The sequence below is a fragment of the Xenopus tropicalis genome, chromosome 3 (genome assembly GCF_000004195.4).
Source record: "Xenopus tropicalis strain Nigerian chromosome 3, UCB_Xtro_10.0, whole genome shotgun sequence".
Classification (NCBI taxonomy): Eukaryota; Metazoa; Chordata; class Amphibia; order Anura; family Pipidae; genus Xenopus; species Xenopus tropicalis.
The window spans coordinates 129,206,263-129,270,229 of record NC_030679.2 but is presented as its reverse complement, the minus strand read 5'-3'; the positions used below and the strand labels follow the sequence as shown (position 1 = coordinate 129,270,229).

The 63,967-nt window shown below is 40.5% G+C and overlaps 2 protein-coding genes across 3 annotated transcripts; one reads left to right on the top strand and one right to left on the bottom strand.

The window, feature by feature from the left end:
• The first annotated feature begins 12,948 nt into the window (after positions 1-12,948).
• Positions 12,949-38,731, top strand: LOC100496053 (chromaffin granule amine transporter). Of its 2 annotated transcripts, XM_002932746.5 has the most exons (16): positions 12,949-13,055; positions 14,528-14,659; positions 15,444-15,571; positions 15,816-16,119; positions 25,250-25,308; positions 27,484-27,567; positions 28,808-28,900; positions 30,509-30,598; positions 30,776-30,816; positions 31,272-31,332; positions 31,918-32,013; positions 33,394-33,472; positions 33,878-33,929; positions 36,589-36,772; positions 37,272-37,405; positions 38,049-38,731. In XM_002932746.5, the coding sequence occupies exons 2-16, from the start codon at positions 14,646-14,648 to the stop codon at positions 38,112-38,114; spliced, it is 1,485 nt and encodes a 494-aa protein (XP_002932792.2). In that variant the 5' UTR covers positions 12,949-13,055; positions 14,528-14,645; the 3' UTR covers positions 38,115-38,731. The 2 variants fall into 2 exon arrangements, with proteins under 2 accessions (XP_002932792.2, XP_012814874.1); XM_012959420.3 differs by lacking the exons at positions 12,949-13,055; positions 14,528-14,659 and having other exon boundaries at positions 15,478-15,567; positions 38,049-38,316.
• Positions 38,732-40,215: 1,484 nt separating this feature from the next.
• On the bottom strand, positions 40,216-59,934 carry LOC101731380 (chromaffin granule amine transporter). Its single transcript, XM_031899304.1, has 13 exons — positions 59,617-59,934; positions 57,753-57,811; positions 56,798-56,881; positions 55,679-55,771; positions 49,753-49,842; positions 47,939-47,982; positions 47,758-47,818; positions 46,402-46,497; positions 44,522-44,600; positions 44,362-44,413; positions 42,882-43,065; positions 41,732-41,865; positions 40,216-41,260 (listed from the first exon to the last, which is right to left on the bottom strand). The coding sequence occupies exons 1-13, from the start codon at positions 59,862-59,864 to the stop codon at positions 41,240-41,242; spliced, it is 1,245 nt and encodes a 414-aa protein (XP_031755164.1). The 5' UTR covers positions 59,865-59,934; the 3' UTR covers positions 40,216-41,239.
• Positions 59,935-63,967: the final 4,033 nt, after the last annotated feature.

Genomic DNA, 63,967 nt, shown 5'->3' with positions numbered 1-63,967 from the left:
TGATACCCACAAAAAAGTCGAGGCGGTTTGCATATAGCTGCTGCGCCGTATTAGGGCTGTTACTTCCGGGTACTTAATATTTTGGGTGTAGAGACATGGCTGCCGTTGCTGGTGTCACTGTCCTTGGTGCTGAAAAACAGAAAACCTGCTCTGGCTGAAACTTGTTTTTAAACACAGCCCATACGTTCCTTGACTGTTTGGGGTTAGAAGTTACATGTTTGAGGGCAAACTGTCGGAAATGCTGTTTATATATATAAATATATATATATATATATATACACACACAGAGCGCAGAACAGGGAGTGAAAGAAAGCCTTACTCAGGAATAATAATTATACAAAGAGATCAAAATAAAAATAGAAAATAAAAAAGAATGCACAATACACTGGGTGACTTATCTTTCTATTAGGAAAGCTTTTTGCTGCTAGAGGCCCAAGGTCATTTGTTATTATGTATTAAATACTGTACCCCCCCATGACCATATAAAGGTAAATGTTCCATAACCATGTAAGGGTATGAATTTTGTATAAAGATACAAGACCGAAAGCCAAGGGTTTTTATATAGGTGCCTTTTATTAATTTATTATTATACATTTAATTCATTTTAACCTTGCAAATGTAAAGGCCTGAAAACCCTACTAAAATCATTTCTGAGACAGGCAGTGTTTGACAGAGCTGGGTGTAGAGTCCTGCACTGAACCAATTTTTGATACCCAGACCCGCAACCAGCATTTTGACTTGCTTTGATCTGTTATCCGACCCACAACTGCCTTATTCGCAATCTGTGACCCACTGACCACTATTAAACAGGCAGTGCTGTTGCTGCAAACTGGAAGTGACATCATCAGAAGTGGGTTGGAATAGAATAAAACTTTAGAATAAATGTTTAAACTGGTAAAATATAGATAATATAGGTAATATAGTAAGTTAGGTTGAAAAAAAGACACATGTCCATCAAGTTCAACCTTAATGCCTATATATAACCCCATCTGAAGCCTCTCTAATTTGCCATAGAGGGAGAAAATTCCATCCTGACTCCAAGATGGCAATCAGACCAGTCCCTGGATCAACTTGTACTGTGAACTATTTTCCATAACTCTGTATTTTCTAAATATAAGATATATAAGATTTCCTAATATATCATTTGGGTTTCATGTTTAATTTGCAAATAACTTCTATTATACAGCTGTATGGCTACAGTCATTGGAAACTTGCAGTTTGTGCTATTCCCATTTTTGGGGTTACATACCTATGCAGTAATGTTAGGCAGCATTGCATGTACTGTACGTGTGTGAGTGTAGGCACGGTGATACTTGTAAGGAAAGAGTTAAACTTCCAGTAGGTGAGATCAATCAGTTCTTTGGGCAGCCAGCTGAATCTCCCCCAGACAAGCCCAGACTCACTGTTTGTGTGCTGCTGAGATTATACGCTGAGTCAAACTGGATCTGGAGAATTAATATTCACTTTAAGGATTTTAATGGTACTGATATAATTAGGGGTCAAATCCAGACTTGAGGTGAATCCTACATTTTATATTTCCCTTTCATGTCACTTTTATCTGAATGTATAGTTTCCCATAATTTAGAATCATAGGAGGAATGTGAAAATGGCATTTTAGACACAGAGCAGATGCTTTCCCTGCCCTGCAACACAACTATAAAACTCGTTTTTCTCGTACGCACATTTTTCACACATTTATTGTGCTTCAAAACCATGAAAACCGCAAATGTAAAAATACGCCATCTAAAAGCTGCCAAGGTCACATAGAAGTCAATGGGAGTTGACCTAGGCAAATTGTAGCCATCTTTATTTAATGTGTAGTTTTAGAGGTTTTTTTGGGGGGGGGGGGTTGTTTGTAAGTCCACAAAGATTAATAGGAAAACATAAAAACCAGGGCAATTTCTGGTTTTCGTGTTCTTTTCATTCTCATTCCATATTTTAAGTTGTTTGTGCTTTTTCAATTTGGATATTTTAGTAAATGACTGGATGTTCAATGGTTTTCATGGAAATGAGTTTATTCTTGGTTTTAAAAACCTTTAAAACCACTTAAATCAGAGTGTTGGTAAATCTTCCACTTAGTCATAGGCTACTACAGAAACACCCACAATCATCCATATATTAATCTCTTAAACTGCTCTTAGTGCTCTCTAAACTGTCATCTGGCCCAGGGCTACTAAATACACTCTGATTTCTTCAATTTGTTTGTGCTTTGTAGACACACCTGCAATTATAGCAATAGCAGTCTCTTATAATGTGTGCTGCTGAATCGCAATTGCATTGAAGGCTTTCATATGTGTATGCAGCGTCAAAAAAAAAAAAAGCCAAAAGGCATTTGACAACTTTATTCAATAGCAGATGCGTAAAAATTGCACACATACAAAAATACAGTGTGATCATGCATGTGGTACACACAGATGAAACACCTACCCCCATATGTAACAAAAAGGCAAAAAAAAAAAAGTTTCTAAAAAAGTCAAACGTTTTTCATTTCACTACTCAGTCAGTACTTGAAGGTGTTGAATAAACTTTGAATTATTAGCACAACCTGGCTATTCATAGTCTCAGCCACGTATGTATGTATATCTTTATTTCTAAAGTGCTACTTATGTACACAGCGCTGTACAGTAGAATACATTAATACAAACGGGGTTATTAAGATAACAGATAAATACAAAGTATTACAATTAACACAAATAAATAAAAGATATAGTTGCAATAAGTTAAGAGTCAAAGACACAAGAGGATGGAGGTCCCTGCCCCATAGAGCTTACAATCTATATGGGAGGGTAACTTACAGACACAAATAGGCAAATATAAGTGCTGTAGGTCAAAGTGGGTGACAGTACAATATAAGTGCTAGTTTCCAGATCAGGTGCTGGGTGAGTGCTCCAAAAGGTGTTCTTTAAGTTTAGTTTAAAAAAGACTATGCCACGTAACATTATGGGGGCACTAAAATGCGTTTTTTTCTGGCCTTGAAACACCATATGGTATAAATATGAAGTAACCACGATCATTTCTGTAGTTCTAAAATGTCTCGACAATGCTGTTATTGTTCGTACAGAAATATCACAACAAAATTCTCGGCCCGCAAATTCGTAAATGCCACAAAACAGTTCTGGCTTTGGAAGCCTTCCATACGAGTCAATGGCACTTGACAGATGAAACCTGGCAAAAAGATAGTCCAGATGAAAGTGTAACCAAAGCGTTAACAAATTCCGAAATGTTTGTATTCTTTGTGCAAACTACGATTTTTTTCATGGAAATTTACCGAAAACCTCTAAAAACTAGTGGAATTTTAACGAAATTTTCCCATACATTCCAAAAAGTTCTATAATTTAGAAAAAATACAAATTTATCTGAAAATGGTTTAGTAAATGGGCCCATACGTGTACATTAGTGATGTGCAGGTTGAGATTTTCTCGACCCGCACCCAACCCTAACCTGCCCAGTCCCAACTTTACCTGCCCAGTCCCAACCCTAACCCTGCCCGACCTGGCTTCCTTCCTCTATTTATAGACCCGCGCCCGACCCGCTCCAACAATGACGTCACAAAAGGGGCGGGACTTTTGGTCACGCATCTATAAATAGAGAAACTGGAAGAGAGCTGCCGCCAGTGTAAGGTTGTGGGTGGGGGGGGGCGAGAGGAAGAGCTCAGCCCAAACCCACCCACAACCCACAGGTGATGTGCTGAGGTCAGCCCGAACCCACCTGACCGGCAGGTTAACCCACGGATCCCGCGGGTATCAGGCTGGCCCGCACATCACTAATGTACATAGTATTTCACATTCAGTATACTTACACATAAAGAGATGGTTCCTTCGTTTAATGTTTGGGATACAAAGCACTCAGATATTATCTGTTGATGGTCAGATTTTTTTTTATTGGTTGCGTCTGTGTTTGTAAAGTAGTAAAATATAAACTCTATAAACAGCAAGGTAGTTACTTACGGGCAGATTTATCAACATGTGATATAAGAAAAATTTACATGCTTTCTATTTATTCCTATGGGATTTTTAGAAGCGCATTTATCAATGGCTGAAAGTTAGAGTTCACCATTTGGTAAATATGTTACCAAAAATCCCATAGGAATGAATACAATGTGGGTGAGTTTTTCTGTAGTAAACCCTAATTTTGATAAATCTGCCCGTAAGTAACAACCTTGCTGTTTATAGAGTTTATACTTTACTACTTTACACAGACATAACCAATAAAAGAGTTAAAGTCGGAAAGTACCATTACTGACAGACCAGAGTGGCAGTGGATGAGGTTAAGCTGCCTTGCAGAGCTTCCGGTAGGCGAGGCCAATCAGTTCCTGGGGCAGCCGGCTGAATCCCCCCCAGACAAGCCCAGACTCACAGATAATTATGGGATTCTAAACTCACTGTTTGTGGTGCAAACTCTCTGTCCTACAGAGCCGTTAGGTACAATGTCAGCTGAGATTTTACGCTGAATAGAACTGGATCTGGAGAATTCATATTCACTTCAAGGTATTGATGTAATTAGGGGGTCTTCACTAAAAATGTTTTCTACTTTTAGGTTTGGTGTTAGTTATTTATACTGGCGCCATGCCCACTGATGCTTTTTTTGCATCTAATTTTAACACACAATGACACTAGCACTATAGGTGTTGTACCTCTGCATACATGTCAACAAAACCACACACGCTGTGTAGGCTGCTATTGAATAAAGTAGGCTTTAAATTTATTTGCAATTGAATTTTTTTTTAAATTTGCGAAACGCATTTGTCGCGTGATTTTTTTTGTCGCCTGCGTCTTTTTTGTCGCTTGTGACCACTGCCTTTTTACGTGGCCACGCCCTTTTTTGACGCGGTGACGCAGCAGTTTGATGCACACAAAAAAAGTTCAGCGAGACAAATTTTTCCACAGCGAATTTTCACAGACAGAAATTCGCAACAATGAAACTTAAGTCATTTATTTTCCTGTTCGGTTAATCCGTTGTCCTCTGCTACACTGGTTTTCAAAAGTCAAAACCAACAGTGCAGAGAATATACTGTAAAAAAACAGACAGATACTCCTTCAGGGACACATTTATCAAAATACGATTGAGTCAGAATACAAAAAATTCATATTTTTTCTAAATTTTCGAACTGTGCATATTTTCTCTGTTTTTTTCTGTGAAAGTTTCGGATTCATTCAAGCTTCGGTATGGTGACTTTCCTTGGGCCAGGTTGGAGCTGCAGAGTGCCATTGAGCCCTATGGGAGACTTTCCTTGGGCCAGGTTGGAGCTGCAGAGTGCCATTGAGCCCTATGGGAGACTTTCCTTGGGCCGGGTTGGAGCTGCAGAGTGCCATTGAGCCCTATGGGAGACTTTCCTTGGGCCGGGTTGGAGCTGCAGAGTGCCATTGAGCCCTATGGGAGACTTTCCTTGGGCCGGGTTGGAGCTGCAGAGTGCCATTGAGCCCTATGGGAGACTTTCCTTGGGCCGGGTTGGAACTGCAGAGTGCCATTGAGCCCTATGGGAGACTTTCCTTGGGCCGGGTTGGAGCTGCAGAGTGCCATTGAGCCCTATGGGAGACTTTCCTTGGGCCGGGTTGGAGCTGCAGAGTGCCATTGAGCCCTATGGGAGACTTTCCTTGGGCCGGGTTGGAGCTGCAGAGTGCCATTGAGTCCTATGAGAGGCTTCTAAAATCATGCACTGAAGTCAGAAAGGTTTTCCTGCCATTTACGATCGTTCAGATATGAAATATTTGTGACTATCAGATTGTACCACAATATTTTCGTATGACCATGATCCAAAATTTTCGTACTTTAAGCGCACATCAGAAAATATTGGATTAAATACGAATTTTTTGTATTGTGCTTTTGGTTGGTCCGAAAATCCTACTTTGATGAATGTGCCCCTTGGTGTTTAACCTGCAAACACATGTTGTGGGTCACAACATGTTTTGGGATGCTTTCCTTTGTCACATGAACAACAAACATTAAGGTGTTTAACCTGAAATACCCAAATGCCAAACTCCGCTGTATGCATATGCAAACACTTATGTGAACTAGATGCATGTGATACCAGCAAAGTTGCTGTGATTGTTCGTAATGAGTCCATGAAAATCCACAGTATCCTCCATGAAGTTTGGGGCATGTCAATAGCGCCTCCGCATGGAGAAGCTGAAACTGCAATATACATGACACATCTTTATTCAAATTGCACAAGAGCCGTCTTTATTGTAATATCCTAAGATAAGACATACATTTGTTAGTACAGGTATCGGACCCCTTATCCGGAAACCCGTTATCCAGAAAGCTCCGAATTACGGAAAGCCTGCCTCCCATAGACTCCATTATAAGCAAATAATTCAGAATTTTAAAACTGATTTCCTTTTTCTATGTAGAATTAAAACCGTACCTTGTAATCGATCCCAATTAAGATATAAATAATCCTATTGGATGGAAAACAATCCTATTGGGTTTAATTAATGTTTTATTTATTTTTTAGTAGACTTAAGCTATTGAGATCCAAATTACGGAAAGACCCCTTATCCGGAATACCCTTGGTCCCGAGCATTCTGGATAATGGGTCCTATACCTGTACAGGTATAGGATCTATTATCCGGAAATCCATTATCCAGAAATTTCCGAATTATGAGAAGGCCCTCCATTATACGTCCATTATAAGCAAATAACTTAAATTTTTTAAAATGATTACCTTTTTCTCTGTAATAATAAAACAGTGCCTTATACTTGTCTATGAAGATTCTCATTCATCCAGGTCATGATATACAGCAGGGGTCCCCAACCTTTTTTTACCCGTGAGCAACATTTAAATGTAAAAAAATGTTGGAGAGCAACACGAGCATGAAAAAAATTCCCAGGGGATGACCAGTAAGGGCTGTAATTGGTTATTTGATAGCCCAGTGATGACTGGCAGAATACAGGAGGCTCTGCTTGCCAGTACACATTGTCTTTATGCCTCCAAATCTTGTCTTGTAGTCAGAAATTCAAAAATCGAATCCTACTTTGAGGCCACTGGGAGCAACATCAGAAGGGTTGGTGGGCAGGATGTTGCTCACGAGCCACTGGTTGGGGATCACTGATATACAGTATATAGTAGAATTAAAGGAGAAGGAAAGGCAAAGTCACTTGGGGGTGCCAAAATGTTAAGCACCCCCAAGTGACTTAAATCGCTTACCTGGTACAACAGCACCAGCCCGGGGCACCTGGGGGGATGCGCTTCCTCCTTCCTGCTTGGTTTAGCTGTGACTATGCGGTAGGCGCATGCGCAGTAGAGTGAAAAGCCGACTTTTCTGTTAAAGTTCAGCTTTTCACTTTACTGCGCATGCGTGCGTGTGCAAAGGAGGAAGCGCTGCAGCTACCCCGGGCTGGTGTTGTTCTCTCCTAACAGGGGCACCAGCCCTGGGTACAAGGTAGTTGATTCAAGTCACTTGGGGGTGCCTAACATTTTGGCACCCCCAAGTGACTTTGCCTTTCCATGTCCTTAAAGTCAAAAACTCAGAAAAGTCCAGTTGTTTTAAACTTCATTCTACTAGATACTGTATACCTTGAACTAAGCTATAATTAATCCTTATTGAAAGCTAACCAATTCTATTGGGTTTAATTAATGTTTAAATCATTTTTAAGCAGGCTTAAGGTATGGAGATCCAAATTATGGAAAGATCCCAAATCTAAAAAGACCCCAGGTCCCAAGCATTCTGGTCAGGGTCGGACTAGGCTGCCAGGACACCAGGAAAAATCCCGGTGGGCCCCAGACCCGACCCATGCCGGTGCTCCCTCTGCCTGACTGTTCCTCCCCTGACGCATTAAATTTACGCACACTCAGGGGAGGACCGGTCCTCCAGCAGCAGTTGTACACCTAGTAGTTCCATCATTCCTTCAAAAGGCCTATGTGTAGTTTCCCAACTGTTACTGGAGATGGCTCAGAATTGCAGTTCAGCTACAACTAATAGGCCAAATATGTTCAGAAAAGGTTGCATTTAGAGCAGTGCTGTCCAACTTCTGTTGTACCGAGGGCCGGAATTTTTCCGACCTACGTGGTGGAGGGCCGATAATGGAAGCCAGTTTTGACCACTCCCCTTTTTGAAACTGCACCCACTTGAAACCACACCCATGTTATCACATGACCATACCCATATTAATGGTTGTAGTACAGCAAAAACCTGCCATACTCTGCCTGCCCTACCCTGCCTGTGTATGTGCCATACTCTGCCTGCCCTACCCTGCCTGTGTGTGTGCCATACTCTGCCTTCCCTACCCTGCCTGTATGTGCCATACTCTGCCTGCCCTACCCTGCCTGCGTGCCATACTTTCACTGTGCGTGCCATTCTTGGTTTGTGCCATACTTGGCCTGTGTGTGCCATACTCTGCCTGCCCTACCCTGCCTGTGTGTGCCATACTCTGCCTTACCTACCCTGCCTGTGTGTGCCATACTCTGCCTTCCCTACCCTGCCTGTGTGTGCCATACATTCACTGTGTGTGCCATTCTTGGCTGGTTTGTGCCAAACTTGGCCTGTGTGTGCCATACTCTGCCTGCCCTACTCTGCCTGTGTGTGCCATACTCTGCCTTCCCTACCCTGCCTGTGTGCCATACACTGCTTGCCCTATGATGCCTGTGTGTATGGCACACACAGGCAGCCTACAGTGACACAATGCTGGCACTGCTCCTACAGTCTGCACAATAACTATATATTAAAAAACTTTTTAATTGCAGTAGCACCTCAGTATATGTTCTTTTTGTAGTATGCAGGGATTATTTGTGGGTTTTTACTGCTCCTGAGGTGTGAACAGGGGAACAATGTGGGTGATTACAGCCTGAGCCTGAAGTGTGAACACTGCAGGGGGTGAACAATGCAGAGATTAAAAGGTGTGAACAACACAGGGGATTACATATTTAAACAATACTGAGGGATTACAGCCTGAATCTGAGGTAAGAACCATGCAGGGGGGCAGTTAATCACAGTACTGATACCATTTAAAGCTTACACAAGAGTAAGCCATCAAAGCAGCCAGACAGGTGGGGGGCCACACAGAGGGGGGTTGCGGGCCGCATGCAGCCCGCGGGCCGCCAGTAGGACAGCACTGATTTAGAGTGCCTTGCAGAGCTTCCAGTAGGCGAGGCCAATCAGTTCTTGGGGCAGCCGGCTGAATCCCCCCCAGACAAGCCCAGACTCACAGATAATTATGTGATTCTAAACTCACTGTTTGTGGTGCAAACTCTCTGTCCTACAGAGCCGTTAGGTCAGCTGAGATTATACGCTGAGTAGAACTGGATCAGGAGAATTAATATTCACTTCAAGGAATTTAAAGTGCACCTAGAGCTAATAGAGCTGGCAGTAAGGAGAAAATTTTTTTTTTTTTTTTCAAAAATACAGCCTCCGCCATTACTAGGCTGCCAATACTGGAAGTGCCCATGTTTGCCACCCATACGCATAATGAACAAGTGTCCCCGCTCACTCATTATATACATGTGTGTGATGGTAAGGTGGAGCGGTGCAGTGGAGCGGTGGATGTGATTCCCCCTCCTACGTCATACGTATTCGCATATTGAGCGAGTTTTGGCACTTGCTCATTATGTGTATGTGAGTGTCACAACATGGTGCTAGTGGGGGATATTTTTTAAAGAAAACCTATTAATTCCCCCAACCGGAGTGCAGGCTCTATTAGCCCACACTTGTGGTGGGGGAAACAATATGAAGGTGATAGGTGTCTTTTAATGATACAAATGTAATTAGGGGTGAAACCCAGATTCAAGGAGAATAGTATATTCACAACAGTACACACATATATAAAATGTTTCCAAATTTATGGAAGATTTTGTAAGTAGGGTAGACTTAAGGTCCTATATTTATAGCCTAAAACACCAATGCAAGCTCTAGCATGTAATGAGTTGCATTCCCCAGGACTCTAGGACACTTTTGATCCCTCTTATTCATTAGTTTACTGATCATTGGAGGAAATGAGCACCCCAGTGCAGCAGGACACTCACTATTAACCATGGGCTAGTGGCCAGGATGTTGTCTGGCACAGTCATGACAGGAATTAATGCAAATTGCATTGAGCGAGTGAAACCAGAGAGACAAACCCCTTTGGTCATAACCCATATGAGGTGCATCTTATCCCCACACAATACAAGGGTGCAAATAAAAGTCCCTCCTTGAAAAAGTATATGCCCCCCCAAAAACCTATGTGACCCAGCCAAAAGCCCCGAAGACCCTCATTTGCCACAGCTCTAGGGAGGGTCCATTTTCCCCTACTTGATGGCCATAAGGGCTACAGGGACAAGGGTCTTTAGATGCCACTAGATGCCTCCTAGCCAGGGAAGGTCTTTTCCCTGGGATTTAACAAACCTTTACCGAAAGCCACTTGCTTCTCCAAGGAAGAGCCAAGTATAGGGGTGTCACGCAACACCCCCTAGATCATGACGACTCTGGAGCCCCAATAACAACCACAAATTCCATTGAAGAAAAATTGCAGATAACAAAATAAATAAAAAGCACCTTGGGCTTTGCAACCTGCTGCCCCCCTGGCCAGACGACCAAGGTATTTAGTCCACCAGAAGGAACAGAGACCAGACTTCAACCAAGAATAGCCACTACACTAGAAAAGGATATCTGATAGTAGATTTGGTATTAGTATTCTCCTGTACTGGTGTTCTGTACTAGGCAATATTCAGTACAGTCAGTCTTATGGAACCTGATCCTTGCATACAGATCCGTGCATCTAGCGTATGCGCATGTGCCTTTTGTACACTTGCTATTTCATTGTGAGACCGGTAAAACCAGTTGTGAGGCTGTGAAACAGCAGGGTGGGATAGTTATCAGCCCTTGGAGTAAAGTTGAAGACTGTATTCTGGGTGTCACATTCCTCTATATAGAAGATTCTAGGGCTCAATTACATCAGCAGATGTAGTGGGCAACTTGTGCTTTTCCCCGCAGTGAGCTGCCTTTAAAACTACTGGACCTCCAGGGCTCTGCCCACTTCCCTATAGTTGTGCTCAGCGTCGATCAGTCCTTCCTGCTTTCTGTTCTAAATTGAGGGCAGCTGCACCTTTTTCTACACTGTGCTGTGCAAACCCTGGCACTACTGTCACCTCCTGACCAGGCGGTAGCTCCTGGGATCCCTTAGCACCCCCGCCTATAGAGATGCAGCGCACTTGCCACTAATGATTCTGGCACAGAGGTTATTCGCACACCTAATGCTGGAACTGACGCAAGCAAACTCTGGAACTGAAGCACTGCGAAAATATCTGGCACAATTGTGGCCAATTTACAGCAAAGTGCATGCACAGTTGCATCCATTTTGACTATTTACACACAGTTGTGCCAGAGAGATAAATGATGAATTTCATTGGAGACAAGTGTTGATTGCATGAAACCCAGTGTAAAGCCAAACAGAGCCTTCTACAGGCTGCCAGTCTACATAGGGGCTACTAAATAGCCAATTATAGCCCTTATTTGCACCCCCAGGAACTTTTTACATCCTTGTGTTGCTCCCCAACACTTTTTCCATTTGAATGTGGCTCACGGGTATAAAAGGTTGGGGATCCCTGGTATAAACCATCAGAAAAAATGAAATCACAAACTATTATTTAGTATTCCACAATTGCCACAAGGTGTCAGTATATATAAACTGTAATACATTCAGTTTTGTGCACCCACAGAATCGTACGGCAGAAACAAGTCTTTAGGGCTGTTTGCTTTTTGTTATTTTGTTATTAAATCTACACTGCATGTATTCCATGCCTGCTGTGAATAAGTCATTAGGGCCCATTTATACAGTATCTGCAGACACAGGAGACAACTTGCGCTTTGCCCCACAGTGACTTGTGTCTAAAACCACTTGGTGTCACCTGTGTGACCTAATACATGATGCTTATAGAAACAGAAGTACCAAACAAGCAGGGGCGGGATAGCCCAGTTGGAAGAGAGTTTAAATCTAAGGGTGCAAGTCCCTGCTTGGGCGAGACAGCTGGCATCATACACACTTGTGGAGATATAGGCTATATGCCCTGGTGACATTTTTCCAAGGATCTGGCACAGTGCTTTTATAGGGTTAGCCAACATAGGAAAGCCACAATGCATAGCAAAGTGCTGGCTTTTGTTTCTTTTTGTGGCTTTTGTTTTCCCGTGGCTGGCAGGGAGTTACACCTACTTCAGTTGCACTCAGGGCCGGATTTCTCTCCGGTGCGCCCCGAGGCCGCCCCTGTGGGAGTCCCCCATGCGCATGCGCGAACGCGCACCCCGGTGCGCATGCGCGAACGTGCCCCCAATGCGCATGCGCAAAGCGCCAGCTCCCCATTGCGCATGCGCGAACGCTCTTTTTAACTCCCATACGGAGCAGTGGGGAGAGGTCCCGACTACTCTGTATGGGAGCAAAATTAAAAAATGTTCTTGCGGCGGGGCGGCATGCCGCCCTAGGCCCGGGCCTTTGTGGCCTCTCCACAAATCCGGGCCTGGTTGCACTACAAATACCATAGCGTGTGTGTTTGGTAGCAAATTGCAGTTATTGCTGTTTGAGTTGAGAATACGTCACTCCTGAATTTTTTCCCCTACAACCATGAAAAACATTTAAACAATAAACAAACCCAATATGGTTATTTTGCCACCAATATGGGTTGATGCAGCTGGATATGGGGTTCCTGGATAAGAGATCACACTGTACAACCTTTTCAGACATATAAGAGTTTATCCACAAAATAATATCACACAAAATTCTCAGGGACAACTATACAGTTTTAAATTTAATGATAGAATGCTGCTGTGAGGTTTTAAGGGTACATATAAAGTGCTTTTAAATGCACTTTTCACAATAGCAGATATCTCCATATGCTTTTTTGTAGAGTCATTTTCTGTTTCTCTAAGTGCAAAAGACCTTTTTTTCGAAGTACAAAGCTCTCTTTGCCATAATGTCTGGCACAAACATATTTCAAGTGGCCGAGATCTTTTATCTGTGTGAGCAGGATATTCAGCCCCATGAAGCAGAGCAGGTTGGGTAGGTTTCATTCAGCAGGCACCTCCATTAGCAAAGACTGCCCTTCATTTGGAAGCAACAAACAAGTGAGAACACTGCTGCCATTCAGCAAGGTAAGAACTCTTCTGACCCACAAATAATTGCTCTACTATTCCTTCCCACTTACAGAAGAAATGTCTATCAATTTTTTTTTCCCAAAACTTCATCCTTAAGTCCATCAAAGAAGCTTTTCACCATTCAGTTTTGCATTTACTCTCATAAATGTCTGTGAGGGTTAAAACTGCCTAAGCTTTACGGGATGTGTGTATTGAAACATTATATACTTTATATTCTTATTATACGTTGTCCAAACTGGCACACAAGAACCCTCTATTCAGTTCCTAGTAACCATCTATTGCTGATATATCCCGGAGAATTCCCAATGGCTTGTAATTAGTCTTTGCTTAACTATGTATATACATATGTACATGTGTGTGTTTGTGTGTGTCTCTTTGTGTATATTGTCTTTATATAAACAAACATTTATATGGTCATACAGTATTTTTACTGTATAATTGTATAGTTATATCTTTGAAGTGTCACACCAGTACATCAGTACATACCAGTTTAATGCATCTGAATTTTAAATATAGAGGCCAAAGATGGCCAGTAATAAGGCAGTAACAAGAAATGTATCTATCTATCTATCTATCTATCTATCATCTATCTATCTATCTATCTATCTATCATCTATCTATCTATCTATCTATCTATCTATCTATCTATCTATCTATCTATCTATCTATCTATCTCTTTATCTATCTATCTCTTTATCTATCCATCTATCTATCTATCTCTTTATCTATCTATCTATCTATCTATCTATCTATCTATCTATCTATCTATCTATCTATCTATTTATCCATCCAACAGAGACTGGAATGTGATGGGGCTGCAGTCTATGAAGTTCAATTAATTTATCTTTTCTATTGGGTCTTGAGTGGGTTTACTATAGTCTAATTCCATGATACCATCACTGAATTTTTCAGTAATAAACCTATAAGAACGTTGTATAGTGTCCTAGTGCACCAGTTTCTTCACTTTGCAGTTGTGTTTGACTGAGTAAGTTAATATTTATAACACTGATGGATCATAGAATTTCATATTGTTTATATACAGCAACATAAGCAATGTTCATTCATTTTTTGGGCTTTGTTGAAAATAAATTGACTTATTCTTTCACCTACATTCTACCCACTATTCACTTCTTCACCCTCCTGAATCTCTAGTTAACAAGAGACCTCCGGTTTCTAATCAATGTATAGCCCTTGAGAGTCAGCCTTCTGGCTTCTGTGCGGGTTAGTGATACAACACTACAGTAAATGCAGGGTAAATTGCATTAAGGGGATGCCTCAGTACCAAATGGTATAAATGAATTTTCCAAAATATTCTTTTTTATAGATATAGTGCTCACCTATCAGAACTTTCTGGATAACCGGTTTCCGAATAACGGATCCTTTACTTGTACTACAATAGGCAACTTATCACATTTGTTTGAGTGATAGTGTATAATAATAATATAACACTCAAATTTTGTTACTTTTAGGGACTGTCCTACGACCGTACTCTCCATGCTGGCTCCAGCTGATGAAAATGTTCCAAATCCAGAATCTAATCAGTTGATGAGTTATTCCACCCCCATAGCTGAACCAGGAAAGTAGAGAATGACAGGAGGCAGGTAAGTATTGCAGTCAGCAATAGTTTTATAATTTAACAATATGGGTTTTTAGAAAGTGGAAGATCCCATGAAACAACTGAAACATGAAACACAACATTGTAGTTACACCAAACTAATGATGAGAAAACTGTATTTCCTTACTGATCTAAGGCAGGGGAAGAATTATTATTATTTATAATAGTCTGTGCTTGCTAGAAGTAGATGTGAGGTTTATTTACACCACTCTAAACTGACAAGAAAACTCGCAAGAAAAAAATATCTCCACTCAAGATACCAGCATTTTAATAGAAAGGTCCCTTAGCAACATTTGTTTCAATCGAAAATGAAAACAAAAAATCAAAGCAAGAAATAAAGAAAACAATATGTATATGCTGTAGACTTGATGGTCCTGAAATACCCTTTCTGCCCATTGATTAAAACATCATTGACTGGGTATGGTAAGAAATTTTCCTCCTCAATGGAGGTCAGTCAACCAGATCTCATCCAGTCAGCATCCCCACTGTAGGATTATGCTGCATCTTGTAGATTGTAAGCTCTTTTGGGCAGGGCTCTCATCACCCAGTTATTGATTGCTTTATATGTTACTCTGTATGTCCAGTGTATGTAACCCACTTATTGTACATGTATTTAGAAAATTGATTTTTGGATCCAGTAACCACTGATCGCAGAAATAACGGCTTTATACCAATACAACTAATATAGGATGACAAACACACCCAGTGACATGTTTGGTTGGACTGAATGGCATTTTCCTTTGCTTATCTTGTGTATCTTCTACCCTTAGGAGGTTCTTTTCCATTATGGAATGTGGCTGCTTTAAATGGCTGAAGGAAAAGCGGGAGTCGCCCCATCTAGTCCTTGTGGTGGTTTTCTTGGCTCTGTTATTGGATAACCTGCTTTTAACCATTGTGGGTATGTTCTGCCATTAGAAACGAGCTGTAGTAGGAACTTTACTGCCTGCATTATCTTACAAAACTAAATTAAGAATATCTCTGACCTGTACTAGGCATCATTATATCCATTGTATTCTATTGGCATCTTGACTCCTTGTAGTCTCACAATATTCATTTTATTCAAAGAGTTCAATATTTTTTGTGTTTCAGTAAGAAAGTGTTGAGTGGCAAAGTGCAAAGTGTTTTTTTTTTCACTTCCCCAGTTCCAGTCATCCCAGATTACCTTTATGAATCGGAGTTTGTGAATAAAACTGCAGTTGAAGCCAAGATGTCCTCCATTCCTGCACCTGATTCTTCTTCCTTCCTCAGCCGTTTACTGTATTATAGATACAATGAGCTTCTGTTCTCTGATGAACACGAGAATTCAACTAAGGGTCTCCTGAAGGAACCCTGTAGAAAGGACACAAACTTCCTAAGGGATGAGAATGTGCCAGTTGGCTTACTCATTGCATCAAAATCTATGGTGCACATCCTGGTGAATCCCATTGTAAGTCTGTTCACCAACAGGTAAGGCTATGCTGATTGGCATTAGTTATTGTAGTGAATTCAGTCTTTGTTATAATTATCTTTTCTCTAATATATTTGTGTAAGTACTATGGTCAGCAAACACCACTCACCAAGGTGATATTTTAAGTATATTTAATGTGTGGAAAAGAGTTACAGAAGTTACATACAAATTACCAATGATTAAGCCAGTCACAAACAATATTGACAGCTTCCCAATACAATACAAAGTATGTATGTATTAATTTAAAATAGTAACAATGTATGCATATGTGTTAGAGTGAATTGAGAGCGTGTGAGTGTATAAGGGTGTGTGTGTGTATATCTGAGAGACCAGCCTTTTGTTGCTGATATATATCCCTGTTGGAAAATCCTCCCCCACTGTATTACCCCTAAGACCATATGTTTCCTGTCAATCACATTCCAGACTTAAGGAACAATGGGGTATGTGACTGATAGTGTATGTATAGAGGTATATAGTGGCAAGTCAGTTTGCACATTTGAAACATGTTAACCCATTCAGGCCTGGGATACAACTTATTTTCCAATACCCAATATTTAACATTTCCCCCTTTGCATACTGACTTGACAAGAACATAATATTGGTATGCAAACTAGAACATGAAAGAGAGAGTCCTTTAAAACCCAATCTACAAATTTCCAAGAATTATTTGCAATACGCCAAATGTTCATTGTACAAATGACAACTGATGTAATATCATGTAATGAGATGGTAAACATTGATAATTTAGAAGAATTAAAATAATCTATCTATAGGCGGTTCCATCCTCTGCTCATCCATTCACTGTTTCCTGGTTTGACTTTAAAAATCTTCCATTACAGTCTTTGGTCATAGCCCTGTGTTTCACTGCAATTGAAACTGTAACTTCAACTGTACTTTCTTACCACACCTCTCATGGTCTTGTATTAAAATGTGTCAGCAAACATCAAAAGTGACAAATAAAAGTTCGGTACTCAATTATGGGAGTCAGTTATACCAAGTTACAATCTCTGGCATTCTTTGTTACATTCTGTTACTCCAAATCCATCAAACATTTCCCCTGTGAATGAATCCAGATGGGCTCCCTGTAGCTTGGGTAAATCCCTGGCATCCTGCAACCCTTTGTCCCGTAGGGCCCAATGGATTTAAGCCTTGGCTCTTTTAGCAGATCAGCCACTAAGCACCTTTACAGAATCAGGCAGTTGTACCAGTACCGGCATCACCAATGCCCCTCTGGGGTTCCTGGCATGTTTGCATCTATCCTGATGTAGAACAGCCATAACGTAGGCCGTACCCAATGAGAGGAAGGTGGGACTTGAATAAGCAGTAATAACACAGTCTTTAGCAGGATCTTAGAAAAACAATCTGTTAGAGACTGAACCAGACACAGACAGAATCAGGAGGGATGAGACAGTCTCTTTGTGAACAGTTCATAAAGTTCAGAATCAAATAATTTCTCCAGTAACCCTTATGAATGTTATTCTCAGTGTTAATTTCACCCTGAGTCACAGTCTGTGCTGCAAATCACTTTACTTCAACACTTGCACTTCCCTTCAAAGGATGTTTTGTTCCTCTTCTGTTGTTTTGCAGAGTCTTGTCCAGCCCGGCCTATAGCTACTGCTAAACTGCACATTTATACTCATCTAAAATTCTATCACTGTATTACCATGCCATTCTCATGAATATGATGTTATGCATTTCATTATTAATAATGTCCTTCCTATTGAAAATCATAAATATCTTATGAAAATGCAAGGCAAACATAAATGGGAAAAAATTATAAATAAAAATGAAAACATGTAAAAATTATGCCTTCTTCCCAGTTCTTAACAAACATGTGTTTTAGGCATAGACATAAAAATCATTATTGTCCACTTACATTACTTTAATCTTTTAAAATGTTGTAAGTAATAACTATTTCCCTGGTCCCAACATAATTGCATATTAAGGAAAACACTCTTAAACTATATAATCTGTTATCTATCCCATGATGATGTTATCCATGTGATACTTTTCCCCATGATCAACACATTTAATATTTCCTATGAAATATAAAAGTAATATTTCAGCAGCTGATGTTATTCAGATGTTTCTTCTCATCCAGATAAGTGTCTAAGATGTATTCCCTGTACAATGAAATGTTAAATCCCCAACTTTGCTTTATTTTGCTGAGCCGGCCCATTAGCCATGACACACTTTACTCTTATTTATACAAATAATGATACCACATATACATGTTGTTAAAACAAGAATGAGTTCTTTGTTCTTTGCTTTGGAAAGTATTTGTCACTGGAGCCTTATGGTCTTACCATTTTCATTAGTGTTAATATAACTATTGAGGAAAAATAGAATCAAAATCCTAACACATACACTTTATACCCTGTATTGACTATATCATATATAGATCAGTAGTATGTGTGTATAGTATGGAACCACATGTGACCCCATGCCATAGGATACCAAAGCCCATCTGTTTGAAAGACCCTTAAAAACCGAGGTTCTCAACCAATTACCCAGACTCCATGTTAAAACAAATAACCTTACATAGTGGAAAGGACCACTATTCCTGTTAATCGAAACCTTAGGAAAACATAATTCTATCCATCCCAGCAGTTGCCTCATACATTAATATCCCTGCCTGCATTAAAGTTGGTCAATCATTCCTGCATCATATCTTAATATGTGGTCCATAGTAACATTTCTATAATGACATCTTCTTTCATAGATTTAGAAATAGTATCTAGATAACATTTCTTATTTATATTAATGTTAGTTAACCTCTTGCAATAATGCTCCTCTCTACTGGAAACCAGTTCAATAGTTTGACTAATATCATACAGGTTAAACTAATTAACCTTTGCAATCTAAACTTTGATGGACATTATATTTTACATTACACGTATAAAAAAATTAACACTGAGTATGACTTTATACCTCCAAACAAACCTAAAACATATGTATATACAGTTGATGATCTTGCAAGAAAAAAAAAAAAAAAAAAATATTGGATCCATAATCATAACTTAGTTATTAAACCATAGTTATTAAACATATACATCTTATAATCATCTTTGATAGGTTTAAACATTTCATCACATAACTGGCCAGGTCATATGATTATCCAAACTATCAAAGGTCCATAAGCTGTATATAGAGTACTCTTCCAACATATTCATAATTTGAATGGTTTAAAATGTACATTACCAATAATAATTTATAAAAAAAAAACAATTTATTAACCTGCGCAGGACTTCAGTATGTGCACCTTTACATTTCAAATTTAAACACATAAAAACTACTTGGATCAAGTACAGTGTAGTTAGCAGAGAGCAGATTAATCAATGTTAATTAGGATTTTCCTGTATTGGAACCATGCAATCATGCTCCTGTTAGTCACTACAAACAAACATATAACAAACTTATGAGACAAAGGATTAACAGACAGTCCTTAAAAATATTCCTTAAACAATGTCACATAAAACCACACTGCATGCACTGTCTGTCCATGGACTACCAGAAGACAACACATTCCTTTATTATCCTTGGTCTGTTCAGTAGAGGAAGAAACCCATCTGAAAAAATCACAAAAACTTGGCAAATTTCACAATTAGTTAAACAATATATAACTTAGTATGCTTTCATTTTACTAGTTTACAAGGTCCTAACATTCTTTACACCTTCAGTAATTTCATCTGTTTAACTTTTACTCTCCTTATGTATCACTCAGGGCCTAAGCCTACTTTTTACTCTCTGTGAAATCCCCCTGGCAGATGTTAGTGTATTCAAGCTTTCTAGCTCCCATATCAAATTTCCCATCTTTCCCTGTTACCCTTTATCTAAATACAAACCAAAAATTGGGTTGTACTAATGCAATTATAGATTAGAAATGTATTTACTCTCTTGTTCCTGTACTTATTTGGTAAAGGTTTGTGAAATAATTCCCTTATTGGGAAATATGCCAAAATTTCCTATAATAATAATTTCCCTCCGTTTATGAAACAATTTACATGGAAATACAATGCAATCTTCACAAAATAAGCTTTGTTTAACTGTCCCAACTTTTATACAGTAGAAGTATGCTCATTATATGAACACAATACCTATGACTGAGCAATTCTACACATCACTCCCTGGTGTAACCTGAATGTTACCAGTGTGCCCCTTGGAACCAAAGTCTGCTATAATAAGGCCCCTGTATGAATGGGAATGACCGTATGGCATTTTGGAGAACCAGATGAAACAACACAATGAAGACAGAGGATGTACACACAAAAGGGTTCCCAGGGCCTGAGTTAGGGGCCCCAACAGCTGAAAAAACAAATGGAAACTAGACAAAGTCTTAACAATTTCTGGGCCCCCACATCCATCAAAGATCATGCTCCATGCCTACCTTCCCCCTCTGAATCCACAATGTGCCTACCATATACCCTATATTATATGTTTTAAGACTATCCAGCCCCATAATGTCAATCAATCACTGGACATATGCTTCTTCAAATCACCTCGGATTTTGTTAGAGACAATATCTTTCTAACATATTAGTCAGTGGAAATACAATATTCTCCTGGTTCTAGTAAAACAGACTAGAAAAACATATCACCCTGGGATGGGGCTTGGTACAATATTCCTGAGAGCCTTGTTTAAATAGGAAAACAGTGCTGATACCTTTTAACTACACTGAATCTTAAAAATCCTCCAAAATAATTTTCAACCTAGTCATTCACCCAGCCTTAGAAATCTGAACCAATCAACACCAAACCTCCTTTATTTGATCATCATAAGCAAACTTTGAATAATAGATTAATAAATTCTGCTCCACAACTTTTGGGTGAGATCATTCTATTTCCTTTAATATTCCCTGTCTCCCTTATACCCATTATAATATCTGGGCTGCATAATCTCAAGAATAATTTCCTGACATTTAGGCTACAGACAGTATATGGCTTCAAAACCCATATTGCATACAGAGACACTTTATGCTACAAATAACAATACAATTCTGATGTTTATGATTCCACTGCCAAAATTGCTTTTCAACAAACCTAACTTGGCATTTGGCTAAATAGGGGGTTATAATTTGCAGAAATTCTACAGTATAAATCATTTTATACACATATTAAACTTTCTTGCTTCTGAAGGTTCAATGAAAAAAACATTACAATCACAATAACACTGCTACATATTTCCATGTAAAAGTTTTTCTCAATTGGTATACCCAATTATATTCATTTACACAATGTTTATAAACCTTTAAGAAATAAGTACTAACATTTCTTTATCACTAACCCTATAATGTGCATATTCCTTTTCTCAGTAACAATGAGTAACTCCTTTTCTCTTCAGTCCTGAGTCTTTTATACCGACAGACTGTTCTATTCATGGGACCCTGGGAGCGTCCATTCTGTGCATCAGGTTCCCTTGCCTGTGTAACAGCACAGACCTGAGCTTGCTCTTGCCTCATTTCAGAATCGTTATCATTTTTAATTTGCTTTTTGATTAATTTACGTCTCTTAAAGCACTTTTTGAAAAAATGATTTGGTCGTTTGCAAAAATGGCAAAAATATTCTCTTATTTTTGCTTTATGGGATTGGCATATTTCCCTTATCACGTGACTGTTTGAGGGGTGTGAGTTCTGCAGTATAAGCTGTCTCCTGTACTTATCTATATGTGATGCTGCTTTCTGAAGTGTATCAAGACTGCAAGCAAAAATATTAGCACCAGGATCTAGATATTTAAACTTGTTTACAAAAGCTTTAATCATTTGCTGTGTAACTTGATCTTCTCCAATGCCCATAACCAGTCTGTAAACTTGCTCAAACAAAACCAGAAATGTAAAGGGGTCATCATTTATAGAGGTCTGGAGATTATTAAGCACCTCTATATCAAGCATATTTTCACCATTCATTATATAATTAAGCTGTAATAGCCTGTCCCTCCTTGTGCCGTGTATTAGATTCCCATCTGTATCAGTGCCGGGAGCACTCACAGGGATTGATAACCTCTGGGAAATACGCGCCGGCACCCACAGTCTAACCGCTTTATTCTTCTGTTCTTCACTTAAATCATATCTCTCTATATGAGACTCGAACAGATCACAATTCATTAAAACACTCTTATTTGCATTAAAATGTGGAATGTTTTTCACAATTTTTAAAAGTTGTTTATTAACTTTTAATTGCAGTTTTGCCCTGTCATAATCTAATTCTGGATCACTGAGATCCGGAATAAACATAGATCTCTGTTCTTTTGTAATAACTGAAACCTGGTTATTCCTTTGCAAAACTGATTCTACTGCTGCCAATCTCAGTTCATGCTGAGCAATCCCCTTAGCCAGACACTCAGTACTAACTGTGTCACATTCCACTTTTTCCTCACCAGAATGAGGATTAGTCTTTCCTACATCATTTCCCTTCCTACCTGAGCACATCAACATATTAAATGTTTTCACCATTAACATAACATTGTTAATCTTGTGCTTCATCTTAGAAAATGACATTCCTTCTTCTAACTTTAAATTTGCCTCCACACACTGACTGTACAGATCTGACCATATCTCTGCATCAGACATAATTCTATGAGGGATTTTAAACTCAAATTTGCTTTTCCTAGCCAAATTATCAAGAAAATCCATACTCACCGGAAAGCAGAATATTCCTCCTGCGCCGCTATTAATACTTACACAAGTGACTTCTAGGTTCTGTTACTCATATAGACATCTGGAAGCTTCAGTTCAGCTACACCCTTCTGTCCCCCTTTGAAGCTGACAGAGTGTGTATATGTGTAGTGTCCAGGTCTATATTTTGGTTGGACTCGCCATCTGTTATAATTATCTTTTCTCTAATATATTTGTGTAAGTACTATGGTCAGCAAACACCACTCACCAAGGTGATATTTTAAGTATATTTAATGTGTGGAAAAGAGTTACAGAAGTTACATACAAATTACCAATGATTAAGCCAGTCACAAACAATATTGACAGCTTCCCAATACAATACAAAGTATGTATGTATTAATTTAAAATAGTAACAATGTATGCATATGTGTTAGAGTGAATTGAGAGCGTGTGAGTGTATAAGGGTGTGTGTGTGTATATCTGAGAGACCAGCCTTTTGTTGCTGATATATATCCCTGTTGGAAAATCCTCCCCCACTGTATTACCCCTAAGACCATATGTTTCCTGTCAATCACATTCCAGACTTAAGGAACAATGGGGTATGTGACTGATAGTGTATGTATAGAGGTATATAGTGGCAAGTCAGTTTGCACATTTGAAACATGTTAACCCATTCAGGCCTGGGATACAACTTATTTTCCAATACCCAATATTTAACAGTCTTCTTGAAGTTGATCCATTTATTAAACTGCTCTTGTATTAATACCATGTTGCCCAGTCTCAACTGCTGCCATTTTATGGCCACAGAATGGGCATTCTGGAATAATCAAAATCAGTATTAGGATCATTCTGGATTATATCCAGACTATACATTTGCTCTTGCCCTTTACACAAATGTGTGCTAAATACACATATGGAATATTGGAAACTGCCCCTTACTGTACAGGTGCAAATCAGCAACCAGTAACGAAAAGACAAAGGGGAGCAAGGACAGGAATTAACGTAGCCCAGAGTAGCCCAGAGTAGCTCAGAGTAGCTCAGAGTAGCCCAGAGTAGCTCAGAGTAGCTCAGAGTAGCACAGAGTAGCCAAGAGTAGCCCAGAGTAGCTCAGAGTAGCTCAGAGTAGCCCAGAGTAGCTCAGAGTAGCTCAGAGTAGCCCAGAGTAGCCCAGAGTAGCTCAGGGTAGCCCAGAGTAGCTCAGAGTAGCCCAGAGTAGCCCAGAGTAGCTCAGAGTAGCCCAGAGTAGCCCAGAGTAGCTCAGGGTAGCCCAGAGTAGCTCAGAGTAGCTCAGAGTAGCCCAGAGTAGCTCAGAGTAGCTCAGAGTAGCTCAGAGTTGCCCAGAGTAGCTCAGAGTAGCCCAGAGTAGCTCAGAGTAGCCCAGAGTAGCCCAGAGTAGCTCAGAGTAGCCCAGAGTAGCCCAGAGTAGCTCAGAGTAGCCCAGACTAGCCCAGAGTAGCTCAGAGTAGCCCAGAGTAGCCCAGACTAGCCCAGAGTAGCTCAGAGTAGCTCAGAGTAGCCCAGAGTAGCCCAGAGTAGCTCAGAGTAGCCCAGAGTAGCCCAGAGTAGCTGCTGAGAAGTGATTCTATTGGTAGGAACCTGGTCTACATGTTTAAGATATGGTGTATCATTTGGAGAGATTCCTTTTGCTTTTAATATACTGTAAATAGATTTCTATTTAGTATAGATTGTATTTGCTAGTGTCTAGTGATAAGCAACTCTGTCCTGTTTCACTTCAACAAAAAACTGTGAAACTGAGGAAAAAAACATGAAACTGTAAAATTTCTTGAAACACATTAAAGGAGAAGGAAAGTCATTTTGGCATTTTACTGCCAATAGATTTGCCACATTAGTGCCACCTAGAATGATATATTTATTTTGCAGGAACCATTAACATACCTGAGTAAACAGCTTTAGAAGCTTTATTCGTTTGCTTAAGACAGCAGCTGCCATTTTAAGTAGCTTCCTTCCTGCAGTCTAGCCGTTATAGCTCAGATCACACATTCCTAGGGGAGGTGGAGGGAATTCTTAGCATTCTAGTGAGAGGGGGAGCAGGAGAGGGAAGAGAACTGCCCAGACTCTGGCCACAGGAATTAAGGATGTTTCTGAGAGAGGAAGTCAGACACTGGAACATCATGTTTACAAAAAAAGAGACAAGAAATCCGGTGTTTCTTTTGATAGAGGACTCAGTGCAGTGTTTCTGTGAGTGCTTATGGCTGTATTTACATAGACCTTTCTGATAAAGCTTACTTAGTTTTTAACTTTTCTTCTCCTTTAAAGTCAACTGGTGTTTTTTCGTGGCAACTTTTTCCATGGTGACTTGTGCAGAATTCATTGTAGTCTAAGGGTGTTATTTTCGCAGTGATTCTTTTGTGCACAAAATACATGGGGGTCTTTGGGCATTTTGTTGTCATGTTTATTTGGGACAATATCACCAATGGCGGGATTTGGAATTTTGGAGCAAATCCAGTCCTGGTGAAAAATTTTGCTCTAGTGTCCCATTACATTATTTTTTTTTCTAGAGTTGGATATGGATTACCAATGTTTTTTGGATTTCTCATCATGTTAATGTCAATCTTCAGTAAGTATTTTGATAATTTCTTGCATCTTTACCTCTTTATTCAATTAACACTATGGGGCACATTTACTAATCCACGAAAAGCGCCCGAATGCGGTTCTTTCGTAATAATCGGTATTTTGCGACTTTTTTGCGAATTGTCGCCAATTTTTCGAACGCTCAATATGAAAAAGTCGCGACAATTCGCAAAAGTCGTAATGGCTATGCAAAAGTCGCGACAATTCACAAAAGTCATAATGGCTATGCAAAAGTCGCGACAATTCACAAAAGTCATAATGGCTATGCAAAAGTCGCGACAATTCACAAAAGTCATAATGGCTATGAAAAAGTCGCGACAATTTGCGCAAGTCGTTACGAAAAAGGAAAAAATTGCAAAAAATACGAAAAAGTCACAAAATGTTCGTTTCCAATACGATTTTTTCTCATTCGGGATTTGGATTCGTGGATTAGTATATCAGCCCCCTAAGACTTGTTTTATTTACAATTGCTAGGAGTAACACTGGGTGCAAAAATGGCCACAGGGTGGTGCCCATTACAATTCCATATGCAACATGTGTGTGCCTACTTGCGCTCATCTATTCTAATGTTGTGTACCAGTTTCAGATGTATCAGTTGTCCAGATCCTATTGAGTTGCAAGTTCACTTTGGTCGGGCACTCTTATTAATGGGGTGGTGAGGGGTACATGGGCACAGTGTGGAGACAAGACCCCAGACTAGAGACGGGCAAAAGAGGTACATGCCCCTCCCCCGCCATTGCACCCTAGGCACGTGCCTCTTCTACCTACCCCTAATTCTGGCTATGGCAGTACCTCATGGCAAACAATCAAATAGTTGCTTTCCAGGTTCAACTTGCAGCTTCCTGAAAAAAGCCAGTGACTGATTGGTTGTTATGGGTTACTGCCCATGTGCAATTTTGCCCAGTGTCTATAAATATGCCCCAATAATTCTGTCTGCCATAGATTCAGCTGAATCCTAGACATGGTGCATCCCTACAATTTACTAAGTAGCACAATCTTCATGTCTATGTTATCTGGCACAAAACTGTGCACCCTAATTTTGGGAAGGGATTTGCATTGTGACACATGGGAGATTATGCTGGTTTTTTAGGGTTATTTACTTTGATGCCAGATGCAAGTGCCATTAATCCAGTGTATTTATTAACTACAAGTTTTTGACACCCATTTAATGATTTGGCTTTGACAATCGTGTAGGCAATGTAATTTGTTCCCAATGAAGTAAAGTATATTAACAGTTTTATGGCTTTTATTTGATACAGGTATTTGGCTCCAGGCATTTGAATACTAATGCAAAGATAAACATACAAATATATCATAAGACACATACAAACATGGAGAATCCACAACGAAGTATGCTTAGTTGTACCCAAAGATAATGTTAGGTTACCTGACATCTGGCAATATAATAATATTATTATTATTATCATTTATTTATAAAGCACCAACATATTCCGCAGCGCTGTACAATAAGTAAATAAGTACAATATTATAACAGTCACATGCATGCAAAGATGCTACATTTTGTACTTGTATCATGTTTATCAATATCAATGGAAATGTAAATATATGGGGTGCACGCTGGTTTAGGGGTTTTGTGCATCCCCGATCAAAAGGGCAGTAGTATGGATGTGAAACAACTTTGTCCAGCTCATTGGTGTGGAAGCAACATAAATGGGGTAAAATTAGATTGCATTAGCCAGTCAACTGAGAAACACCATTAGTATTGTAGGTTTCTACATCAAAGCCAGTGCTGCAGCTGTAGGGCCCCAAAGCTTTAGGGCAAGGACACACAGAGCTACTTAGTAGCAGCTACTTGTCACGTCTACTAAAGCCCAAAAAATACCCTGCCATAGACAATACTGAGAATTGCCTCTGCTAAAACACACACAGAGACAGTTATCCATAAATGATCAGAGTTGTCTATTTTTGTAGCCATGACAAGTAACTGCTACTAGTAGCTCTGTGTGTCTTCACCCTAAAAGGGGTCTTTGGGCCTAAGACTGCAATTATTCTGTTTTCTAACTGATAAAAAATGGAGACTCTCTTTCCAATCCAACATGAGATTATATATGACATGCTGAAAAAAATAGAAAGCTTTAAACCGCATCTCATTGTAACATTTCTCTTACTCAGAAATTCTCACTCTCCTTTTTACACACAGTGTTTGCCTTTGGTGGATCATACGTGTTCCTATTACTGGCCCGGATGCTGCAGGGCATTGGAAGCTCCTTCACTGTTGTTGCAGGTACCATGCCCCGGTGGGCCCTGAACCCCCCAGTCCGACCCTGGCCTCGTATGGATTTGCACCCACCACAATGGTGTCTGATATGTTAAAAGGGACCCAAGAATTGGATGTAAATTGTGGGCAAAAGAAAAGGTTCTTGTCCCACTTTTCAGGGTGGTGGTAGCTCCAGGGTTCCTTAGTGTCAATAGGTGCACTTCTGTGTAATTGATTAGAACTGACTGGATGGGTGCTTGGTGCAAATACTGTACACTGAATTGCAAGAACCAATATGCAACTATTGTATCCATTTTAGTGTGACCACCAGTGTTGTTAGAACACATACACCCAAGCCTGCCCATATGTACTGTATTTCCGGGCTGCTCACAATGTGTTGCACTCACCCTTATTAGATGTTTGGCTTCTTCAGATGATCTTGAATTCAAACAAAAGGAAAAAAAATATCAATTGTACAGTTTGGATTTTTTTCTCATTTTAATTATAATACACATTTTTCAGGAAAATCTGTGTTTGCTTAAGACTTCTGTAGAAAAAAGGCCCACATAAATCTATTTGCATTAAACAATTGTGACACATTTTCTGTTTAGAAAGATCTATGACAGGTGTAGATACTATTATGCGTACTTTGATGTGCTAATATGTTTGATCAGTGACACACAGATAACACACAGTAAATGCAACTTTATGGGCACTTATTATATGGGAAATGTAAATGTATGTAAAGTGTAATTTGTATAGCACCATGAATGTACACAGGGCTTTGCACAACTACGGTACATGAAAGAAAAGGGCAATGTAGTGCGACAACCAAATAACTCAAAAATTAGTAATTAATGAGTAACGACAAGCAAAGTAGTTCTTGCCCTGAAGAGCTTCTTTGAAAATGTGAAGAAACAGCAACAGAAGAGTATCTAGTGCTGGGATGATAGCATAGCATTAGTGCAGGGCAAGCCACATTGTGGAGGAATGTGTTTAATAATGGAAGGTGAATGTGCAGGTATAAGTGGGAAATTACAAGAAGAGTATACCTGAAATAGACTAAATTGCTAGACTGCAGAGAGGAGTGGATCTCAGAGAGGATCAGTAACAGACAGAGGTGCCACAGAATAAATAATTGCCCCATCTTTCATAAACACGGCTTTCTCTATATTGCTTGAGTGGGTTTCTAAGCTTTCTCCGTGGTCTCTCATGGGTACACCAGTGGTGCCGCTGCAAGTGTTCATTCTCTGCTATATTGTTCAAGGTTTGGGCATGGTGGCAAGTATATATACTGATGACTACCAAAGAGGAAAGGCAATGGGAATCGCTCTTGGAGGTGTTGTCCTGGGGGTGGTTGGTAAGTATATAGTTATACTGTATATAATTAGTAAAGAAATGTACCAAACAACAGACTTTTACTGCTTTATTTAAAAGGGAAACCACCAAAATCAAAATCAAAATCCAGTTTTGGGGTTAAACTATAAAGCTAATCTCAGACACTGCAGTTTCTCCACTGCTGAAAAAAAAGAGAGTAAATACCACCCGTTCCTTGTGCCACTGACGTCAAAGGTATCTGCCTGTCACTGGGCACACTGGCTGTTTGTTTTCTGGCTGAAGTCTGGTCCATATGCACAGTGACCGGCCATACTACTGAATACTGACCCAATACTATTGAAGACAGTGTCATGAGATATAGCAGTATTGCTGTATTTTTAGGCAGTAGAGAAAACAGATACAGGTAGGGGACCTGTTATCCAGAATGCTCGGGACCTGGGGATTTCCGGATAAGGGAGTTTTCCGTAATTTGGATCTCCATACCTTTAAGTCTGCTAAACATTATTTAAATATTGGATAAACCCAATAGGATTGTTTTGCCTTCAATAATAATTAATTATATCTTAGTTGGGATCAAGTACAGGTACTGTTTTATTATTACAGAGAAAAGGGAATCATTTAACCATTAAATAAACCCAATAGGGCTGTTCTGCCCCCAATAAGGGGTAATTATATCTTAGTTGGGATCAAGTACAGGTACTGTTTTATTATTACAGAGAAAAGGGAATCATTTAACCATTAAATAAACCCAATAGGGCTGTTCTGTCCCCAATAAGGGGTAATTATATCTTAGTTGGGATCAAGTATAGATACTGTTTTATTATTACAGAGAAAAGGGAATCATTTAACCATTAAATAAACCCAATAGGGCTGTTCTGCCCCCAATAAGGGGTAATTATATCTTAGTTGGGATCAAGTACAGGTACTGTTTTATTATTACAGATAAAAAGGGAATCATTTAACCATGAAATAAACCCAATAGGGCTGTTCTGCCCCCAATAAGGGGTAATTATATCTTAGTTGGGATCAAGTATAGGTACTGTTTTATTATTACAGAGAAAAGGGAATCATTTAACCATTAAATATACCCAATAGGGCTGTTCTGCCCCCAATAAGGGGTAATTATATCTTAGTTGGGATCAAGTACAGGTACTGTTTTATTATTACAGAGAAAATGGAATCATTTAACCATTAATTAAACCCAATAGGGCTGTTCTGCCCCCAATAAGGGGTAATTATATCTTAGTTGGGATCAAGTACAGGTACTGTTTTATTATTATTAGAGAGAAAAAGGAAATAATTTTTAAAAATTAGAATTATTTGCTTATAATGGAGTCTATGGGAGAGGGCCTTTCCGTAATTCTGAGCTTTCTGGATAGCGGGTTTCCGGATAAGGGATCCAATACCTGTACATCAAATGTCAAATATGACCACAAGTGTTTCAGATCCAAGGACTGCATCAACAATTTCTGGCCAGATATCTGTTGGTCCTTTGGCAGATTTTATCGGCCTGTGTATGGCCACCTCTACTCATGGGAGCTTGAGATGTGGTACCTTGATTAAATGCATTTGCCTATTTTACTGCCAACTTTGCCTTTTCTTTTCTTAATCCCTTGTTTCTGTATCACAGCTGGACCTCCTTTTGGCTCGGCTCTGTATGAGTTTGTGGGAAAGGCCTCTCCCTTCCTGTTCCTTGCAGCTTTGGCTCTGCTGGACGGGGGTAAGAAGAGTAACTTGCATGTATGCGTGTAGTAAATGGCAGTATCACTCCCCTGATGTCTGTGCTACATACTAAACTGTAATATCCTATTTATTGTTCCTAAATTAAACAATAAAATATGTGAGAAGCTGTTTCCTTTCAATTCTCAAAATAATACCACCTTTTCTCTGTGTTTAGCCCTGCAGCTGTTTATTCTTACTCCAAAAATATCACCCGCAGTAAGTATGTATGTATGTATGTATATCCTTATTTATAAAGCGCTACTTATGTACGCAGCGCTGTACAGTACAATAGATTAATACAAACAGGGGGTTATTAAAATAATAAGACATACAAATTATTACAATAAATACAAATAAATACAAGATACAGTTGCAATAAGTTAAGAATCAAAGTGACAAGAGGATGGAGGTCCCTGCCCCGTAGAGCTTACAATCTATATGGGAGGGTAACTTATAGGCACAAATAGGCAAATATAAGTGCTGTAGGTTACTGTGGGTGACACTGCAATTTAAGTTCCAGTTCCCAGATGCTAATTGGCCCATATAAATAACTCTTAGGAACACTCAGTTAATGGCTTTTTGGCTGCTAGGGGTTACTGGGCTGAGGCACAGCATAACAGATAAGCCCTACTGTTTATTTGCAGTAAGTGATTCTTTTTCATTCCCTGTAGGTCACCACTCCTCCATCTTTCTGTTCCCTGCTGAAGGACCCATACATTTTGGTTGCTGCTGGTAAGAGTGCAGTTTACTTTGACTGAACTAACTATATATTCCTGGCACATTAGCCACACCTTGGAAAGCACAAGACCCCCCAGTAAAACTGCATGTGGGAGGGAACATTCCTTTAGAAAAGGGTATATAGACAGGTTTACATAGTACAAATAAATCCCCAGGATTACCTGCATTATTTATGTACATTGATAACAAATCCCTTTTGATTGATAGATAATGCAATACAGGGGATTTGAACACACAAATGATAGTAATGATACAATCCAAAAAGAAAGGAATGCAACACATGCATAGTAACATAGTAAGTTAGGCTGAAAAAAGACACATGTCCATCAAGTTCAACCTTATGCCTATATATATATAACCTGCCTAACTACTAGTTGATCCAGAGGAAGGCAAAAACCCCATCTGAAGCCTCTCTAATTTGCCGCAGAGGGGAAACAATTCTTTCCTGACTCCAAGATGGCATCGCAGGCATTCATCCTATTTATGCCCTGTTTAGATCCTCCTGTTGGAGGTCTCTGCTTTGTTTAGATCTGCCTTGTGGTCAAGTTGGTAACTGTGTTCTTGTTTGTTTATTCCCAGGGTGCCTTTGTATTGCAAGTATGGGTATTGGAATGCTGGAACCCACCCTGCCCATTTGGATGTTAGGAAGCATGTGCTCCCCAGACTGGCAGATTGGTATGTTCTATAACTGCATTTAGCTGTTAATAACACAATTTAAAGGAACAGTAACACCAAAAAATTAAAGAGTTTTAAAGTAAAAGAAATATAATGTACTGTTGCCCTGCACTGGTAAAAGTTGTGTGTTTGCTACAGTAACACTACTATAGTTTATATAAATAAGCTGCTGTGTAGCCCCGGGGGCAGCCATTCAAGCTGGAAAAAAGGAGAAAAGGCACAGGTTACATAGCAGATAACGGATAAGCTCTGTAGAATACAATAGTGTTTTATCTGTTATCTGCTAAGTGCCTGTGCCTTTTCTCCTTTGAATGGCTGCCCCCATGGCTACACAGCTGCATTCTTTATATAAACCATAGTAGTGTTCCTGAGGCAAACACCCCGGTTGTACCAGTGCAGGGCAGCAGTACATTATATTGGAATTTCTTTTATACACTTGAATTTTTTGGTGTTACTGTTCCTTTAAGATGAAAAATAGTGGTGACCAAAAACTGGGCTATACTAGGCTGACTTAAACAACATAGAGGCAGGGAGGCAACATGGGGGACACAGTGGTTCCTATTCCCAAAACACTCCATGGCTTGTAAGTTATAGGGGGTAATGTAATATATACAATACATTTGCTCCTTGTCTAGTAACTTATATTAATTGCTAAGGCTACACCATCCCAAGGATGTAAATTAGGCAGAAAATCTCAAGTATGAATGTGAGTGCAACCTACATCTTTTTTACTTATTTATAATGTGTTGAAAATACAGAAATGTAACCCTGAATGGTATATAGCCCTTTTTGAGTAGAAATATGCAACATTTTTTGTTGACCTTGTTCCTTTTGTATTAAAGGAGTAGGAAAGTAATTTTGGCATTTTACTGCCAATAGATTAGCCACATTAGTGCCTAGAACACTATATTTATTCTGCAGAAACCATTACCATTCCTGAGTAAAGAGCCCTATAAGCTCCCTCTGTTTGTTTAAGATAGCAGCTGCCATTTTAGCTTGGTCTACATAGCTTCCTGCTGCAGCTCTAGCCGTTGGTAGCTCAGATCACACATTCCTAAGGGGGAGTGAGTTTTATTAATTCTTGTGGGAGGGGAGAGAGGAGAGAACTGCACAGACTCTGGCCCCTGGAAATGAAGGATTTTTCTGAGAGCAGGAAGTCTGATATGGAAGAACATGTTTACAAAAAAGGAGACAAGAAATCCCGTGTTTCTTTTGATAGAGGACTTTATCTGTCTGTGAGTGCTTATGGCTGTATTTACATAGACCTTTCTGATAAAACTTACTTAGTTTTTACCTTTCCTTCTCCTTTAATTTCTCTTGCCTAATTATAGTTGATGCGTCACTTCCACATATACATTTTGCATTGGTTTCTTTCTTCAGGTTTGGTATTTTTGCCAGCCTCCCTTTCATACCTTGTTTGCACCAATGTGTTTGGAATTCTTTCCCACAAGTTTGGGAGGTAAGTACTGCACATTAAACTGCATGAAAATATGATTTTGTTGCCATTTATTATGGGACAAAACTGCAACAACATCTGAAAGACAAAATACTTGATCTAAAAGTTGTGTAGATTGTGTAGAAGTCAGTGGCAAGTCTCCATTTTGCAACTGGAAGATCTTGCTCTGCTTCATGGCTTTAGGGGTATTTTGATGCTGTCATTTGTGCGTCAGTACAAAAGAGTTGTGAGTTTTGCATTTTTCCCATGTCTTTATTTGGTCATGCTCTTTCAGTTGACTAGACATTTGTAGTTTTTATGGAAATGAAAAAACCCGAATGTTGATAAATGCCCCCCCAGTGTGTTGTTTTAGAGAGAGAATTTGGAAAAATCTAGCAACAAACGTTTTTTTTTACTTTATCTATCCAGGTGGCTGTGCTCTCTTCTAGGAATGGTACTGCTGGGAATCTGCCTTCTCTGTGTGAGTGACTGGCTATATAATGTACATAACAGGCACTTAATGCCCATAATGTAACATGGATACTGTTTCTCTTGGAATAAAAAGTGTCTTCTTTGATTCAACTTCTACTTAAACTTACAAATAGGACTTTAACACACATTTAAATAATAAGGTGGAGAAACGACATGAGGCAGATTTACTAAAGGTCAAATTTCTCCACATTTAGACTACGGGGCCCATTTACTTACTCACAAACTGGCCGAATGCGTCCGATTGCGTTTTTTTCGTAATGATCGGTATTTGGCGATTTTTTCGGAAAATTATCGCGACTTTTTCATTGCCATCCAAATGTTGCGTAAAATCTGGCGTTTTTTTCATAGCGTTAAAACTTGCGCGAAAAGTCACGCCTTTTTCGTAGCCATTCCGAAAGGTGCGCAAAATGTTGCGATTTTTTTCGTAGCGTTCGGATTCATTCAAGCTTCAGTATGGTGACTTTTCTTGGGCCAGGTTGGAGCTGCAGGGTGCCATTGAGTCCTATGGGAGACTTTCCTTGGGCCGGGTTGGAGCTGCAGAGTGCCATTGAGCCCTATGGGAGGCTTTCCTTGGGCCAGGTTGGAGCTGCAGAGTGCCATTGAGCCCTATGGGAGACTTTCCTTGGGCCGGGTTGGAGCTGCAGAGTGCCATTGAGCCCTATGGGAGACTTTCCTTGGGCCAGGTTGGAGCTGCAGAGTGCCATTGAGCCCTATGGGAGGCTTTCCTTGGGCCGGGTTGGAGCTGCAGAGTGCCATTGAGCCCTATGGGAGACTTTCCTTGGGCCGGGTTGGAGCTGCAGAGTGCCATTGAGCCCTATGGGAGACTTTCCTTGGGCCGGGTTGGAGCTGCAGAGTGCCATTGAGCCCTATGGGAGACTTTCCTTGGGCCGGGTTGGAGCTGCAGAGTGCCATTGAGCCCTATGGGAGGCTTTCCTTGGACCGGGTTGGAGCTGCAGAGTGCCATTGAGCCCTATGGGAGACTTTCCTTGGGCCAGGTTGGAGCTGCAGAGTGCCATTGAGCCCTATGGGAGGCTTTCCTTGGACCGGGTTGGAGCTGCAGAGTGCCATTGAGCCCTATGGGAGACTTTCCTTGGGCCAGGTTGGAGCTGCAGAGTGCCATTGAGCCCTATGGGAGACTTTACTTGGGACGGGTTGGAGCTGCAAAGTGCCATTGAGCCCTATGGGAGACTTTCCTTGGGCCGGGTTGGAGCTGCAGAGTGCCATTGAGCCCTATGGGAGACTTTCCTTGGGCCGGGTTGGAGCTGCAGAGTGCCATTGAGCCCTATGGGAGACTTTCCTTGGGCCGGGTTGGAGCTGCAGAGTGCCATTGAGCCCTATGGGAGACGTTCCTTGGGCCAGGTTGGAGCTGCAGAGTGCCATTGAGCCCTATGGGAGACTTTCCTTGGGTCGGGTTGGAGCTGCAGAGTGCCATTGAGCCCTATGGGAGACTTTCCTTGGGCCTGGTTGGAGCTGCAGAGTGCCATTGAGCCCTATGGGAGACTTTCCTTGGGCCGGGTTGGAGCTGCAGAGTGCCATTGAGCCCTATGGGAGGCTTCCAAAATCATGCTAAGTCTGAAAGTTTCGCCCGCCGCTTACAAGCACTCAATACGAAAAAGTCACAACAAGATACGAGCGAATCGTAATGGCTACGAAAAACTTGGGTTTTCTTCGCGAAAATCGTATTGGTAACGAAAAAGTCGCGACAATTTCCGAAAAGTCGTAAAGGCACCGAAAAAAATCGCAAAAAATACGAAAAAGACACGAAATGTTCGTTTTCCAATTGGAATTTTTCCAATTCGGATTCGAATTCGTGTCTTAGTAAATCAGCCCCTACATGTGGCATTTTCCTCATAGGTAGTGATGAGCAAATTTTTTTGCCAGGCATGGTTTCGCAGCAGAACTCTGCATTTCTCACAAAATGGCAGCAAAATTTCACTGTAGAAAATTAGCGGTTGCATCAAAAAAGTTGCGGGTTCATGAAAAAAAAGACGCGCACTTCAAAAAAGTCGCTCGAGAATTTTTCACCGTTTCTCAAAGTTTGCCGAAGTTTCGTCACTTTTTCGGCAATGCGAAACGGGACAGATTCACTTATCACTGTTCATAGGTCAAATTTTTTAACATTCACTTTACTGTCAAATAAATATTTTTTGCATTTATTCCGGTGGGGATGAAATGCATTTTTAATTGAAGACTATTGCCTCAATCAAATACAGTTTTCATATTTTACCCTTGTTTTTTTTTGACAAAACAGATCTAGCAGGCTGGCATTTTCACAAGGGGTAAAACCCATTAATTGTAGATGGCCAAAAAGTAAAGAACGTTTGCCCCTGGCATGAAAGGCTGAAAAAAAAAATTTTTGTAGATATTTAAGATAATTACAATTCTACAGTATAAGCAGATCTAATTGTTTGGCTTTCCTTACACAATTATGCACGACAAGAACACAACCTGTAACTCATTTTTGAGTCCAGCAACAAAAAAAATGATTTAAACCCTGGGAAATTAACAGACTTGACAAAAACAATTGCACATTTCTTTCTTCTACTGGGAACCCCCTATTTCCACTCATAGAAATGACCATGAAAACCGCGAGATGTACAGTAATTTCCTGATTGATGCCTTTGACGCCTACCTTTTTTTTTTTTTAGATGCCGCTAGCATTCAATATTCTTGGACTCATTGCTCCGATTGCTGGCATCGGGGTTAGCCTTGGAATAGTGGATTCTTCCATAATGCCAATCATGGGCTATCTAGTAGACTTGCGGCATTCCTCGGTTTATGGTGGAGTATACGCTATTTCTGACATCGCTTTCAGCTTTGGCTATGCAATAGGTATGCCATTTTCTTGCCATCTAAAGATTTGGGGCATATCCAATAAGTGGTAGTACAGTAGGTCTGATATCATTGACCATTTCATTATTTACTATTAGTTAAGCTTTTATTCTTAAGGCTGCTTTGGAGAATACCAAGCCAGCTGAGCTAATGTTATACTGTCTCTTATATGAATTATCTTATACCTAACTGTAGCATTTGTGGCCCTGTTGTACAGTATATACTATGAATTCACTTGGATCCACTAAATTTAGCAACAGTTACATGTAACTTTAGTGTGACAATATGGCCAGTGGCAGCTGTAGATTAGTGGAAATTAAGACAAACGTTTACATACTTTTTGGTGTATGTGTTGATCTCAGATGAACATATTTCTATACGTATCTGTCAACTTTGTGTTGTACTTGTAAGGGGAAAGAAAACCACAATGGACCCATAAGTAATCTCTGTATCTAAATACCATCTTTGCTTGAACATTTTTTGTCCTTTTTCCTTTTAGGCCCCTCCGCTGCTGGAGCTATCGCAAAAGCCATTGGATTCCCCATGTTAATGGTGATCATTGGTGTTCTTAATATCATCTATTGCCCCTTATGTGTTTTACTGCGCAACCCGCCAATGAAGGAAGAGAGGAGGGTGAGTTACCTATTATAACTGTATTATTGTCCTCTATGTTGCTATGTTACTACTGTATGTCCTCCATGGGAAAGACCAAGTCATCTGTAAAGGTCACAAATTAAATTCTTCTCACTCAAATATTATGTGTGATTATCTTTAGCTGCATAAAATCTTCTCTATAGTTGTGCCATATTATTCCATAGAAATATTTTGTTAGTGAAACCCCACTGGACAATTCCATTTAAATGATTTATGATTGTTTTTATTCATTTTGCCATCAGAACTTTTTTTTCAGCCTCCTTTGGCAGGTCAATGTCATTGACGTTTCCATCAAAAACTCTGTTAATATTCCATATAAATAGCCTTAAAAGAATAAGAAAAGAGCAGTGATTTTTACATGAGGGAAAGGTTGGTCCAGACTAATATGATGGACCCCTTGTTGCTCACTCAGATACAGTACCTTTTGATAGAGGAGCTCCCATATTCTAAACATTTATGGCACATTTTTTAGAAATCACTGTTAATTATATGAAAGTGAATCAGGCTCAGTCTTCTTTAGCCGCATTTACTTCTATCTCTTTAATTGGTATCCATCATTAACTTATCATGGAGCTCAGGTTTTTAACATCTGTTCTTTGTCACACCTTGCTCTATCTTTCAGGCCCTCTTAAACCACGAATCCATAGTACCTTCCAGGTTAATGAAAAAATCCCAGACACAAGACTGATGACAGTTATAGAAAGCTTTATATGTCTGACCGATGAGCTGACGACCAAAGTATTCATCTGGGAAGCTGGAAGTACACAAGGATCGCTTCAGCTTTTTTTAGCCTTTGGACTCCCTATACTGATAAGTTTTCATAGACAAATTTAAGTTTGGGACAAACTCTGTTTTTATATGGAAATAAATGTTACTACAATTGCAAGATATTGAACTTCTAAAGGTATAATGGAGTTGGAGCAGCCCAGGCTCACTGCTTTGATACAATGGACACATGTGGACCTCGGGAAAATCTCTCTATCATCCCATATATTACAGCACATGGATAAATACATTCATTTATTATAACTGCACATGTAAGCAGTGCTAAGGAGAGGCTTACTGAAAAAGAACTGGGTCATTATGCCTTTTTGGTTCCTCGGGACAAGTCATTTCATCATCAATTGACTACAGAACCCGACAGTCCTAAAGTACTAAGCACTCTGTGTGAACTAAACTGTGGCTGTATTCCTACACTATAGCCAGCACTGTATCTGTACTGATGAAGGATGATGCCCTATCTTAATGCTTTATCTTAGTTATCTATAGTTTTGCTATGTATACGAATACAATTAATTTATGAGCACATTTCCTGTAGTCTGTGTTAGTTCTTCCTCCCTGGAGATGGTTAGATTTGTATTTGCAGAGGCTTATTACAGAAACATTGTACAGCGCTTATATTGTAGTAATGATTCAGGCATTTTACAATACTATCTGATCCCCCATGTCCCTCTATGAGGGGGCGGCCATACTTGCGCAGCAGCAGGCTGTTATCATTAGAAGTTATAACTTATAGTGATGAGCGAATTTTTTCGCCAGGCATGGATTCGCAGTGGATTTCCACATTTCACCATTGGCAAAGTGTTTTGCGAAATTTGTCGCGCAGCAAAAAAAGTCTTGTAAAAAAAGATTCGGGCGACAAAAAAGTCACACGGCAAATGTGTTTCGCGGATTTTTCACCATTTCGAAAATTCTTCTGTCGTTGTGAATTTTTCGGAAAAGTGAAACGGGACAGATTCTCTCATCACTAGTAGAGAAGTCAGGTTGGCAAAACAGTCAGGTTTAAGAACTTCAAATAGTTACTTACAAAAGGAGCCCTATCAGCAAAAAAACTATCAATGTGACCTATAGGGAACTTTTTATGCACTAGTTTGAAAAATAGTTTTTTTGTGTCGGTATCACTTTAATGCAGTGATCCCTAACCAGTGGCTCAGGGCAACATGCCGCTCCCCAACCCCTTGGATGTTGCTCTCAGTGCCCCCAAACCAGGTAGTTATTTTTGAATTCCTGACTTGGAGGCAAGTTTTGGTTGAATAAAAACAAGATTTAGTACCAAATAAAGCCCCTGTAAGCTGATAGTGTGCATAGAGGCCCCTAATAGCCAATCTCAACCCATTTGGCTCTTCCATGAACTTTTATGGTGCTTGTGTTGCTCTCCAAGTCTTTTTATGTTTGACTGTGGCTCACGAGTAAGAAAGGTTGGGGATCCCTGCTTTAATGTATAATAATGGGATTTCCCCAATGAACATTTGGAACCACTAGTTAGGTGAAGGCAATGCTTCATTCAGGAAATGGTTCTAGTACCAAAGAAATACCAAAGAACCTGTCATTATTACAATAGGAGAGCCTGTAGTTCTAGCTTAATTTAAAGGTAGACCCTTCATTTTTAGGGCTCATCAGGTATTCTTATACTAAGGAGACATATTGGAAACCTTACTCTGGGATGGGCCGGCTTCAACAAAAGTTTGACCAACAAAGAGAGCTTGAATAGAAAGAAAACTGAACACTTCTACCAGAAAGGGTTGATCTCATATAGCAGAAGCACTTGCCAGAGAGATAAAGGCTTTTGGGTCTCAGCTGAAGTAGAATCACTAAAGCTCAAACTTACAACCCAATATCTCACTCAAGAGCCCTGAGGCAGCGCCTGAGCTCTACATTATAATAGTAAATTAGTTAATTTAGTCAGAGGTTCATTAATTTAATCAGTGCTATATACTGTACTGTATATGTCAGCAAAACAACTCAGGGTCAGTACTTTTTCCATTAATAAAAAAAACAGAGACAATTCATTCATTGCATAATAGTATTTATACTTTCCATCCAATCACAAAAATGTGATTAAGTAACATTTTTAAAAATGTAAATGATGAATGTTTATGAACGGATACAGCGAAGTCTACACAATTCAGCTGGATTAACGTGTCTCTGTGTAGTGTGATCAAAAAATATAAATGATTTCTGTTGTGATATGTAAATATAATTTAGGCTTTTCAGATGTGTAGGCCTGCATAGAATACTGATATTTCCATTTAACACAGTAGCCAACAGCTTTCAATTTGAAAAATAATATACAGCAGACATTGTAGACAGTAAACACCAAACACAGACACTGTACAACAAAGAACCTGCTATGGGAGGGATCATCAGTGTGTTCTGATAGGTCCCCCTGTTACAGGTGGCGTTAGCTTGCTTAGGTTGTGATGTTTGATTGGTTAAGAGTACCCAAGAAATAAGCTTGCACAAGAACTGTTCAGAGAGATCTCTTCTAGGACTTTGAAAGTGCCCAGACACATAATATCCCATTGAAGTTGGCTATTTTGACCAAAGGCCCATGGGATCTACACTTCAAGGACTGCAGTTTGAACTTGCCTCTGTTGAACTTCACTGTTTGTCTGTAGCCATTTTGTTTAGTAAAGTAGTACGTGTGTTATATACCATAGTGTGTGGGTGTTTATTTCCTTAACATATTAGTGCAATTTCTGAACTTAATGGTGTTAATTAGTGCCATAGCCCTACACTCTGTGTAGCTGAAATTCTCTCCATAAGATTAATTGTTAGACATGACCTGACAGAGTGTTGGTTCAAGTCTAGGGCATCTCATCCTTGCAGGTACAATATGATGGACATGAGATGAAAAGCGAATGAATGACTTCACTGTGAACTGTTAGATGGGCAGAGTCATCTTCGTCTATGATATTGGCTCCAGTGCAAAGTGCAAAGAGGCGTCACATAGGCAATGAGAGCAACAGAGTAGTACACATTTACCCATAGGCTGACGAGACTTCTGAATAATCGAAACCATATTGATGCTGTTCATTCTTTGTTTAGGATAGCCTGAAACACAAAATATATAATTATCAGTATAAGATAAAGCAATTCTGTTGAACACTGTTGGCACCCTTTTTCTACTGAAGCAAATGTTTTTTGTGGGAGCATCTGCCACATTTATGGTACTCTTTAAACAATCTACTGGTTGGGTAGAAAGCATAACTGGCATTTTGATATCTATGATTGTTAAAAATGTTAGGCAGACATGTGGAGCATAAATTTAAGGTAGTTCAATAGCAGTGGCGTTCATTAGAACTATACCATTAGCTAAACATGTAATTGTTCCATATGAAATATTTTTTGGAAGGACAATGACTTCCTAGGTACAACCCAAAGTTAATAGTAGCCAAATTCATGATTTTAAATTATGTAGAGGAGACTGGGCCTCAAATAAGCACCATACTAAAAAGGAACCCCTTTGGTCTATGCTATAAAATAAGTGAAACATTTACATATCATAAAGATATATTTACTCACCATCTTCTCACTTTTTCCTGGTGGGTTACGTAGCAAGATACAAAGAGGAGAGTACATAATGTTTAACACTGCAATGATCACCATTAACCAGGGTAATCCAATAGCCTTTGCAGTGATTCCAGCCACACAAGGACCTGCAAGGGAAAATTCATATTAATAAAAAAAATGAAAGCTGAAGACAACCTTTAAAAAATATTTTTGGGACCTTTGTGACATGCAGGTTTCCTGCACCTCCATCTACATGTAACTCCACTACACTCTCCTACTTGGTGCAATGGACTCCTCCAATTTAGTAACCCCACCTTTCTACATGACATGAGATGAGAGGACTGTTACTATTACCAATTACCTGACCACACATGAAGGGAGATCATTAAGTGATACAGACTTTATGCTTCTTTATCCTTGGGGTATTCACTCCAAGGCATTTATGCTAGCACCTTGATGAAGCCTAAAATCAGGTCTCTTGGGTGAATTACACCTTAGATATATAAGCAATATATAGGCAAGGGAGCTGTACACCAATGTGGTGTACCCACTTTTTTCTATCCACATATCATTAATAAAAGCAATGTTTCCATCTGTGCAGTCACTGGCGCACTTTTGCACCCATAGTGCACTTCCCTTAGTGCTCTTGTACTTCTAGGGTCTACATAAACATCACTTATTCTCTTATAAATGGGCAGAGGACTGAACAAATATTTTTCACAGTAAGGTATAAGGTACAGACTAGCATCAGATGCCATTGGGCCTCATTAGAGAGCTGCTAGATCTCTTTGCTAGACAGTAAGTGGAGCTTAAAGGTAAGAACTCATGGAGCAGTTCAGTCACAATAGATCTCTATTATCACGGGCTATGAACTGCTCTGAAATGGCTTTCCATTGGCAACAATAGGAGTAACTGGTGGAAAGCCCTTCGCATTGCATCGGTAATCCAAAGTTGCATTTTCCAACACTACCAGTGTACCGCTCTCTGGCATATAGTGCTTATACACCAAATAAGGCCCCCTCAAATATAGCCCTTGCTACATCCGGTAAATAGCCAGCTTTCTCAGGACAGTCACAGATAGAATGAAACCTCTTTGGATGGTCAAGAACAAACTAGAAGGGTCTATCCATTTTAACACAGTGAAATAAAGCAGATGTTGTACCTACTGCAAATCCCAAATTGAGAGCAATGTCAGAGATTGCATATACTCCACCATAGACTGAGGAATGGCGCAGGTCTACTAAATAAGCCATAAGAGGAACCATTGAAACGTCCACCATCCCAATGCTAATTCCGAAGGCAGCAATGGGAGTGATAAGCCCATAGAAATTAACAGCTAATGGCACCTGAGAAAGAGAAAGGGAGGAATGAAAAGCATATTGTCCACTAAATGATCCAATTTTGCACTGCTGTGTCTCTTTCCTTTTTTTGAGAATCTCAAATGGCTTGCAAATAAGATTGAGATTTGCGTGAGCATTCACACTGAGCGTTTGTTGTGCATGAAGTGATATTTTAGCTCTATGTAGAATTTATGAGGATCAAGGAGATCACTAGTCCCGTGCCAATACAGGTATGGGACCTGTTATCCAGCATTCTTGGGACCTGGGGTTTTCTGGATAAGGGATCTTGTTGTAATTTGGCTCTCCATAACTTGTTAAATAAAAAATAATTTTAATATGAAATAAATGCAGTTGTTTTGCCCCCAATAAGGGGTAATTATATCTTAGTTGGGATCAAGTACAGGTACTGTTTTATTATTACAGAGAAAAGGGAATCATTTAACCACTAAATAAACCCAATAGGGCTGTTCTGCCCCCAATAAGGGGTAATTATATCTTAGTTGGGATCAAGTACAGGTACTGTTTTATTATTACAGAGAAAAGGGAATCATTTAACCACTAAATAAACCCAATAGGGCTGTTCTGCCCCCAATAAGGGGTAATTATATCTTAGTTGGGATCAAGTACAGGTACTGTTTTATTATTACAGAGAAAAGGGAATCATTTAACCATGAAATAAACCCAATAGGGCTGTTCTGCCCCCAATAAGGGGTAATTATATCTTAGTTGGGATCAAGTACAGGTACTGTTTTATTATTACAGAGAAAAGGGAATCATTTAACCATTAAATAAACCCAATAGGGCTGTTCTGCCAACAATAAGGGGTAATTATATCTTAGTTGGGATCAAGTACAGGTACTGTTTTATTATTACAGAGAAAAGGGAATCATTTAACCATTAAATAAACCCAATAGGGCTGTTTTGCCTCCAATAAGGGGTAATTATATCTTAGTTGGGATCAAGTACAGGTACTGTTTTATTATTACAGAGAAAAGGGAATCATTTAACCATTAAATAAACCCAATAGGGCTGTTCTGCCCCCAATGAGGGGTAATTATATCTTGGTTGGGATCAAGTACAGGTACTGTTTTATTATTACATAGAAAAAAGGAAATCATTTTTAAAAATTTGAATTATTTGATTATAATGCAGTCTATGCAAGATGGCATTCAAGTAATTCTGAGCTTTCTGCATAATGGGTTTCTGGATAATTGATCCTATACCTGTACTACAAGCATTGCTTTACAGAGTAGAGTAAGCCAGAATTGTGTTGGCTGCATCTAAAGTGCATTTTTCACTTACACATAGAAAACTGATTCCAGCTAAGACCATTCCTAGAAGAGAGCACAGCCACCTGGAATGGAGACAGAAGGTTGTAAGTAGAGCACTAATTACTGCATCTTATATAAAACTATCTTTAGTACGTGCTTCTGAGCACATGTATGGAATGAGCAGCAATCACCTTCCAATCTTCTGAGACAGTCTGGGGAGAAGGTTAGTGCAAACAAGATACGAGATGGAGGCCGGAAAGAATACAATGCCTAGTAAAAAAGAAAAAGATAAAATGGAGGGCTGGTTGAAAGCAATTGACCCATATACTGTATACATGGTGAGTCAAATATGCTAACAGTGGAAATCCAGTGGATCCAGGGATCCCCAACCTTTTTTGCCCGAGAGCCACATTCAAATGTAAAAAGAGTTGTGGAGCAACACAAGCATGAGAAAAAGTTCAGGGGGTGCCAAATAAGGGCTGTGATTGGCTATTTGGTAGCCCGTATATGGACTGGCAGCCTACAGGAGGCTCTGCTTGGCAGTACAACTGGTTTTTATGTCTCCAAAAGTTTCCTCCAAGCCAGGAATTAAAAAATGCGCACCTGCTTTGAGGCCACTGGGAGCAACACCCAAGGGGTTGAGGAGCAACATGTTGCTACTGAGCCACTGGTTGGGGATCACTGCTTTATACTGTTTTAACCTGGGCATAACAAATAACTAAATGAAAAAATGAAAAATAGTTACATAGCTAATTTGGGTTGAAAAAAGACAAAAGTCCACCCCCTCAAACACCATTAGCTCTAATGCGGCCTGCATGTGATCTTCCAATTCAGACACTAATTTGCACTCTTTAGCGGGAATACTGCTATTACACTGGAATTCACAAATGTGCCCTCACATTATTATGCTGAGCTATGGTTTTTGTTGGGGAATAGATCTGTCAACTGATTTGGGCCATGTGGGACATCTAAAGTGGTGTTCTGTGGCCTTGATAGCATACCCAAAGATTTTCTAATTGCTATACTTCTGCTACTGTTAACATATAGTGCACTTGTTTCTAATGGGGTTAAGGCATTCTGAGGAGTCAGACTGTCACACCCCGCAAACAATGCTTATTAAGGCCATTAAGGCACATAACATTTTACATCACTATAGGGCAGGGGTCCCCAACCTTTCTTACTTGTGAGCCACAGTCAAATGTAAAAAGACTTGGAGAGCAACACAAGCACCATAAAAGTTCATGGAGGAGCCAAATAAGGGCTGTGATTGGCTATTAGGGGCCTCTATGCACACTATCAGCTTATAGGGGGCTTTATTTGGGAGTAAATCTTGTTTTTATTCAACCAAAACTTGCCCCCAAGTCAGGAATTCAAAAATAACTCCCTGGTTTGGGGGCACTGAGAGCAACAGTCAAGGGGTTGGGGAGCAACATGTTGCCCCTGAGCCACTGGTTGGGGATCACTGGGCTAGGACAATAGTCCCCAACCAGTGGCTCCCAAGCAACATGTTGCTCCCCAACCCCTTGGATGTTGCTCCCAGTGGCCTCAAAGCAGGGGCTTATTTTTAAATTCCTGGCTTGGAGGCAAGTTTGGTTGCATAAAAAACAGATGTACTGCCAAACAGAGCCTCCTATAGGCTGTCAGTCCACATAGGGGCTACCAAATAGCCAATCACAGCCCTTATTTAGCAACCCGGGCACTTTTTTATACTTGTGTTGCTCCCCAACTCATTTTGTATTTGAGTGTGACTCATGGGTAAAAAAGGTTGGGGATCCCCTAATCTAGGATAAAAGGATATCATTCAGTGAAAAGAATCCATTTACATAATTAGACAGTGTGCAGCCATGTCAGTTATACCTCGAAGGGATTTTGGTATCAGTTTTAAACTTGTGCCATAATCACTTTAAGGATACATTACTATTATGTTCCTGAATATCACAACAGCTTTCTATTTCTGAAACAGTTCTCTACATGTATTTCATTCCCTTCGTTGCATGTTATTAGCAGGCACAGATATTTAGATGACCTATTTCCCCACACTCACTAATGAATATACAAGGTGGGAACATACCAAGTAGCCAGTCTGGTGTGCACATAGTTCCTAACATCCAAACGGGCAAGGTGGGCTCGGCCATAGCAATGACCATATTTGTCAGACAAATGCTCCCTGTAAGAGGAGAGAAAGCACAAAGCATACAGTACATTGGGCCAGATTCAGTTATCTCATGGTTAATAACATAAATACTTATGGGCGAGAATCAATTCGAGTAGGAATGCACCTAATCTATAATTTTGGGGTTTGGCCAAACCCTGGATCCTTTGTGAAAGATTCAGGCGTATACTGAACAGAATCCAAAATCCAATTTGCTTATAAAATTAGGCAACAGAAGGGTTTTCACATGATTACCGGATGAATGTTTACATTCGCACTTCAGTTTATGGATTGCAACAGCTTAGCCAATAAGGAGGTGTCCCATACACAGGTCTGATAAAAGCTGCTGACAGTCTGAGTTGGCAGATTTATTGGCTCATGTATTTTTCCCTTTAGACGGGCGTGCCCAACCGATATCTGGTCGTCAATCGGCAGATGTTGATTGGGCAGACTTAAAAATCCCGTCAGGGCGAGGAGCACATTGGCGCATTGATGCAGTCCTTGTCCCGATGGTCAGCATCCCATCAATGTTATCTGATATAGCCCATCCCAGGTGGGCATGTCGGGGAAAGATCTGCTCATTTGGTGAGGTCGCAAAGGAGCAGATCTTTCTGTGTATGGCCAGCTTAAGTTCCACAGACTTGTTTTGAAAAAAAGGATAACAAGTACGACTGACACGCAACTGCTATTCGAAGCAATGGTCCCCAAACTGCGGGAATCAATAGGGGGTATGCATTGTGGGCACAAATCTATATCTTAAGTTGATACGGGACATGGGAAATCTCTCATACCAACTGCAGGGAGAGTCTGCAGTGACTGACTCCTTAAAGGGATACTGTCATGATTTTTATGGTATACTTTTTGTTTCTAAATTACAGCGTTTACATAGCAAATAATTCACAATTATTCTTGAACCAACAAATGTATTTTTAGCTGTAATTTTGGTGTGTAGGCACCATCTCAGTGCATTGTGCCTGAGTCTGAGCTTTCAGAAGGAGCCAGCGCTACACATTAGAACTGCTTTCAGCTAACCTATTGTTTCTCCTACTCCCATGTAACTGGAGGAGTCCGAAGCCGTACTTGGATTTCTTACTATTGAGTGCTATTCTGATACCTACTGGGAGCTGCTATCTTGCTCCCTTCCCATTGTTCTGCTGATTGGGGGGGGATATCACTCCAACTTAATTGATCAATAAAAGTAGCTATGGCTTAACCAGTTATGGTATGAGTCCTTACATTTTATATATATATACAGAATATCTATGAGCATGTTACCTGCAGCTAAAACAATGTAGGGATCTTTCAGCAGTGCACAGAATGCTGGTGCAGCAATGGTCTAATAAACTGATAGGAAAAAAAAAATTAAAAATTCACTTGAATCAATGGTAGGAAACCAAACCCAGGACCCTTCCCAGTTGTGGATGGTGGGCTTATTGATATTTTGAAGGTTTCTTACCAAAGGTGCTGTTTTTGAAGGTGTCAGAATAAGCAAGCGGAGTGCTGAAGAAAAGAATATACAAGCTGAGAGACAGAGAAGGGACATTACTAATAGCTAAGGCTCTGCTAAAATACAGAACAGAATCTAAGAGTTATTTGCAGGGGGCAAACATAAGCATTGAGTGCACAGGCTGATAATGTGCATCCATTAAAGGGATAGGTGCAGGGATGCTATGGGACTTTGGCTTTATTTTCTGTAGAAAAACTCTACTAAAACTCTGCTAAAATACAAAAATACAAACAGCTCTGGGAGCCCCCCTGAAACTTATAGGGAGCTATGGTAAAAAAAAGGGAAATCTTATATAAGCTTCATCTTGTCAATTTTGCCACCAATATGGATTCATGCAGCTTAGTTAATCTCACGTACAAGGTACTGTTTTATTATTACAGAAAAAAGGAAATCATTTGCTTAAAATGGCCTCTATGGGAGATGGCCTTTCTGTAATTCTGAGCTTGCTGGATAACAGGTTTCCAGAAAATGGATCACATACAGTATACACAATTAAAAATTTCTGAAATAATCCAGTTCCTCTTCCCCATACCCCTTTAGTAATCTGTCTCTGTACATGCAGCTTTGAGTCAGAGTCGGTTTCTCTGAAAGACAGTTAGCTCTAATATATTTGTAACAGGTGGATGGGAAGGGGGGGATACACTGCTACCCTTTACTATGTCTTCTTACATATTTAATACTCACACAACATCGTTTGTAGCTGTTGCAAACCCAGAGCTAGTATAGCCTGCCTCTTGGCGAAAAATCTCCATCATTAGGCGAAGACCACAGAGGTGAATTATTCCAGGAATCTACCTGTTCCTAAACCTAACCACTTTAGTTATTTTAGCTACATTGACACTGAATGGTGTTAACTCTCACTAACCTTTTTGGAGCCTAAGGCTGCTCTCTGAACTATTACAAAATCTATGCTGGCACTTATTTCTTCAGTACAGGGCCTACTTCAGCAAATGGGGGAGCCAAACCAAAAGTGGCAGAACACATGTGGGCTTCCCTTTTGTTATTACCTTGGGGAAACCTGACACCTTCCTGGCTAAGGAATCTACTCCCCCCTCACAAATTATTAGAATCCAGCCTAAAGCTGGCCATACACTCACTGATAGTATCGTACAAAACCTTGTTTCATGCAATATTCAGTGCATATATGGTGGATCAATGAGATAACCAATATCACAAAGGCAGCAGATGTTGGTTGTCTCACCGATTGGGTGGGCTAAAAGATTTCGATCGGGTGCCATTGAAGGCGCCAGAGCAAAATCTGCGTTTAGGGCTGAATTGGCAGGTGGAGGTAGAATTTCTATTGTTTCTACCCCCATATCTGACAATTCAGCCCTGAACGTCAATTGAGGGAACGAACGAACTTTCCTGAGACCAATGGTCGCAGAAAAGATGGTAATTTGTACGTGTATGGCCACCTTAACTCAATCCCAGGGCATAAAGAACTACAAGTTTGCAAAACCTTTACCTACATATTGTCAAGACAAAGAGAGCACACACTAATGTATTTAACCTGCCATTTAAAATTTAAATCCGACTCCCATATGAACAGAGACAGATTGCTAAAAAAGGAAAAGCGAAAAGTAACATTATTATTTCAGAAATAGCACAGAATTTTTAATTTACTATATTTAGAAATTCATCTTCACATTCAAATTTTCATTTTTACAACGGTTCCTCTTTAAAATATAAGTAAACCAGACACCAGGGCCAGACATCAGACATCTGACCCATCACTTATATGATGAACCAACTAATATTCTTACCCCCGTCCAACAGAGTTAGAGCTGCAAGGATCAGGAAGGGAGAGGCCTTTCCCACAAATGCATACATGGCAGAACCAAAGGGGGGTCCCGCTGAAATACAGGCATAGGAGATAGAGAAATAAAGTTAAAAAGATCTATCATCTATCTATCTATCATCCATCTATCTATCTATCTATCTATCTATCTATCTATCTATCTATCTATCTATCTATCTATCTATCTATCATCTATCTATCTATCATCTATCTATCTATCTATCAATCATCTATCTATCATCTATCTATCTATCTATCATCTATCTATCTATCTATCCATCTATCATCTATCTATCTATCTATCTATCTATCTATCTATCTATCTATCTATCTATCTATCTATCTATCATCTATCTATCTATCATCTATCTATCTATCATCTATCTATCTATCTATCTATCATCTATATATCTATCATTTATCTATCTATCTGTCATCTATCTATCTATCTATCTATCTATCATACAGTATATCTATCTATCTATCTATCTATCTATCTATCTATCTATCTATCTATCTATCTATCATCTATCTATCATCTATTCACGTATAATAAAACACATAAATAGAGTAAAAAATAGGTTTATTTAGTCATTATTTCGGTCCCTTAAATGACTGTATTAATCTATCTTTTGTAGTAGTTTTAAGAGGCAGAAGTGCAATACCTTCTTTAAGATGCCTCAGATTGCTTCTCCTACTTCCTGGACAAATAACTAGCCCCACCCCTTTATCACAAGGAAAGGCACTTTGTAGGAAATGGAGAACAGTGAGAGAAGGTCAAAAAGAATAAAATGCAAAAATTGGAGAAAGAAAATGAGGAGCGGGGAATGATAATCCGGTAACCAAAAGGAACTCAAACCTGGCAGAGGATACAAAGCAAGGAGGAAGGGCAGGGTGGGATCAGATTAGCAAGAAAACAAGGACTAGGGAATGATCTTTTGGTACCCAAAATAAGTTCAAACATGACAGGCGTCCAAAGAAAGCAAGAACAAAGAGAAGCATGGGATTAAATTAGCAGCCAGGCCAACTTATATTTCTCCACTATTTCCTTTGATCCACAAGTCTTCAGGAACACATAGAAGAACCAAAGGCTTGCCACACTGCACACACTCCGCCTGGTTCCATTTTGAATGAACTAGAGAACCCCATGCCAGGTTCAAAAGACAAAAAAGAAAGAATAACCCAGGAAAACCTTCTCTCGTCCCCAGAAGACTGTAATAAAATTAACAACAAAAACTCTGATATCTGCCCAACCAGAATATTTCTCTGCAGATCTAGTTGAATCCTATGACCTAGCATACATTAAAAAAAACGTCCTTATCTGGCCAATGGCATGTGTAGCCCACTTATTAAACGTTGTGGCACTACCTGCTGAATTACTCTAGTTGGCGCTTCCAGGAGTCCTGAGCCCCGCTTACTTTTGGGGAACAGCTATTACTTTGTACTGTGGCGTGCCTCCACCCAGGATAGGGATAGAATGAACTATATCTCCCCTCCTGGGACCTTGATACTGTACTGCAGTGTGAGGACTCCCAGCACCCCTGGCACCTTGCCCCCTCCCTGGGGTAGTTGCTTACCAGGCAGGTGGATCCTCCAGATATGCAGAGACAGGACACTGGATGGATGGATGTTTAACCAGTGGAACTTATTTATTGTACAGATGTATTAGACAGGCAGGTTGCATACAGGAGCAATGAGGCAGTCAGGGTATACTCCCTCTTCCTTAAGAGACCCTCTCTCCACGGGATATTAGCAGTACTACACGCCAGATGATTCCCTTTAGGGGTTCCCTCCGGTACTTCTCGCCAGAAGCCCCTCTCTAGGGCACTTCCCGGTACTACACGCCAAGCGGACACCCCCTCAGCAGACCTCACCCCGGTACTTCCACTTAGATACCCCTGGATTAGGCTAATCTCCTATACTTAGCACTTTATACCCTGACTCCAGCTATGAGTGCTGGTGGATCTTAATCCATTACACCTCCTGTCGGGGCCACGCTGCCCAACTAGATAACCTGTCTCCCACTCCTAGAGTGGTCTATAACAATTCTCTAACTGTCTAATGCTAACCTGTGGTGTACCTCTTATCCAAGAGGGGTCCCAGGCTGAAAGACCTGCAGGCACATGGCTGCACAGCCTTATATACTGTGTGCACCCTGTGGCCTAACTATTGAACTGCAGGGAAGCTAAATCCCAGTTAACCCTTATAGTGCCAACCACCCAAGGTGTCCCACTACTAAAGTGTTACCCTCCCTGGGGTCTATCCTGGAGGCAACCATCCTAGGGGACCCAAATTTTGGGGAACCCTACATTCTCCCCCCACAAGAAAAATGTCACCTCCCGGCTGACATACCTCTTACCAAACCATATACACTTTACCCAACATTACTTATACCAAAATCACTTCTTCCATAGTCCCTCGCGATGTCTGCGCAGAAACCTATATTACCTGGGAAAGAAACAGTAAACACAATTTTACCTTTCCCCCACCCCAAAGTCTTGGTATAAGTCCCAAAGTCCTTTTTCCTGAAAGAAATTTCACACATACTCAGAAATGCACAGGACAATTATCTCTCAAAACAAAAGAAATTTTTATTAAACGGCTCCTCTTGTGCTCCTTTCCCCTCCTCCTTGAGGGAATCCATACCCCCAGGTGATCCGCACCTCCAGGGGTCTTCCACCAACGGGTGGGCACACTGTAACTTGGGCAGCTCCAGCCGGCAGCTGCAACACCCTCCATGGGTCAGAACTCTGCGGGGGCAAACCCCTCCAACTGAACAGTAGCTCCCCTTGTTGGGAGAAGTGGCAGGCCGTCCAGGCCTCCACTAAACAGAAATTTAAACTCAGTTCACCTTGGAAGAGTCCCCCTCACACCATGTAAGTGAACCTACTCTTGACGTCCTCATAGGGGGTGTAGTAACGCGGGTGAGGCTTTTCCACCTTCCCCCCATCTGGCAATGTGTGTTCAATGCTGAAATACCTCGGTTTGGGATTGTGCTTCCCACAACTTTGGACGGCATGTTTGAGCACCGTGCGGCCCCACCACCACTCTTTTTCCCGGGCACGCACATGTTTCCAGGCCTGTTGCCGTTTGGCCCTATCCGCAGAATTTAGAATGTTGAGGGGCATCTTTTCCTTTCTTTGAATGTCCTCTATTACCCACTCCTCCATCATGTGCTCAAGCTTGTCATATACCCATACCGGTGCATATGGGAGAAAGTAGCCCCACAGCATGTGGACCCGGAAATTTAACACTCTTTGTATCCGGGACACTGAGCGAAAAACTGCAGGGTCTGCCTGGCCAGGTAAAACCCAAAAGTACTTTTCCTCCTCAGCACTAACTCGGGGAGGGGGCACAAAACTGCGTGGAGAGCCTGCCATAGCCCTTACGCTCTCCCCAGCTTCATCAGCAGATTCCTCTGCCCCAGTGGTATATTCACTGAGGGAGCAGACCCCCCTCTGACTATAAGGTGGTGGTGCCCGGCTGGCCGTTTTATCTCTAAGGCTCTGCAGGTAAGATGGTGGTGCCAGAACCTCATCAAGTCCCGACTCTGATGGAACAGGGGATGGGGGCCCCATTGCCTCAGCCCACGCTTGGTCCCGCTCCCCCTGATATTTACTCTTTTTAGGCCTCCCCCGGTGTCTCCGGGCCCTAGGTAAGGTGGATCTGCGCACCTCCCCCTCAGCAGGTGGTTCCGGGGCTACCCACACATCGCTCTGGGCCCCCCGTTCACTCACCTCTTCGGCCGCTGCTTCCACCGCCTGTGCAGTACCTTGTACAATGGGGGCGGGAGCGCAGGCCTCATCCCGGTCGACCTCACGCCCTGCCGAATCCCCCTCCAGATTGGGGTCCGCGGTTGCGGTATACGGTTCCAGGGGCCCCTCTTCCTCTTCACTGAGGGAAAGTTCCTCACATGCGTCGGCGAGGGCCTCCACCTCGATTACTTGGGCTCCTCTCGGCCCGGCCCCAAACGGCCCACTCCAGAAAGGTCGGTCACAGGTAGCACAGATGGCCTCCGGATGTTTCATGGAGCCAAATGACTCCACCTCGCAGCCCCCGCACAGGGGTACCATCCAGCGGAGGGTATCATCCACCTCCATCTCAGCAAAACAGCCGGACCACATAAATCTTCGGCCAGTGTCGCGTAGCCTCACTGCCATTCTCCTCCGTGCCCCAGCAGGTGTTAGTACTTCCTGCCCAGGTGGCAACGGCTTGCTCAAACTAGGCATGCTGAGGGTTGTTGTTGGCAAAGTGCGCAGCTCCTCTCTCCAGCTCAGTCAGACACACTCTGGCAAAGTTCCAAAATGGCCGCGGTGACGTCACCGGCCAAGCTGCGCCCACTCACTTTGGCGCACTTTTCCAGCCACACGGTTGGCTAACGCTCTAAGGGGCGGCCCCCACAATCAGGAACGTTCTGCCTCCTCCCCCTCACGGGGCCTCCCACGGAATTCCCCGGGTCTGATTGGCCCAGAGCAACTCCTCTGCTCTTTTGGCGCCAATTATCCCTCACTGGATACAGATTCAGGGTGCCCAAAATTTAACCCAATCGGAGGTCAGGCTTCCAGATTCACACTAGGCCCAAAACTTTGTTATGGCCTTTCTGCACTGTACTTGCAGTTCTTTTTCTGCTGTTTCGTAGATCTCAGCAGTGCCTCCAAATGTAGCCCACTTTAGAAAATGTGCTGCTACCTGCTGAGATCTTGTGGCGCTTACAGGGATCCTGAGCCCCGCTTACTATGGGGAACAGATGTTGCTGTACTATTTGGCGTGCCTCCACCCAGGATAGGGATAGCTTGAACTATAACTCCCCTCCTGAGAACTTGATATTATACTTCTGCTTTGGGGACTCCCAGCACTCCTGGCACCTTGCCCCCTCCCTGGGGTAGTTGCTTACCCGGCAGTGTGGATCCTCCAGATGGTAAGACAATGCACTCTGGTATTATGCCGAACCAAGTGATTTCTTTATTTGCAGAATGAATGACAGATAGGCTTTGCAGGAGTTACAGAACACGTCAGGGAACACTCTTTTCCTTAGGGGACCCTCTCTCCTGGGATACCGTCAATACTCCAGCCAGATGACCCTCTTTTGGGATTCCCTCCGGTACTTCACGCCAGAAGCCCCTCTCTAGGGCACTTCCCGGTACTCCCGCCAAGCGGACACCCCCTTGAGACCTCACCCCGGAAATATCACCCGGCTATCCCCCGGATTAGGCAAATCACCTATTACTACCACTTGGTTCCCTGACTCCAGCAATCAGTGCTGGGAGATCTTAATCTCATTAAATCTCCTGTAGGGGCCAAGCTGCCCAGCTAAATAGCCTATCTACCACTCCTAGAGCGGTCTATAACCTTTAGCTCACTAACTACTCCTGGCCTGTAGCTGGCCTCTTGCCAGAGGGTCCCAGGCAGGAAGACCTGGCTGCACAAGGCTGCACAGCCTTATATACTGTGTGCACCACCCTGTGGCCATAACCCTGAACTGCAGGGATACTCCCTTTCTTAACACAAAAACAACTAGGACCACCCTTAGGTGTCCCATTCCCTAAGGCCACCCTCTAGTGCCTGTCAAAGGAGAACCCATCCTAGGGGCCCAATCTTGGAGATCCCTACACATGCATTTGAATATGTATGGAACTCATTGCCGTACAAAGTCTGAGAGGCATCTGACCTGGATGTTTTTAAAAGCAGACTCACAACATATCTTTACACCCAGGCTTCTTTCAATCAGTAATGTATTAAGTGCTTTGAGTCCCATGGGAGACAAGCGTTAAATGTATGTTACTATGTTATATTATTATTTCCTGTTTTTAACATGGTGGAATTAACTTATTGGAGCTTTTGGACATGTTTCAGTTAACAAAGCTCAACCAGAGTGAAAGCCATTGACTTACCGACCAGCCCAAGTGCGACACCACCGAGAGCTATTCCCATTGCTTCTCCTCTTTCTTTGTCATCAGTATATTTGTTTGCCAGTATGGCCATACCTTAAACAGAAAAATACAACTATTTCTACAGGTATCTATCTATCAATCTATCTATCAATCTATCTATCATCTATCTATCTATCTATCAATCTATTATCTATCTATCTATCTATCATCTATCTATCTATCTAGCTATCTATTATCTATCTATCTATTTATCTATCTATCTATCTATCTATCATCTATCTATCTATCTATCTATCATCTATCTATCTATCTATCTATCTATCATTTATCTATCTATCTATCTATTTATCTATCTATCTATCTATCTATCTATCTATCTATCTATCATCTATCTATCTATCTATCTATCTATCTATCATTTATCTATCTATCTATCTATCTATTTATCTATCTATCTATCTATCTATCTATCTATCTATCATCTATCTATCTATCTATCATTTATCAATCTATCTATCTATTATCTATCTATCTATCTATCTATCTATCAATCAATCAATCTATTGTGATGAGTGAATTGGTCCAATTTTGCAGAAAAATTTGCCAAACTGCAGAAAAATTAGAGAAACGGTGAAATATAGCAAAATGCAGTTGTTTTGACACAACCATGCTTTTTTTTAGCGTGGCCACTAATTTTTGCGCTCACAATTTTGCTTAAGTTTAACAATTTGCTAATGGTAAAATGCGGAATTTCGCTGTAAATCCATCTAATCATCACTAATCATTCTATCTATCTAGCAATCTATCTTTTTGTCTATCTGTCGCACTATTGTGATGATGAAACACCAGAAGGGGTTTAACTCTTGGTATGCCAGGCTACACCTGGGATTCACATAAAAAAGAGCCGACACAGTAACTCTTATCCATGTATCCGGCTTTCCTGCAACACTCGCTGTGTCCACTCACTTTATTATCATCATCCCTATAAACCATTCTCACACAGGTCCCTTGCTAATACTCTCTATTGCATTAAAAGGCAGTATTCAGACCCATTGAGCCCATACAAGAATTCTATACAGGTGAAATAGAAATTTTGACATTTTGGAGATTAGATGCTACCTGAAACAGAAGTGAAGGAGGTTCCAATGCCCTGCAACGACCGCGCCACAAAGAGAAGACTGTATGATGATGCAAAAGCAAACACTGCAAATGAAACAGAGCGTCACTGAAAGAGACATGGGAAGTCTCATAGGCCTTTGTTTATGAGACTTGCCTATGAGACACCCTATTTATGAGTTACTTTACTTCTGTGGAAAATGATTCAGGTAAAGCCATACTTATACTCCCTAACTATTACTGTACATTATTTCACTTAAACCATATCATCTGTGGTTCCACAACTGTTACTGATCTAAAAGTCTTTCCATCTTAAAGTGGGCAGCATTGTGATGAGAAGTATTAGTGATGGAAGGGGACATTAGAGTAAAAGTCTCTTTATATTCTTTAACATGGAAGGAATTAGCCTAAAATCGACATATGATTATGAGCATTACGGATTAACCACTTGTCAATGGTTGAGGGTCAAAATAAGACCTACATTTTGGGTTGAGGGTCCATAATCAGTGCTCAATCAGAATATAAGAAATAAATACATTGGTTAATTAAAGTTCTTCAATTAAAACCTCAATTTTCTCAAAATACTTGAATCCCATCACCATTAAGAACATTTGTTAATCTCTAGGATCCAAGTGAAGAGGCTGCTTCTAAACTGTCTGTATATCTAACACACTTCCCTGGGAGGGAACTGCGCAATTAACTTCAACTGCAATCACTGGTAACAGTGGAAATCTTTAACAGTGCAATATTTTAGTAAAAATAGGCTACACCCCCCACAACCTGCTCTGGTCACACCTAGTTGCAGCCCCAGCCTCCTGAAATTGCACCCACTTTCTGATATGCCACCTCCTTTGGGGTCCATGATTCAGGATTGTCCCATGGAAATCAGGGCCATTGGGAATATGGCAACTCAGTTCTTCTCTAGCGATTAAAGATGAAAAAAGAGCAGAAGACTCACAGAGGATTGAAGGCAATGTGATAATAAATCCAAAAATCATTGGCAACTCATAACCAAGTCTGAGGAAAGATGTAATGTGTTACACAGCAGCTAGTACAGTGATACCTTAAAGTGCTAACATGTTTAGATTAACTGTCTAATATAGTAATGAGTAATTCCAAACCAGTTTCTATGAATTATGGGGCTAATGTTGCATTATTACAGCTGCTTTACAAGCCTAAAGGTGCAGGTATGAGATCCTGTATCTGGAAACCCATTCTAAATTACATGAAGGATCATCTCCTGTAAACTCTATTTTAAACAAATAGTTAAAATTGTATAAAATGATTTTCTTTCTCTCTGTTATAATAAAACAGTACCTTGATCCCAACTAAGATAAAATGAACCCTTATTGGTGGCAAAACAATCCTATTGTGTTTATTTAATGTTTACATTATTTGTATAGTTTATGGAGATCCAAAATATGGAAAGATCCCTTATCTGGAGAACACCAGTACCTGTACTTGATCCCAACTAAGATATAATTACCCCTTATTGGGGGCAGAACAGTTCTATTGGGTTTATTTAATGGTTAAATGATTCCCTTTTCTCTGTAATAATAAAACAGTACCTGTACTTGATCCCAACTAAGATATAATTACCCCTTATTGGGGGCAGAACAGCCCTATTGGGTTTATTTAATGGTTAAATGATTCCTTTTTCTCTGTAATAATAAAACAGTACCTATACTTGATCCCAACTAAGATATAATTACCCCTTATTGGGGGTAGAACAGTTCTATTGGGTTTATTTAATGGTTAAATGATTCCTTTTTCTCTGTAATAATAAAACAGTACCTTGTACTTGATCCCAACTAAGATATAATTACCCCTTATTGGGGGCAGAACAGCCCTATTGGGTTTATTTAATGGTTAAATGATTCCCTTTTCTCTGTAATAATAAAACAGTACCTGTACTTGATCCCAACTAAGATATAATTACCCCTTATTGGGGGCAGAACAGCCCTATTGGGTTTATGTAATATTTAAATGATTTTTAGCAGACTTTAGGTAGGAGATCCAAATTATGGAAAGATCCCTATTCCGGAAAACCCCAGGTCCTAAGCATTCTGGATAACAGGTCCCATACCTGTAATATGAAAGAGAGAGAGAGAGGATATCTCTGCACTGTCCAGCCTACTAACCACTAAATGGATGATGTGTAACTAACCAGAATAAATCAGAATACTTATAAAAAAGAGGGAAAGTGGGTAAATACAACTGGTTTAGTAAAAAAACATAACGTTATTGTAACCTAGGTAATGTAAGTCCTTATCCTAGCTGTACATAAGCTGCATTGCCATAGTATAGACTTGGTGGAACTGTTATAGACTGACATATATATTGTATTATCTAAGCAAATCACTAAAATGTAGGTGTTCTGGATGAGAGATTAGTTAGTGCCTTCTATGAAAAGAACACCTATTTGTTTACTTGCTCATCTAGAACTCCTGGATGTCCTATAATTTTGGGAAACAGTCAATGTCTAGGCTGTTACTTCCCTTGTCATCTGTTATAGCGCTTTGTTTGGGTAATACAATACCCATAGTGCCTTTCTCTATATATTTAAGAGGCTTTCACTAACTGGCGTTGCAATAGGTAACATAAGATTCCCCAATTCTAAATTATGGCCACTCAGCTCCTGTTATTCAATGCAATGTCTATATTTAATTAAATGGAATACCATCAGGCAATGTTTCTTGTTCACAGCTACTCTTTATCATGCACCTACAGCAGCCCTGTGTTCATGGAGCAGGTGAGTGTCTCCCTCATCTTCAGCCTCTCATCCTATAATCTCGGGGGAACGTTGGGTCAATGTTACTTACCTGTAAGTGATGAGACTCACTATGGGGTTGAACAGGATCTGTACAATAGCTTTGGAAGCAAGGAGCAAACCCACAGTTATGTTTTCTTCCTGTAAAACGCTGGTATTATTTTTACAGATGGTCTCCTTATTGGGGACATAAGTCCTGTTTGTATCCTCAAGTTCATTTGGACTCCCACTGGATTCATTGTTGAGTAAGAAGCTGGAGAATGAAGAACCAGGAGCAGGAGGGGTGGACGTATTGGGCATATAACTCCCAACCTCAATGTTATAAAGCAGTGCTGTCCAACTGGCGGCCCGCGGGCCGCATGCGGCCCTTGATCCCCTTCTGTGTGGCCCCCCACCTGTCTGGCTGCTTTGATGGCTTAACTTTGTGTTAACTTTAAATGGTATCTGAGATTAACTGGCCCCCTGCATGGTTATCACCTCAGATTCAGGCTGTAATCCCTCTGTATTGTTTAAAAATGTAATTCCCTGTGTTTTTCACACCTTTTAATCTCTGCATTGTTCACCCCCTGCAGTGTTGACACCTCAGGCTCAGGCTGTAATCACCCACATTGTTCACCTCTTCACACCTCAGACATTGTATGTACTGCCTGGCCTATGCTGCCTGTGTATAGGCAGCATAGGGTAGGCAGAGTGCTGCCTGTGTGTGCCATACTCTGCCTGCCCTATGCTGCCTGTGAGAGGTGAACCTAGCAGGTGTTTGTTCTGGGAGTTTGTTAGCAGTTGGAAATAGCCATTAAATGGTCCCTAAGGTGTGTAATTATATGCTGGGGGTTGCTGTGCTATCCACAGGGGAGGAGGCATATGGATTTAAGGGTGTGTCTTAATATGACATAATATAATTCTTTAACATATGAATGATGGTTGATATCCCTGCAGTGACCATTGTGATAAAATGGGTGTGGTTTAAAGCAGGTGTGGTTTAAAATGGGGGAGTGGCCAAAACCGGCTTCCATTAGCGGCCCTCCGCTATGTATGTGAGAGAAATTCCGGCCATGGGCACCGCAGAAGTTGGACAGCACTGTTATAAAGGATACTTGGGATTATCGGAACTGGGACAGACAGGGAGAAAGTATGTTAGTAGCAATTGGATGTAATTTGCCATGTTTTTTTACTCATAATGCAGTATAGGTTTAGCATAATTGTTACTTTACATCATTACTTGAGCTTGGTGCCCAAATTATGTTTGGGTGTGATGTTTTAGCCGCAGACCAGCTGCACCTATTGGCATTTTGCAGGACATAGATTTACTGTATGGCCAGTATGAAGAGGCAACCCTAGGTTAAATTAATAAATATTTCAGAATGTTCGTCTTTAATATGGTAGCAGAAGTACACACAAGTCTACTTTGATGAATTGTGTAGAATTGTGAGTTTAAAATTGCTAATATCCTGAAAAATACCCAAGAAATACCCCGGAAAACCCAATGCAAGCGCACTCTGAACAAACAGACATTAAGCTATATGTGGCTATGTATATATGTGCCCTTTCATTAGCAACAGATCTGGAATTTATCCCAATTTTATTCTGTAAAAGAGGTTCCCAGCCACCAAAGAATGCTATTTTGATTAAATTACAGTTAAGGGCCTAGGTTGCCTTAGTAACAAGAAATGGCTTAAAAAATCATAATTGTCTAAAATTAAAAAAAAAAAAAATCTTTGGAACCTAAAAGATATGAGGGCTAATTTATGCAAACCCCAGATAGAAGAACAATAAGGGGTGCAATAGGATGTCCCTTAGTGCTCACCCAGAGAACACTCTGACCAGGGTCAAGCTGAGAGGATAACCAGGCTCAAAGCACACTCCCTGCTTGCAAGACACTAGGAAACCTTAGATTTAACACTAGCATGGATGTGGTGGAAGTTCTGTGGTTCCGCTATGGGGTTGTGTTAATAGACACTACTGGCTGACCAAGGAAATCACACACTGATGCCACTATCAATGCCATGTGCTTTGGCATACCAGGAGTGTCACCACCAACATGAGTGTGCTAAAGTAGACCAAAGGTACATCCAAAATACACGCAATGCATGTGGGCATCTGCCTCAAACCTATGCGCTGCTTCCATGTGCTTTTGAGGCAGATTAAGAATGTTGCTTGCGTCTATAATGTTACATACCTTGTGGTTAATACTTGTTCAGTGTTGAAATATATTCATCACATTCTGCAAACGCACTTGTAGCCCTATCTTGGCTAACACAGGCCTTCCAAAGCTACCTCCAAATATCTAATGTACTATAACAAATTGACTAACTGACTAATCCTCATATCCCAACTTTCCCTAGAAGGGCTGTACCTCTAGGGTAAAACTGAGACACATCCACCTGGTTTAACAGACAAAGACGAAAGAGGAAGTGCCACACTTTCCCAAACCCTATATTAAAGAGTGACAGGAAGTGGTCACAAACCCATGGGCCAATGAATCAGTTATGGAAATCAGAGAAACTAGATACAGTGGCGTCTGCCTAGATACTGAGGAATAGAAAGTGTAGGGACTATAGGAGCGAATCACCCTATGGGTACCTACTCACTTATATATATATATATATATAAGTCAAAAGGAGGAAAAACAGGCACTCACGTTTGTACAGGGACAAAATTGCCTGGGTGCAGTATACAAAAATAAATAGCAACAGGAAAAATGGATGCCGCACTCACAGGTCTTAATGAAGAATAAAGAAGCTTTATTGTGTCAGACTAACGTTTCGGCTGTGTCCACAACTTTGAGAAAGGCTGTGGACACAGCCGAAATGTTAGTCTGACACAATAAAGCTTCTTTATTCTTCATTAAGACCTGTGAGTGCGGCATCCATTTTTCCTGTTGCTATATATATATATATATATATATGCACCCTACACCCACATTGCAGCATATTCACAATATAGTTGAGAACATACCCACAACGGTTGTAAGCATTCTATCCAAAAAGAAAGCAAAGTACAGCACCACGAGGACCAGCTGCTTTGACTCTCACTTCTCCTTCAGCCACTGACCACATTTCACCATTGTCAAGATCTTTGAGTAACTGTGAAGAACAGAACATGCATGACCATCATTCCAACATGTCCATGCATTGCGGTCCATTTGTCTTTTGATAGAAATTGATATTTACAATATATGATAAGTAAACTTAATGATCCCTTTTTCCTTATTTATATTTTTCATTGCCAACTTAAGGGGAGATTTATGTTCAAAATGCAGTGGGCACAGAGTGCATTTTGGAGTGCAGAGACTTGTGGCTAAATAGAGTGCTGCCTGTATTAGGCAGAGTTTTATCCAAAGGGGGTGATGGGAGGCCTGTAGGTGTACCCCCAACTGCCTCCTTCCCATCCCCAAGACTTGCGCATCAAGTTGGGATTAATGAGTCAGCTTGTGTGGAACAGGGTCAGACCAGCTTCCTAGAGTTACAGACTGACAGTCGACCTGTCCTAATTTTAAACAAATTAACATTAATGTGTATGTTTCCATACCTTTTTATAAATGGACTTTTTTTTCAAAAAATTTCACTCTATAGCCATATAGACTTATTCTATTTGTCAATTTTACCTGAGGCAAATCCATTAAGCATGTACACAGTACTTGTGAGCTGTGTTTCCGTATTATGCCTTACTCTGAGCGGGCTTGGGTAACTGACATGGACCCTAAAGCACTGCACTTTGTACTGTAAGTGTAGAATTAAGCCAACGTTTTCCTATAAATGCTGGATTTGTTATGCCTTGTTCGGTACAGGGATGGACTGCATAAGGAAAGTACAGGTGGATACTCAGAAGGTAGGTACTTTTTTACAGGATTCTTGGGGTACAGCTTGAGTTATAGATGAAGGCAAGCAAGGAATCATTGGACGGCAAGGACCTTAGGAACATAAATACATCAGCCAGGGGTGTCTAGCCTGTGGCTGTCCAGTTATTATTGCTCAATATCTCCCATTATCCCAAGGTTATGCAGAGGTTCAGAAATGTGTAAATCTTACATTTCACCATAGCAGTTATGTTTTAAAAATGTTCTGGTTCTGCTAAATTAAATAGATATGTTGAAGAGTGGCTTAGTAGAATAGAACATTATATTCAATGACACAACAAGCCATAGCATGGGATTTATAATTAAAAGAGAACTCTGTTACAAATCTATAAAACAAAGGCCATTTGAAATCTCTACTACCCCTTTCAGACGCTGCTTGAGTATGTATGCTGTGCAACTTTTATGTGAATTGTATAGGAATGTGTTGCCGCATGGATTTCACATTATGTACATTTGAAAATGTCTGAACCTCTAAATGAATGCCCCTATCAGAGCTCAAATATAAACTCGGGCTGGTTTATGATATGATATAATTGATATGATATAA

Coding starts and splice junctions, on each gene's coding strand:
- LOC100496053 (XM_002932746.5), top strand. Junction 30,599..30,775: donor TTTGGCTCTGCTGGACGGGG/GTAAGAAGAGTA, acceptor CTCTGTGTTTAG/CCCTGCAGCTGTTTATTCTT. Junction 31,333..31,917: donor ATACATTTTGGTTGCTGCTG/GTAAGAGTGCAG, acceptor GTTTATTCCCAG/GGTGCCTTTGTATTGCAAGT.
- LOC101731380 (XM_031899304.1), bottom strand. CDS start 59,864: ATGCCCAATACGTCCACCCCTCCTGCTCCTGGTTCTTCATTCTCCAGC. Junction 49,843..55,678: donor TGTCGCACTTGGGCTGGTCG/GTAAGTCAATGG, acceptor CCTGTATTTCAG/CGGGACCCCCCTTTGGTTCT. Junction 41,866..42,881: donor CAATTTGGGATTTGCAGTAG/GTACAACATCTG, acceptor TTTCCCTTGCAG/GTCCTTGTGTGGCTGGAATC.